The sequence below is a fragment of the Amblyraja radiata genome, chromosome 17, assembly GCF_010909765.2.
Source record: "Amblyraja radiata isolate CabotCenter1 chromosome 17, sAmbRad1.1.pri, whole genome shotgun sequence".
NCBI classification, from domain to species: Eukaryota; Metazoa; Chordata; class Chondrichthyes; order Rajiformes; family Rajidae; genus Amblyraja; species Amblyraja radiata.
In genome coordinates, this window is record NC_045972.1 from 15,435,721 (window position 1) to 15,507,809 (window position 72,089).

A 72,089-nucleotide genomic window follows, 5' to 3' on the forward strand; every position below is an offset into this window, starting at 1 on the left:
TTAAGGTATCTATATGGATAATTTCACCTTTTGCTAGTTCATGTTTTATAGATATTATAGTGGTTCAGAAGTGATAATCACAAACATACCAAAAATAAAAAGAACAACTTTATTGTGGCATGGTGGCGCAGCGGTAGAGTTGCTGCTTTACTGTGCTTGCAGTGCGGGACACCCGGGTTCGATCCCGAGTACAGGTGCTGTGTGTACAGAGCTTGTAGGTTCTCCCCGTGGGTTTTCTCCGAGATCTTCAGTTTCCTCCCACACTCCAAAGACGTACAGGTTTGTTGGGTTTGTATACTTGGTATATGTGTAAATTGTCCCTAGTGTGTGTTGGCTTGTGTTGATGTGCGGGGATTGCTGGTGGGTGCGGACTCAGTGGGCCGAAGGGCCTGTTTCTGTACTGTATCTCTAAATTAAACTAAACTTGCCTTTACACAGGCCCTTTCATTACCTCAGAACGCTTGGAGCATTCACTTGAAAATCATTTCATTGTTTGTAATCATTTTTTAATGTAGAAATGAATGAAACCAACCATGTCCGTTCAATTATCCATAATTGGAAAGATCTGAAATCTTGCCTATTTTGGTATTTAAGCTTACAATTCTCATTTTCTTTTAAAGTAAACACAACTGTTGTTAATCATCCAGTTATTGGCTGATGGATGTCTGTACCCAAGCTAATTATTTGCCTTGTTTGAGTTGTAGGTAGGTTGTAATTTGCTTCCATGTTAATTGCGAGGCTTGAAGGTTTTTTCAGCTCATTTAAGAATTCTAGGTGAAGAGTGGGAAAGCTCTTGCCCTGGCCTTCATCATCTAACAGTGATGTTTCATGTCACATGAGCAAGTCAGATCCACAGTAAAGATGCCAGTGCTAATTCCAAAATTAGGCAATTCAATTTTTTATTTTTTGTTAATCATCACTCCTTCAAATTCTCAATTAAATTGTTTAATAATATTCACAATTAACAATATAGCTTATTTTCCCCAAAAGCTAAGCTTGTCAAATATACATTATTTCATATTGTGTTTAAACCTTAGCAATAGTACCTACACATGGTTTTTGTGTAGCATTTTTGCAATTAATAGGTAAATTACCTTTTACGCACAAAAGTTGGAGATTGAATTCAAATTTCTGCAAACATCAAATAATATTTAATTAGAAACTCAAAGTTGTTTAGACGAATCAATAGTATTAGTTTAGCTTTAGAGATACAGCACGGAAACAGGCCCTTCAGCTCAGAGTCCGCATCGACCAGCAACCCCCGCACATTAACACAAGTCTACGCACACTAGGGCCAATTTACACTTATACCAATTATACAAATCCGAGCCAATTAACCTACAAACCTGTACGTCTTTGGAGTGTGGGAGGAAACCGAAGATCTCGGAAAAACTCACGCGATCACAGGGAGAACGTACAAACTCCATACAGACAGCAACCGTTGTCGGGATTGAACCCGGGTCTCTGGCGCTGCAAGCGCGCAAATTTACTGCTGCGTCACCGTGCCGCCACTCTGGACTTTGTTTGAGTAGACAAGATATCTCACGCAAGTATGAAATTGTTATTCTTCAACATTTTTTATCTTGAGTATGCTCAATGTATTGGACAGCCTACATGGTCTCCAGTACATTATTCCATGATAAAATGGGTAATTATGAAATGTCACGCCTGTCATAACATACAAAAGAATGCAAATTTAAGGTCACAAAGGAAATGATCAATTTATGGAAACAGCCTGCTTACCATGAGCACAAATTTAGACCATGAAGAGTTAGTCTGAGGTAACACAAATAACTAAAAAGGGCAGGGTGACACTAGTGCGCCAGTGAGCAATTCTCTACTTGAGGCAATTACTTATAATGGCACGCTGTCCCCGAGTTAGACTTTTCAGTGGTGGGATATGAAAGTGTTTGAGTGCTGTTGGCATTACTGATGCTTCTCTGTAATGGCCTTGTTTAAACTAATGATCAGCTAAAAGGTTGCAAAATGCTCAGTCAGTACTGAAAGCTTGTTAACTCTGAAAAAGTACGTTGAAACCACGTAGAAGATAATAATACTTTCCTCTTACACCATCAGGCTTCACAAAGTTGAAAAGTGATACTTACTAAACAGAGTAGATTATTCTGCCCTGATTGTACATCAAAGCTCCATTTGGCTGTTCATTGTCTTGTCTTGAAAATTGGCATATATTAGTTCTAATTAAGCAACCTAAATTTTAGTTAAATGTACGAGCCAATAATAGAATATTATTAAATATACTATTTAATATTGAGGCTCATCATTACATACATGAAATACTATAAACAAACAAACTATGATCAATTTCCCTCCTGGGATGAATAAAGTTTTATAGTTTCGTATCGTATTAAAATTGGCTGCACCACAATGAATTTCCCAAATACATTTTTTGTGGCAATTTTTCATTGAAATGCTAATAAGCAATTTTAAACTGATTAAATTATCTCCTTTCTTCTCCGTAAAGCACTAAAGCTTACTGGTTTTCTGAAATTGAGCTACAAGACTTAAAATTTGTGTGGATGCTTCAATATGTCTTGTTTTCAAGTACTGGACACTGTTATAATTGGTATCTTCCAGGAAATAGCGGTAGTTTACCATAATTCCAGACGACGATGAAATTCCACGAGGACTTGTGTTTGCCATCCAGTTTAATCGCCACATCACAGCACCATTTTGAAGGTGAAAGTTAGCTACTGCATTAAGAGCAGCCCCGCGATGTTTTTCTCCATACAAGTACCAGGCACAAAGTCTCATAAGTGGCAGCTCAAGAACTCGAACAAGTTTTTCAGTCTTCACCCACTCATTAGTGATGAGCAGCCGTTTAAGTGTTTCTAGCACAGGTCCTCCCACGATTTCCTGGATCTCTTTGCTTTCAGCTTGTGTAAGGATTCGGTTCGTAGTTCCGTCCTTCATTTGGTCACTGATGGTTCCGGCTAGCCATTTTGTGAAGCCAGGAATAGGAGACAGACTGGAAAATTGTTTCATGTGAGGAAATTCGCCCTGAAAATAACACAAGCACACAAAGAAATTGAATGCCAAAGCGGAGGTATTTTTGAAATACAACCAGTAAAGTCATATCATATTTGCTACACCAAGCTTCCTCTGCTCCAATATCTTTTCCCGTTGCTCTTAAGTGTAAACTGCATTAAAAAGAGGCACAAAGTGCCGTTGGAGTAACTCAGCGAGTCAGGTAGCATCTCTGGAGAACATGGATAGGTGGCGTGTCTTCTCAGAATAGAAGAGGTGAAGCCAGAGGAAGGAATCTAGGTGGAAGGGGAGATATGGGTGCGAAGGGGCACAGGGAGAGGGAGGGAAGGAGGATTTTTTTGTGGGTTACTTACTTGAAATTGGATAATTTAATATTTACACCATTAGGTTGTTAGCTACCAAAGGGGAATACAAGATCCTCCAGTTTGAGTGTGGCCTCACTCTGGTTATGGAAGAGGCCCAGGATAGAAAGGTCAGAATGGAAATAGGATGGGTAAACGATAGGGACAGTACCTCATATTCCACTTGGGTAACTTACAACCTGATGGCATGAACATTGAATTCTCCAATTTCAGGTAACTAACATACAAACAACCACCCATTTTATCCCTTCTCCCTTTCATGTGCTCCATCTGGATTAACACCTATGTCTCCCCTTCCACCTCTCCTGTCCCCTTCCACTTATATTCCTTCCTCTACTTTCACATTTTCCCTATTCTATCCTTATCTTACACAGTTTGTCCCTTCATCTCTGCCCTTTGACCAACCATCTGCATATCAAATCTCCCCCCACTCCCCTCCCTTGTATTCACTTATCACTTGCCAGGCTTTGCTTTGTCCCCATCTCTCTTCCAGATTTCTCCTTTCCTCTACAATCTGTCTGAAAAAAGGGTCCGACCCAAAATGACAACTAGAGATGTTGCCTGAACTGCCGAGTTACTCCAGCACTCTGTATCTTTTTTTTAACCAGCATCTGCTGTTCCTTGTGTCTCCAAATAAATTGCATAATATGATAAAACGGTGCTTGAACTGCGAAACTAGCAATGCCAACATGTGCACTCAATGCTCTTTTTTCTGATAAAAAGATGCTTAGGTTTCAGAAATAATAAAGAAGCAAAACAGTTTTTTAAAACATAACATGAACCATAAATATATTGTCTTATTTTGCTTATATGCTTCAACATTCAATGTCATGATTAATCCCCTTACGTTAATTGATTCCTTGCTGCCCAAATATATAATCTTAGCTTTGAATACATTCACACATTGAACATCCACAGCTCGGGAGCTAGAGAATTCTAAAGATTTACACTGGGTATAAAAATTTATTTTCCATCTCAGTCCTATACCAAGATAATTTGCCACAGTTGTAGACGTTCTACCTCGAAGAATTTGGAATTAATCTATTTTTGATATCCTAAATGAGTGCTGCACTTTGCCCAAACACCAACACACCTAAAATCTGTGAAATTTGGATAATTTTGTACTAATTAATCATTTTGTGATACGCTCCCTTTAAGAAGCATTAAAAATCAGACCTGCACAATAAAGCAGGCAGCTGCCAGGTCAGTCACACACTGATTCATGAGTAGCCTCAGGATTTAGTTTAGAGATACAGCAAAGAAACAAGCCCTTCCGCCCGCCAAGTCCACGCCAACCAGCGATCCCCGTACACTAACACTATCCTACACACACTAGGGACATTTTATAATTTATCAAAGCCAATTAACCTACAAACCTTTACGTCTTTGGAGTGTGGGAGGAAACCGGAAATCCTGGAGAAAACTCATGCAGGTCACGGGGAGAACGTAAAATTCCGTAGAGTATTTCTGTAATAGTTCAATTACCTGCTTCTCCCTATCTACCACGCTAGTCTCTCTCAGAATCCTGTAAATTTTGACAAGTTCATCTCTCAATCAACAAACTTCCATGGCCCATACATTCAATTGCAGACCACCTTTTTTGATATTACATGGTTACAAATTTTATTTTACTTATTGTGAACACAGCAACAACATGTGTGATATTTCAAACAATTCTGGAGAATGTCTTTGGTCACATGTGGGAATAAATCAAACTTGCATTAATTCAGTGCCAATCAAGCAAAAGATTATAGACACAAAATTCTGGAGTAACTCAGCAGGACAGGCAGCATCACTGCAAAAATAAATAACAACCCCCCCCGCCCCCTCCCCAAAAGCACTAGACCTCAAGCACAATGTCACTACTCTAGTGCATTGCTAGAGTTAAGGGGTGTAGGATAAGATGAACTGGGGCTCAGTATTCCCTTTCAAGTGGAAAAAAAGGCATACATTTTAAATAAACTGTAGGGAAATTTTCCAGCCATTAAGTATCCCTGAATCATCATCAAAACAGGTCATCAGCTTGCCATTTACAGACTTTGTTGGGTACATACTGAATTAGCATTGAATGGAAGTCAAATGTTATCTAGCAATCATTCTGCTGATGTCTGATTTATCTGCTTACTGGTCATTTAGAATCATAGAACCATACAATGTGGAAAGAGGCCCTTCAGCTCAACTTGCCCACACCAACCAACATGTCCCATCTACACTAGTCGCACCTGCCTCGTTTGGCCCATATCCCTCTAAACCTGTCCAAATATTTCTTAAACGTTGCAATACTATCTGCCTCATCAACCTCCTCCGACAGCTCATTCTACACCCACCATCCTCTATGTGAAAAAAATACTCCTCAGGTTCCTATTAAATCTTTCCCCCCTTCACTTTAAACCTATGTCCACTGGCTCTCGATTCCCCTACTCTGGGCAAAAGATTTTGAAGGTGCAGAGAAATAGACCTGGCTTTGGGAAACAGCATGTGAATGTAGATGGCAGAACATGACATTGAAGTAGTTTGGCCACACAGCGCAGGAAACTAAATCAATCTCTGACAAATGAATAATTTAAATGAATAAACCAATTGTTTTCACAATTTCCACATTAACACTTTCCAAATTTGCATTCCATCAATGCACTTGGCAATTGTATCTGTGACGTCAAATGCTCTGGCATGAATTGTAGTCTGAACATGTATAGTTTGTACAAAAATAACTTTAATTTGCACAGTTGCTTAAATGTGGAGATTAAAGTCTGGGCTGCTTTATTGTGACATAGGGAAAGTAGGCATTAAACTAAAGAAAGCTTAAGGGCGTCATGAAAAAAAAGTCAAACAAGTGGATATTGAATATTTAAGACGAGATTGAGCGATTTAAGGCACAAATTCTAAGAGAAGGATGGAGGCAGTTAAAGAAAATAATGTGGAAGGATGAGAAAAGCTCTGTACAATATATGTGCATATTGTACGTAAGGCAAATTCCAACAATATGCCAAAAACAAAGCAAAATTTAAAAATTGCCAGTTGCTCCATGAGAAAGCTGATGAATGTTTATACCATACACAAATGATTTCTTTTCTGCACAGATATTTAAATATAAATGCTAAAACCAGTGGCTGCATTAGCAATGCAGTGGTGCAAGCTAAACACTTGGCATTGTGAAGATGTCAATCATCTTGTTAAGAGGCAGCAGAATAATAATACAGAGGCTGGTGTTTGCAAGTCAATTGGCAACTTGAGTATCAGAATTGAAATTCAATGCTATTTTAGTTAGCAAAGCACCTCTATACGGGCTGAGCTTTCAGCACATATCTCGAAAACTCAAGGCCATTGAATAAACCTTCACTTGCTGAATGAACAAGTGCATCGTGCTTCTGGTACAAATTATTTTTTGTTCTTTTATCAACTTCGGAAAGATAAGCACAAATGACAAGCTGCAAAAACAGTTCAAAGAACATGTTTTTCCTATTTATATATTTAATTATAGTATGAAAATGTATATTGATCATCCCATTTAAAATAAAATTCAATGCACATCTTTCCCACCCAGAAAGAAAAGATGTGATATTTTACTTGATCAGAAAAACATAGCATCTGGTTAAGCATTGATCCACGACACTGAATTGCCATTAGTTTGGTCTGAACTGATAGCCTCATTCAGAAAGCCGGTTTTTGCAGCTACAGTGAGAAATGGAAATGTCACACTGGAATACAAGGAAGCTATTTTTTTCTAAAACCAGTAGCTTAACAGGGCATCTCACATTTTCTCTATGAGAACCAGCACTCCTGACTGTTAGGAGATCTTACAAAAAGAATGAAAATAAAACTTGTTTTCAGCACTGACGACTGTAGAGTTGATACCTGTACTAAAAATAAATCAGATCATTTCAGTGAAACCGAGTCAGCACAAAGCAAAAGCAGTTCAGGGACGAAACAATGGCAACCGTGCTTCTGGTACGAATTATTTTTTGTTCCTTTATCAACTTCCGAAAGATAAGCACAAATGAAAAGCTGCAAAAACAGTTCAAATAACTTTTTTTTCCTATTTATATCCCAGATGCCTGGGACTGAAAGGAACTGAGGGAAAATTAATGGGGAGATGTTTTTCTCTCCACTGTTTAAGTGTTGAAGTCCATCTATAATTTGGTAGATGATAAATAGGTACATTTTACAAAAGTATTTTTAGGCTAAATAGAAGAAAATAAAAAAGATGTTCCTCAGTGAAAGTTAGAAACATATATAAACAATATGCAATCTATCTTGAACATCAAAATGTTTTGCATTGTCTGAGAGATGAAGGCTTACTTATCCAAATAAGATACTAAATTCTGAGGAAAATTTTATTCAGATCTAGAAATTATAGTTTTCCATGGTATTTAAGAAGTTTAAGAAGGAACTGCAGATGCTGGAAAATCAAAGGTAGACAAAAATGCTGGAGAAACACCCACCGAGTTTCTCCAGCATTTTTGTTTTCCATGGTATTGTAACTTAGCCAGTTTTGCTGTAAGCTATAGTAATTTATTGCTATAGCTATTGCTGTTAATCTCAGAATTGCTGGAGGCTGTTCCTTGCAGATTACATACAGTACTTACTGTGACTAAGATTTACCTGAAGTTCTTTTACTACTTGCTTGATGAGGTAATTTCCAAGGTGTACCTGGTGCAGTCCCGGCTGTGTTGAGCTGATGGAGTAGAAAATAGCTGTGGTGATCTTGTTAACATCTTCAGCAATCTCGGGAGAAGGATCTCGTCCAACAATAGTCTGCCACAAAACATAAAAATACAACAAAAAACATTCATTGTTTCCCTATCAAATCTTTGATGCTTGTTTTTAAATTCTTAAACTAAAGTATTTTGACACCTAAACTTGACGAGAATCTGGTCTGGTACAAGGACCATTTCACCTCTCCTACCTTTCCATTCATGCCTTTGAATCAGACCCAAGACTGACATAAAATAACAGTCCAGGGCCCCCAATTTATGGTTCCATTGGATTGATTTGCTCATGGTGGTTACTGGCTTCAATCTATCCAGGGGTTCTTGACCAAATGCTGCCTGATGTCAAAGGCAATCACTCTCACTTCACATCTGGACATCCCACATTTGGCCAAAGGCTGTGAAAAGGTATTGAGTTGGGTGATCCTGATTAAACTAAATCAGACATTGATAAGTGGGTTACTACTAAGTAAGTATCCCTTGATACACTGCCAATGACACCTTTCATCACTCATCTAATTACTGAAAGTTTTCTGATTTGGCAGCAGTTAGGCTGGTTAGTTGTGTCCTGTTATTGTGAACAAAAATGCCTGGAGAATTTTGCTTGTTGTCAGATGCCAGTGCTATAACTGCACTGAAACACCTTGGCTCGAGCTTCAGCTATTTCTGGAGGACAGGTCTTCAGTACTACATGTAGATGTTCTCAGCCTACGTTGCCTTTATTGCATCTAGTGCCCTCAACCAGAGAGAGAATCACAAAGGTTGAAAACTAGCTTATACGATGGTGGAGGTTTCAGGAAGAAACAAAGATGTATTGTCCACTTGACGGCTGAACATGGTTATGTTTAGAGTTTACAAGTACAAAATGGAAACAGGCCCTTCGGCCCACTGGCTCCATGTTGACCACCTGTTCTCACTAGTTTTATGTTATCACACATTCTCTTCGACTCCCTACACACGGAGCAGTTTATAGACGGCAATTAACCTACAAACGTGCATGTCTTTGGGATGAGGGAGGAAACCAGAGCACCGCGAGCAAACTCATAGTCACAGGGAATACGTGCAAAGGTGAGGGATCCATCTATGACAACCGGGGGGAAAGCACGTTCACTAAAGAATGAAGACATCTCGGATGTCCTCATATGGAAAGCCTCATCTTGGGAGCAGATGCAGCAAAGACAGAGGCAGTAAGAGTAGAGGATAGGATCAGGCCGTGATGGAGACAGAGATCAAGAAAGGGGAGATAGGCGTCAGAGATAATCCAGGTAAATTTTAGGAGGGGGTGGAAGTTCGTGGTGAAGTTAATGCCCCAATTCAGTTGTCGCTCTAGCAGAAAATGAGTTGGGGTATAGGGCCTGTGTGCGCCTGGAACAAGGACTGCTCCAGATAACCAACACAAATGCAGGCATAACCGGGGCCCATGCAAGTGCCCATGGCTACACCCTTAACTTGAGGAAAGTGAGAGGTGAAAAGTGAGATAAATATTCCAATACTATTAACAAAGAGTGAACAGAGTTTCACATGTTTTTTTAAGCGATCAGGAAAATGATTTTTGCATCCTTTTGTGTCTAACATTCTGTGAAATTAGAATGCTTACATTCTCTAAATAGTTATCATATAAAACAGGCATTATTTCCAATGAAAACCAAATACAATCAGAAATAAATAAAAGGTTCACAGCAATTTATGGCACAGAAGGAAGGCATAATATCTGTGCCAGTCGAAGTGCAATCCAGTTTAATCCTGTTTCACGGTTCTTGGTCCATAGCTTGAGGTCACTGTACTTCTAGTGTGCATCTAAATGGGATTTCAATGCAATTAAATTTTCTGCCTCTACGTTGCACTGAGACCTAGCAGACCTATAAACCATCTCTGGGTAAGAAAACTTTTTAATTCTCTTCCACAAATAACTTTAAACATATGTATCATGGCTAATGATATCAACACAAATTCTTCTTGTCTACAGTGGTTTTGCATATAATTTTATACATTCAAATATGTGTCCCCTTAATTTCCCAAGTTTTAAAGAAACAAATTCTGGTCTAATAATCCTTCCTCCTCTCTAAAATCTAACAACCCTGATGGTATTCTCATAAATGTCCTCTGAACTTTCTAAAACGACCACATTCTTCCTGGAGTTTTGTAAGTAGATGGAATGAAGCATTCTAAATGATGCCAATTAATACTTTATACATTTTTAGCTATATACTCCCTCGTCTTCGATTCTATGCTTTGCCTACAGTGGTTTTGCATATCATTTTATACATTCAAATATGTGTCCCCTTAATTTCTTGAGTTTTAAAGGCAAGCTCTTTAACAACCACTGTTACCTTCAGCAACACGTATACATGCACTCGTCATTTCTACATTTCCCAGTACCTTATTTACTTTTACTTGCCCTGGTCACCCGATGCAAATGCATTGCTTCACACATCTCTGAACAAAATTTAATTAGCAATTATGCTGGCTATTCAGACTTCTAATAAATGTCAATATATTTTCAATATGAAACTCATTAATATTTTCAATATTAATCTTATACGGAGTTTTGTGTCAATGCAAACATAATTATCATCATATTAGTCATGGTCAACCCTGGATCACCTCTCTTCATGAGATGAAAATCTCTTCATGAGAACCTAAAGAGCAACTATGTCTATAAGCTGCTGCAGAGATCAACTTGCGGCTTATTTGATCCATTCCAGCCTAGTCCATTCCTGCTTCTGGTTTATGTCTGCTTTAAACAAGTTTGCATCACAAAAAGTCAGAAACCTGGTATGAAATTGGTGAAGAGGTCCCTCTAGTCACATGAAAAACTGTGGACTGTAATAACCCTTTTGTACCTTCAGCTATTTATTTATGGGTTCATTTTGTCACTTTCCTTCGAATCTAGGTTTTTGTTTCCTAATGTGCCAAATCTTGTCAAAAGCTAATCTCTATGTGAACCATATCAAATCCTCTAATTTCTCTGCCCAACTATGTTAACTCTTCAAAACAAAAAAAACATCAATCAAATTGGCTGAACACAACATCCCTTTAAAAAATAAATTATTTGATTAATCTGTGCCATTCTAAATAAAGATTAAGAACTGCATTCAGAACATCTTGGAATAATTTTCCCACCACTAATGTTTCATTGACTGGATTGTAATGAGACCGATTTATAATGTGTTGATTTTTGCCCTTTCCTCCAGTATTTTGTTGGAGTCCAGTTTCCCCATCTAAAGGGCCTGTCCCACCAGCATGCGATTGCATGCGTCTAGCGCGACCAACCGGAAGCGGAGTTCACGCTGAGTTCGCGGTAAGTACGCGCAAAGTTCACGCGTGACGTAATTTACGTCAAACTCGCCAATCAGCTGGGCAGGAGGCGGGCCGACTGAATTTGGACATCACACGGCGTCGGGCGGTGACGTAATCGCGCAACAGCACGCCAGGTGGTGACGTCATCGCGCAACGCCACACGCTAGGCGTACGCCGTCAAGACGCTGCGTACGACGTCAAGACGCTGCGTACGACGTCAAGACGCTGCATACGACGTCGAGACGCTGCGTACGCCCGTCGAGACGTTGCGTACAGCCTCAATGCGGCTGCGGGCCGACAGGCCGTTGTCGCGCGGAATTTTCGAACAGTGCAAGATTTTTGGAGCCCCGCGCGATGTCGGGACCAGCCCGCACAACTCCATACACCTCCGCCGATCGAAATGGGACCGGCCCCGCGAGGCCGTACGCCTCAAGCGACCACGTTTGGTCGCGCTAGACGCATGCAATGGCATGCTGGTGGGACAGGCCCTTAAGTCTGATGGAACTCGAACACAATTATGAGATTTGGGTTGGGTGAAATGCATACACTTTGGCTTTGTGTTAGATTGGACCATGCAAACCCAATTCAGTATTTTACTCAGGATAAGATGATTTGCTTAGTAAGAAAGTGACTTTCAGAAGGTTGACAGTTTCAGGTTCATTAATTTGGCTCTTCATCTTCAAATAAGCCTAACATGTTTTAGATTATTTATTTACAAAAATGCTATGGTGAGGAATGGGGAAATGTAAAAGTACTTAGGCTCCTGATCTATTTGCACACAATAGATGACCTTTGCTAAATCATATCTCATCTCGATAAAACTAAGCTTTCCACAAATGGAAACTTTTATGACTGCCCTTATCAATAAATGGATAAATCTAACTGTGAAAATGTTTTACCATTTGCTCAGGATTTTTTTTAAATTGCACCTTTTCTGGAAGGGCTGGCTGTGTACAGTTTAGAAAAGATAGACACAAAGTGCTGGAGTAACTCAGTGGGACAGGTATCATCTCTGGAGAGAAGGAATGGGTGACGTTTCAGGTCGAGACCTTTTTTCAGACTGAGTCAGGGGAGAGGTAAATAGAGATAGGGTGGGGTACAAAGAGAATGTAAGGTGTGAAAATAATACATCAAAGCAGACAGAGATCAAGAAAATGTACAATGGTTCATTGTTGGCTGAGGGGAAGCTAACAACGAGGCATACAAACAGTAAAATGAATCAGGAAGACAGTGAAACTAGTTGGAGAACTAGGGTGGGGTAGGAATGGCGAGAGAGGGAAAGCAAGGGTTATTTGAAGTTAGAGAAATCAATATTTATACCACTGGGCGTGGCCCAGGACAGAAAGGTCAGTATGGGAATAGGAGAGGGAGTTAACGTGTTTAACGACTGGGAGATCGCGTAGGCCCAGGTGGACTGAGCGAAGGTGTTCAGCAAAACGATTGCAAAGTCCGTGCTAGGTCAGCAATATATAGGAGTCCACACTTAGAACAGCAGATACAATAGATGAGGTTGGAGGAGGTGCAAGTGAAATTCTGCCTCACGGACTATTAATTTGGTCAGCCTAGGATTCATGCTCATTTCTGGGAAATTATGGGAAAATCCTTGAGATTCACTGGTAAAGCTGAACCACACTTTGTGAATCAGCATTACTTTTATTTATGAGTATTCAATTGGTATATATTTTCTTTCAATTTGTGAATACTGTCTGCCTTGCGTATCCTGCAGATTAGTAGTAACAATAATGAGCTCACCTGTGCATTTTTAGAGATATCATCTGTTAGTGCCACATGTAGAACTACCAGAGGTTCCCCAGGCATAGCACTGTGTGTGAAAACATAGCATCTTCTATAAGGTCCAACGCGACGTTTAATATCAGTCCAGCTTCTGACAGGATGCACTGCCTCATATCTGAAATAAATAATGTATTCAAATTGCATTCAAAGGTAGGAGATAGGAGGAGGTTCTGTAACATGAGTTGAGGCAACTTGGTAGACATTTAAAGGATTGGGCCTCAAAGCTTGTAATCTCTTGAAGAAATCTGGAGTGCTTTCAGTACCGCAAGACTGTGAGCATAGGAATCAAAATATAGATCAAATGGATGTTGTAGGAGGATTGGCTTTAGATCATCAGGACCGTTTCTGCGTAGGATGGGATCTGTACAAGCAGGATGGGATGTAGCTTAACCAGTGTGGGACTATCGAGCTTGGTGGGGTTATTGCTAGTGTTGTTGCGGAAATTTTTAATTTTCTTCAAGGAAGGAGGATCATGGAAGTGCAATCACATTCAGGAAAAATCCTCAATCCAGTTGGCAGAACAAGTGAGTACAGGTGCACAACCTTTTATCTGAAAGCCTTGGGACCAGACACTTTTCGTAATTCAGAATTTGTCGGTCTTCACAATGGAAATTTTTTTGCGTAGATTTTAATGGCTGGCTCAGTGGTAGAGTGCTCGGCTCGACTAGGAAAAGGGGAGATGCAGCGAGACCTGGGTGTCATGGTACACCAGTCATTGAAAGTGGGCATGCAGGTGCAGCAGGCAGTGAAGAAAGCGAATGGTATGTTAGCTTTCATAGCAAAAGGATTTGAGTATAGGAGCAGGGAGGTTCTACTGCAGTTGTACAGGGTCTTGGTGAGACCACACCTGGAGTATTGCGTACAGTTTTGGTCTCCAAATCTGAGGAAGGACATTATTGCCATAGAGGGAGTGCAGAGAAGGTTCACCAGACTGATTCCTGGGATGTCAGGACTGTCTTATGAAGAAAGACTGGATAGACTTGGTTTATACTCTCTAGAATTTAGGAGATTGAGAGGGGATCTTATAGAAACTTACAAAATTCTTAAGGGGTTGGACAGGCTAGATGCAGGAAGATTGCTCCCGATGTTGGGGAAGTCCAGGACAAGGGGTCACAGCTTAAGGATAAGGGGGAAATCCTTTAAAACCGAGATGAGAAGAACTTTTTTCACACAGAGAGTGGTGAATCTCTGGAACTCTCTGCCACAGAGGGTACTCGAGGCCAGTTCATTGGCTATATTTAAGAGGGAGTTAGATGTGGCCCTTGTGGCTAAGGGGATCAGAGGGTATGGAGAGAAGGCAGGTACGGGATACTGAGTTGGATGATCAGCCATGATCATATTGAATGGCGGTGCAGGCTCGAAGGGCCGAATGGCCTACTCCTACACCTAATTTCTATGTTTCTATATCCGCAAGGTCGCGAGTTTGCGCCTTGATCCCGGCAGTTACTCGGTCGCGTGTTTGCGTCTTCAATGTAGTTTTTTCTTGCAGAATAAATGTTTGTATGAAATGCAGTGTAGGAGAGGTGTACTGACTGTGTGGGCAGAACTTTGGAAGTGATTTCCCACCAGTCTAAAAAGCCGCTGTGTCTCCCTGTCCCTGGGATAGCAGGGGGCGATCAAACAGCACAATACCCCTCTCCCCCTCCAATTCCAGAGGAATCCGCTCCCCGATGGGCCGCTACGGCGACAAGTGGCAGTTTACCCACAGCCCGAGCTGCGGCCCCTCATCCGCCACCCCAAGAACAAGACGTACCTTGCACACCATCAGCTTCTGCCCCTACGTGTTCCTCTGGAGTTGGAGTGGGGCTGGGCTGGAGTTGCTGCTGGCTGTGGGTCTCTGGGATCTCCGTGCTTGCAGTGGGCCTGGGGGTCGGTGTCCCGTTGGTCCTGACGTCTCCGGCCACCCCCCTGGACTGGAGCTGAGACTGGAAACTGTACCGCCCTTGCCCCCTCCCTCTGCAACTGCAAACAACCCCACTCTCCTGCAAGGGCGGTACAGTTCCCGGAGGATGGCAGGTGGCCGGAGACGTCAGGACCAACAGGAACCCGCTCCCCGATGGGCCCCTACGACGCCCCGAGCTGCGCCCCATCATCCGCAACCCAGGTTCCTCTGTAGTTGGAGCGGGGCTGGGCTGCTGTTGGCTGTGGGTCTCTGGGATCTCCGTGCTTGCACTGGGCCTGGGGGTCGGTGTCCCGTTGATCCTGACGTCTCCGGTGACTGGCACGGTCCTGCTGGCATCGCCGACTTGAAGACAGTGCAAAGCCCCCGCGCCGGTGCAATGGGCGGGGAGCTGGAGAGGGGAGGGAAGGGGGTCACACACATGGCCGGGAAGCAGGGGGGTGTAGGTGGAGTGAAACTGAAGGGAGCGACAATCTGTTGCTCGATACACTGTGTATCGTGAGTCTACCATGGGAACTTTTTAACTCAGCGGGCAGGCAGCAGCATATTGTCAATTATTAACCCTCCCGCACAATATACCCTCACCTTCTCTTTTATGAATGGGGATTTAGTTCCCCTTTCTTCGAGGACCGACCGGAGGTTCCGCTGTCACCTCTGCGGGCCGCCCTCGGTGAACGTTTTCAAGGACCTTTCTTTAAGGACTGAAAAAATGGCCGCTATTCGGAGGTTTTCGTTATTTGGATCTTCGGATAAAAGGTTGTGCACCTGTACATCAAAGCTAAATTGCATCTATTTTAAAGTGAGGATCATCACTGGGAAAATACATGAACTCAAATCTTTAATTCACAGATATTGTTGCCATCACTGAGACGTGACTGGCAGCTCAACCCCTGCAGAGGGGTTTAAAAGAACACACATATAAATCATTTATGTGCATCTAGAGGGTAGTATATACCTGGAATTTACTACCTGAGAATGGTTGAGCCCGTGTGGCAGAAAGCACCTAAGAAGGGTCAAGATGAGCACTTGAATTGCCTAGGTATAGAACACTATGGACCAAATCTAGGCGAAGGCATTATAACAGAAGGATATCTACTGATCGACATGGACAAGTTGGGCCAGGTGGCCTGTTTCCATGCCCTACGGTTCTATGATTCAATTCTAGGACTAAAGGTAAAATAGGAACTTAAGTCAGCAGTGTAAAAATTTCCACTGCTGAAATGCAACAATTAATCAAGTCCCAGACTAAAATGATGTTCAACGAGGCATATCATATACACCAATTATGTATTGAAAGTAAATTTAATAATAATTCTTCCAATTTTAATCTGGGCTGGTGAGCAAGGGAAGGATTTTAAGCTCATACACCACAACATAAATCATGTTTAACTCCCAAGATTCATTGTAATCTCACAAGTGGTTTCCCTACTATTCAATGATAAAATGGGCAATCCACCAATTTTCTCAGCATGAAATCTACATACAAAATTTTATTTTAACTGACTGCATTATGTAGTACAGGTACTAAACAGTCTACATTATGTAGTACACGTAGTTAGAAGAATATTATTTCCTCAGTTAACTTCTGCCTTGAATAAGCCCTTCAAATGGCAGTAAACTCAGAGTATAAAACTTGACCTTATTAAAAACATGCCTAAATGTGCTAATGGCTGTGCTGACAAATTAGAGATTGCTTCTATCATTGAGAGATCAAAAAAACACTTACTGACTAATTTTCTCCAGCAGATCACACGAAGATTGCCAGGTGATGCGCTCCAATTTCAAGAATCCTATAGAAAACCAATTTGAAAGCAGTTTCTTCAATGTCCCTTCCATTTCCTGAAACACAAAGTTAGTCAGAAAATATAATCAATTACTGAGGGCCAGAAAAATATTCCTTTCCATTCAAACAATTCAAATAGGATACATTGATTGTTTGAAGGTCGTCCTGTTAAATCCATTATTTTTTAAACGAAGAAAATTAAAAATCCTGTTAAATGGCTATGCCATTTGACTAATTGGCCACTATCAGAACCATTTAAATGCTATCCAATATGGCTTTGAATGCAATTCTCACACAAAGAACTACATTTCTCTTTACAATGGACAGATCAGTACCGTTTTCTTTTGAAACAATCTTTGTTATAGTTGGATGGAGGCATTGGGGGAAAAAAGCTCATGGGGAATGAGATTGGATTTAAGACAAATTCTATTCATGGACATTGCTTGGAATACCATGTAGTAGCCAGTGAATCTAGCCAAAAATACAATCTGCGCACATTTTTGTGAACAGCTTTGTGGACATTTGTTTTGGCAAAAGAACATGGAGAATCAACATAAACAAGGGTAAATACAGCAAATAGTCACCCTAATAATTATTAGGGAAATAAATGCTGCAAAGCTTTGAACCGACTTGTTATAGTACACATTTTGGTCATTTACACATGCATCAACACTTTCAATGGAACATTTATATAGTTTCTGAAGAAATATTATTTTAAATTATAGGTTCATTTATAAAGGATATTCAAAAGGAGCTTCTAAGTCACTTTGAAAACAGGCCACAACACATTCCTAATTTCTCATGATTAATTCTATGAATGTGATATTAACAATGTGCACTCCTAAGCTGTGAACAATCAGTTCTAATACATCACAATTTCCAACTCAGTATAACAAAACACTCCAAACAAATTTGATCCAAGTTTTATGTTTTGCAAGAGCGTATTTCAGTAGGTGAATTTCTGTGCTCTTTGTGAATCGAGTTTGGAAACCTGGATGGATCTGCAATTCCCTTTGCAATGCAAAATGCCTGCACAGAATTTACAAGACACTTCTGGATCTGTCCTGTTGCTAGTTCTGATGTGAAAAAGAGTTGATGAAATAGAATAGAATGCAGTCGTCTCTTGTGCAATTTCAAGAACACTGTGCAGCCAATAATCACATGGTGGAAGTGGAAATACACCAATTTATGTACAGACCATGGTGAAATTTTACCACTATTATCATATGTATATAAATACAATCTTTCAAATTAAAAATATCACTTAAGAATATATACAATGTAGAAATAAGTCCTATAATGTTAGGTATCAGAACTACCAACAAATTAAAAATGCATTCACATCACCCTCTTGTCAGAAAGTCTTTGACATGCTGCTTGGGTCGGTGGGGGCGCTGCAAAATGGGTCGGTGGGGACACTGCAAGCCGGCAGCCCTGCCAGCAGCGCGTTAGTTTTTTCAACTTTTTAAATTTTTTTAGTGTGTTTAAATGTATGTTTTTAATGTTTCTCTGTGTGCCTTGTGTGGGGGATGGTGTGGGGCGTAAGGGGGAAACCGTTTTGGACGCCACCTCCACGGAGAGGCGACTTTTTCCATGTCGCCTCCCCCGTGGCCTAACATCGAGGATCGGTGCGGCCTTTCCCGGAGACGCGCCCAGGGCTTCAGCGGCGGGCACAGCGCAGACTCTCGTCGCCGAGCGGGCGAGCCCTTGCCGAGGCTCGCCGGAGGGGAGCACTCCGTTCGTTGGCCCGCGGCAGCCTGAAGCCGGGGTCTGCAGAGCTTCAGCCGGTGCGGCGTCCTGGGCCTGAGATCCCTCGTTGTGGACCCGGGAGGGGTAGAGCCTACTTCTACCGTGGGCGCGGCATGGACTTACCATCAGGAGTGGGGTCCCTCGCCGGGGACCCCAGGAGGGGAGCTCCGACTGCCGGCCCTGCGGTGCTTCCGGCTGCGGGCCGGCGGGAAATTTAAATCTTCGACCGCCAGCCTGCAGCCTGCACCAACCTGAAGCTGCGGTGTCCAGTGGGGGGCACCATTTCAGGACTTACCTGGACTTTTACCTGTCTACTTATATGGATGCCCGTAGCGGAGGCTGCGGCGACTGCGGAGGGTTGAGGTCCTGACCACGGGGGAAAATGGAGGAGGACTGGACAAGTTTTGTGCCTTCCACCACAGTGATGAATGCTGTGGTGGATGTTTATGTTAAATTCTTATTGTGTTCTTGTGTGTTCTTTTTAATTGTACCACTGCTGGCAAATTAATTTAACTTGCACTTTATGTGCAAGTGACAAATAAAACTGATTGATTGATAACTTCAGTAGAAAGAATGCACAAAATGTATGTGTGAATGGTGTGGTGGCAGAGAGGGGCACCTAGCAGTGCAATCGGTGATTGCAAGATTGTAAGCTATTTTTATCTAATACATACTACTTCGGTATATTCCAATGTACAAATACCAGTAATCTCCTCAGTATTTTGAGACTGTCTGTATAAGGGTCCTGCCCCGAAATGTCACCTATCCTTGTTCTCTAGATATGAGACCTGACCCGCTGAGTTACTCCAGCACATTGTGCTTTTTTTGTAAACCACATCCGCAGTACCTTGTTTCTACGGAAAAATACGATTTATTTTTAAAAGCAAGCAGTTGAAGAATGGTAAAATCCATCAGCACCTCGCAGCTTCAGATCTATATCATTGATCTCAATATAATCATGGTATCCTGCAGCTTACATTTCAAAGAAACTGTTTCCGCCAATTGATTGTTCTGAATCAGCATACCATTAACAATATATTTGGTCGAGTTCATTCCTGAACCATCGAAGAATTCAGGTCCCAGGATTGTGTACTTCAACATCCAATTGAAGTAATTTTGAAGTGCAGTTCTTTGTTGGCCAACAAGGCAAGCCATTTTCACACATCATTTGTACCAAAGATAAGCTTGCGATAAATGATGAATTAAAACTGTTTTGATGCTTGTGATTGGGAAAAAATGTTAATAGAGCTAAACTGCTCCAAAGTTAGTTGTGGGATATTTTAGTTTTTGAAAAGGTGAAGCCTTCTTCAGCAATGCACTGAGTATGAAGAAGGGTCTCAACCCGAAACATCACCCATTCCTTCTCTCCAGAGATGCTGCCTGTCCCGCTGAGTTACTGCAGCTTTTTGTGTCTATCTTCCACTTATTTGGCAACATTGGTTTTGTACTCAAGTCTTAGAACCAGGGTTGAAACCTTGAATATTCAGAGACAGGTTTTCTTCAACAGAGCCACAGCAAATACTGAATATGTTGTGTGCACATTGGAAGATCGCCTCATCATCAATGAGATCACTGCGCCAATGCTCCTGCAAGTCAGATTTTTAAGGAGAAAGTGTGAATTAGCAATTTAAATCTTGTCACGATAAGAATATTCACAAGACAAATATCAGATTATTTTTTTTTATCTATAGATCTATAGATGCTGCCTCACCCACTGAGTTTCTCCAGCATTTTTATCTAACCTATCCAGTCTTTGGAGTGTGGAACGACACTGGAACACCCGGAGAAACCCACACGGCCACAGGGAGCACGTACAAACTGTACAAGCAGCAACCATAGTCAGGAATGAACCCGGGTCTATGTCGCTGTAATGGGCCTGTCCCACTTAGGCAATTTTTTCAGCAGCACCTCTACCTGTGCCGCCTTCTTTGTTGATACGTTTTGATACAATTGCAAATTTTACAATTGAGCAGTCTCACAATTTCTATGGTTCCCCCTTGTCAAGAACTACCCTGTCTCCATTAAATCTGCTATCAGCATTCTCATCAAAACTCATCTTCTAACTCTCTTTCCTTGAAAACTACCACCACATCACCCAACTCCCTTTCCAATTTGTTACACTCAGGTTTGACCCCCATCATTCTGGAACTTATTGTCTCATCATTCCAATCACATGTTTCACCTTTGTCATACAGTCGCTAATTAAACCTTCTGTGATTCTGACACTTTATTCACCTCAGCCTGTCATGTAACCTCTCACACCATTAATAACACAATTCTTCTCCAAACTAACCCCTTCGTGGATCGACACTGGTTTACCTTTATTATTTTTCTGTATTTGTTCACAGCTACAGAACCACTTGGAATGGTTTCTGCTCTGTGCTATTGCCTCCAAGGTTCTCAAGGACCAGATTTGCAGTAGTACCTCACTATATGTCTCCAGATCATTTCAACCATCTCCACATTGTCAGACTGCTTATCTAAAATCCAGAAGTGGATAAGCAAAACATGCTACTTCAGCTAAATAGTTGGGTCTTTGGTCCCTACAACAATCAGTTCCCTTGTCACCAGCGCCGTCGCTAGCAGTGGTCTTAATCTAAATCCACACAATGTGCAACGTTAATGTTTTTTTTCCTCCCCAACCAGAAAAGTAGATCCACATATGCTTGGCATTAATAAGGCCATCTACATCCTCTATAACGTTGTCTAAATCTATCCTCATCCTGGGACATCTACTGCTGGCTCTTCCTCAACTTCACCCATGATATTTCTAGATACAGGAAATCACAGACTTCTGGCCAGCTTCACTTATTCTACTTTTGATTAACCTGGAGTTATCCAAACTCAGGCTCAATCAACTCCTCCATGTGGCTAAAGAGGCCCTCCTACAATCACAAAACAGATTCTGTCCACACGGAGGTCTATAGTGCATAATCTTGACTGCAACAGAACTCCAGGACACACAGGGCATTCAGAAAGTATTCAGACCCAGGGCCGCATTTACCTATAAGCTAGACAAGCTTAAGTTTAGGGCCTCGAGATCTAGGGGGGCCTCGCAGAGCCGGATTTACCACTAGGCTTCATAGGCTGAAGCCTAGGGCCTCGAAATCTAGGCGGCCTCCGGCCAAGGCAGGACACCTACCGTTCAACTCTGGGCGGGCCCCCCTCTATCTCCCCCTGCCATCAGTATCCGGGCCGCCGGGCTCCGCTCGCTCATCCGCCGGCACAGCAGGCCGCCTTGCATATGCGCATTGCTGCGGCCTGCACATCCTCCCCCTGCACATGCGCACAACCACGCCAGCACATCATCGGCCGCCCTGCGCATGCGCACTGCAGCGGCAACTAGTCGGCGCTGGGCACTTTCTCCCTCGCTTTGAATTGTGGGAGATTTGGCCGCCATGGCTGTCCGGTCGTTGCCTCGCCGCTAGCGCTGAAAACCAACGCGGAGGGGGCCTCACAAGTGGAACAGCTTAGGGCCTCTCTTCATCTAAATCAGGCCCTGTTCAGACCCCTTCACTTTTTCCACATTTTGTTACGTTGCAGCCTTATTTTAAAATTGATTAAATTCATTTTTTTAAATCATCAATCTACACACAATACCCCAGAATGAAGAAGCGAAAACAGGTTTAGAAATCTTGACTGCAACAGAACTCCAGGACACACAGGGCATTCAGAAAGTATTCAGACCCAGGGCCGCATTTACCTATAAGCTAGACAAGCTTAAGTTTAGGGCCTCGAGATCTAGGGGGGCCTCGCAGAGCCGGATTTACCACTAGGCTTCATAGGCTGAAGCCTAGGGCCTCGAAATCTAGGCGGCCTCCGGCCAAGGCAGGACACCTACAGTTCAACTCTGGGCGGGCCCCCCTCTATCTCTCTCTCTCTTAAATTCATTTTTTTAAATCATCAATCTACACACAATACCCCAGAATGAAGAAGCGAAAACAGGTTTAGAAATTTTTGCAAAATAATGGGGAAAAAAACTGAAACAAGCACATGTTATCACTTTTTTATTATGGGGTATTGTGTGTAGATTGATGATAAAAAAATAAAATAATTTAATCCATTTTAGAATAAGGGTGTAACGTAGCAAAATGTGGAAAAAGTGAAGGGGTCTGAATACTTACTGAATGCACTGTGTAGGGAGCAGCACCTGCCTCTGCCTAGGTCCCTTTATGACCACATAAAAATAGGGACGGTGGCACAATGGTAGATTTACTGCCTTAAAATGTCAGAGACCCAGGTTCGATCCTGACTATGGGTGCTGTCTGTATGGAATTTGTACGTTCTCCCCGTGACCAGATGGGCTTTCTCTAGATGCTCCAGTTTCCTCCCACACTCCAAAGATGTACAGGTTAATTGGCTTTGTTTAAAAAAAAAATTGTCCCTAGCGTGTATGATAGTACTAGTGTACGGGATGATCGCTTGTCAGCGCGGACGAGGTGGTCCAAAGGGCCAGCTTCTGTGCTGTATCTCTAAACTAAACTAAACCAAAAAAGCTTTCAACATAAGCAACCAAAAAGAAATGTTTAGTTTAGTTTACAGATACAGCACTGAAACAGGCCCTTTCGGCCCACCGGGTCCGCGCCGAACAGCGATCCCCGCACATTAACACTAACCTACACCAACTGGGGACAGTTTTTTTTACATTTACCAAGCCAATGAACCAACATACCTGTACGTCTTTGTAGTGTGGGTGGAAAGTGAAGATCTCGGAGAAAACCACGCAGGTCACCGGGAGAACGTACAAACTCCGTATAGACAGCACCCGTAGTCGGGATCGAACCTGGGTCTCAGGAGCTGCATTTGCTGCGCCGGTAAGAAAAGTTATTGAGATAATGGCCTGTTCCCTGGTATGTTACAATTCTACATCAGATTAGAGACCTACATATCTAATTCAGATCCAAAATGAATGCAATCCAAGATCAAGCAAGGCTGTATCACTGCAGCAATCTTTAGTTACAATCTTCCTCATTCCAACAGTGAAATTCATCAACAAGCTTCCCTCTGCAGTGGAATTATCCTACAGGGTGAATCAGAAAGTATTCACCCTCAGCTGTCTCCATACCAGACTCAAGATCCCATCATTTATCTATAGTATCACTACCCAACAGTGTTTCCTGATAACCAAGATGCACAACTCAACCCTGGTAAATGCAGAGACACCTCTCAGCAAAGGCAAGACATGCAGGATGAAATGTACTCCCAACACTGCTTTTTAGCCACTGTGAAGTTTTTGAAGTCCAAGACATTATTCATGGTTCCAGGCTCAAGTGGTCTGCAAAGGAGTGAGCTTCCAAGATGGCACCCAACCCAGGCGACTATTTGCGTGCTAGCCACAGAAGCAGATCTACAATCACATATTACAATCGCACTCCACTTAAATCTCTCTACACACTGTAAATGGCTCGATTGTAATCATGTATTGACTTTCTGCTGACTGGATAGTACGCAACAAAAGCTTTTCACCTCGGTACACGTGACAATAAACTGAACTGAACTGAACTAAACTGAACTGTAGCAGTCATCCCCACATATGTAATGCTGTGGACATGCACGACACCTCTAGTAACACCTCAAAACACTGACATCACACAATTGCTGTCTTCATAAAATCCTCCAAATCTAGTGACAGGAGAGACAAACTAAATGTCAACAACTTCCTTCATACCAACTTTCCCAACATAGGAGCACTAATCATGGGCAACCAAGTTCGGGTCCCAACATTCACATGCCTGACACCAGATTCCTGAAAACAAAAGCTACGTCAAGCACTGTTATGGTAAGAGATTTTGAAGTGGACACCGTGTTGTATTTGTATACATTTTTTATACGCCTTGAAAAAAACTGTTATATTCTCACTGGCCCATGGGAATCCCTGTGACTACTCAAAATGCAGGAGCACCAAGGAAGATTTAGTCAGACAACATCTGGAGTGGCGTGTACAGTTCTGGTTGTCGCATTACAAGAAGGACGCAGAGGCTTAGGTGTAGGAGCAGAAGTGGTTCACTAAGATGTAGTGTGGATTATGGAATATCGGTTACAAGGAGAGGTTGGACAAACTTGAATTGTTTTCTCTGGAGTGTCAGAAGCTTAGACCTGTAAGAAATGTTTAATATTATGAGAGACATTGATAGGATAAATAGTCAGATTCTTCATCCCCAAATAGTAATGTTAAATAACAAAGGGCATTGCTTTAAGGTGAGAGAGGGGGAAGTTTAATTGAGTTTAGTTTAAAGATACAGCGCGAAAAAAGGCCCTTCGGCCCACCGAGTCTGCACCGGCCAGCAATTCCCGCATACTTACACTACCCTATATACTGACCGAATTTTATATAATTTCAAGGTTTCCTCCTTTAGTCACTATGATTAAAGACAGGGATTCAGGAGACTACTTGAAACGCATTCACGAGCTCTCCATGAGACATTCAATGCCGTCCAAAGATAAATCTTCTAAACACAGTCTCTTAATTAATAGTGACTAAAGGAGGAATCCTTGAAACAATATAAAAACCTAAATGGCTACTACACCCTACACACTAGGGACAATTTACAATTTTACCAAGCCAATTACCCTACAAACCTGTACGCCTTTGGAGTGTGAGAGGAAACCTAAGATCTTGAAAAAAACCTAAGCAGGTCACGGGGAGAATGTACAAACTCCGTACAGACAGCATCCGTAGTTGGGATCAAACCCGGGTCTCTGGCGCTGTATGCGATGTAAGGCAGCAACTACTGCTGCGCCACCGTGAGATGTACAAGTCAGTTGTTTTTCTTTTAGACTGAGAGTGATAGGTGCCTGGAACACATTTTCATGGATGGTGGTGGAAGCAGATATGATAATGGTGTTTGAAAAGCCTTTAGACAGGCACATGAGCATGCAGAGAATGGAGGGATATTGATCATGTGCAGGAAGATGAGGTTAGTTTATTTTGGCATCATGGTCAGTACAGGCATAATGGGTCAAAGGGTTTGTACCTGTGCTGTGCCCTTCTATATTCTATGTTTGAAGACAATTAGTCTCTACAATTCAAAAAGCATGTGGAAGGAGGACATACCATGCTAAACAACCTACCCACCTACTTGGTCAAGCTTCACCTGCTCCATCTGTGCACAAATATGCACATTTCACACAGGAGATTAGCTATCTCAGAGCTGGAGTGAAAGCAAACCATCCTCAATCCTGAGCGACTGCGTAATTGAAGAGTCTCCAAAAGCAAGTGGTAGAGATGCCAGCAGAAGGACAACTCCGGTAAAGATTTTTAAAATATTGTCAACCCCTTGGGAATTCAAAATTTCATTTGGAGCCCTTTTAAATGTTAGGACAAAACTGCTTTGCTCATAACATGAGTATGCTCCTGTAAAATACATTTCTTCATTTCAAGCTCATGCATATGGTCTTCCTGTGGTTCACGAAGTATGAATTATTTAGGATCACAGTTAAGAGCACTACGATGATTCACACTGTTAATACTATATCTCAGTGCCTGAGAGATTGGACCCAATCTGCAGAAAAACAAGCTTCTGTTAAGTGCTCATCCCAGCTGGCAAAAATATTTCAGATTGTAACTTCTGCATAACTGCAGTCAGAGAAAGAGTATGCCTCAAAGGAATTGCTAACATTCTGTATCATCAAGAGCATTTTTTTTTCTTTGATACTTCGAACACAAACTAATGGAATAATAAATCAGTTTGGGGGAAAACAAAATACACACAAATGACCGTTAAAATAGATTAGCCAATTTCATTTAAATGTAGCTAATAACATTTTAACAATTTATGGTTTCAACAGCTGTTGGACATAAAGGTTTAAAATAAATCAAAATTAAAATTCACCAACTTTTGTTTAGCAACTGGAACCATTTAAATGTGTGCTATGCATACAGCATCTGATGTCTGACTGCACTAGAGGTGGGAACTATATGAGAGAAATGCTGGCACATCTATATTTCTAAATCTTTCTTAGCCTCATCAAAATGACAAATCAAAACAATATTCTTGAAAGCCCTGATAGTTCTGTAATGTTTTCATAACATACTTCACTGAATCCATACATCCATCATTTCACTTTGAAGGGACAACAAAAATAAAGACCATTTCTTCCAACATTTTGAACTAATATTCCTTCCAAATTTTCTAGTGGCTACATTGGGAGAGTCATCATTGCATGACTGCTGACCAAATTGAATTTCTGTCATTTGTCAGGGATATACCCAAGAGGCTCAACATTGTAAATTCATACAATATCTAAAAAAAATTTCCACTGATAAAATGTGTAGGAAGAAACTGCAGATGCTGGTTTAAATCGAAGACAGACACAAAATGCTGAAGTAACTCAGCGGGATAGGCAGCATCTCTGGAGAAAAAGCATGGGTGACGTTTTGGGTCGAGTCCCTTCTTCAGACTGAAGCATTTTGTGTCTATCTAAAGAAATACCATCATGGGATTCACTGCAAAGCTCATTCATCATCGTTGAAAATATTAGCGACGCAGTGGTGCTGGTTTCCGACGGGAACGATAATAATAATAATAATAAATTTTATTTATGGGCGCCTTTCAAGAGTCTCAAGGACACCTTACAAAAATTGAGCATGTAGAGGAAAAACATGTAAGGGGAATGAAATAAATAGTAGAGACATGAAAACGATGATGGATGCACCACACATCCCTGTCCTCCTGTTCCTGCGGACATCCGCCACTGGAAGTATAGGATTTTGGTGTCCTTACAATGCTATGTACGACATGATCTCAACTTCTACTGAAGTGTGGATGGCCATTGACTCGCTAGAAGCTCATCCACCCTTTGACAGGTCTTGTTTTTGGTCCTGCTGGGGGTCCACAGCCCCCTCCTCACCTGGCAAACCAGGTGGGGAAGATGGTTTAGTCGCCGACTATCTGACGATAGAGCAGGTAGCACGGGATTACATGGTACCCATGGCGGGGGAGGATCTCCCACCAGACCTGACCACTTGCAAAGCTCAAGTTTAAAAAAATTGTGAAAATCCTTAGCTGATTATGGCAAAAGTCTCTCACATCATTTCATTCGTGAACAAAGTGTAGCCTATGTAGAGTCATAGAGTCACAGAGTGTACATTGTGGAAACAGGCCCTTCGGCCCAACTTGCTGACACCGACCAACATGTTCCAGCTCCACTAGTCCCACCTGCCCGTGTTTGGTCCATATCCCTCCAAACCTGTTCTGTTCATGTACAAGTCTAACTGTTTCTTAAATATTGGGATAGTCCCTGCCTCAATTACCTCCTCTGACAGCTTGTTCCACACACCCACCACTCTTTGTGTGAAAATGTTACCCCTCAGTTTCCCCTTTCCCTTCACCTTAAACCTATGTCTTCCGGTGCTCGATTCACCTACTCTGTCATATTTGTCATATTGTCAGATGTCACATGTCATATTTTAGTATTGTTCTATCCTCAAGAAGATTCTGCAGCAAACAAGCATCACAGTGCTAAATTGTGGTTTTCTTTCTTTCTTCGAGTCAGAATTAAAGACTTACTGAGAGAGGAATCAATTGAAGACTCAGCAAATCACTAACAGTGCTAACCTACCGACCTGGGTACACATGGAAAAGGCGAGTTCACATCTCCCGTTGCGGTCTGTCCTATGCTCTCAACTCCCCCTTTCTATAACATCTGCGGGTGCAGGCCCAATTGCGTCCCTCTCGCTCAAGATATGGAGTCAACTTATGAAAAACTTTGGTTTACAAGGCCCTTCCATCTTGACCCCACTGCTTAAAAATCACATCTTTAAACCTTCAAGTACAGACTCCGCATTCAAAACCTGGCATAGTAATGGCATCAGTAGTATCAAAAATCTATACAAGGATGGCATTTTTTCGTCTTTTGCGGAGCTTTCGTCCAACTATAGCCTCCCAAACTCCCACCTTTTTCGTTTTTTCCAGATTAGGAATTTTGTGAAGAAGATATTCCCCCATTTCCCAAATCGTCCCCCTGAAACCCTGACCGATTCCATCCTAGCTCTAGATCCCAACCGGAAGAAATGCATCTCTTTTTTGTACAACTTGTTAGGGTCGGTTATATTGAAACCTCATACCTCATTAAAAGCTGTATGGGAGGGCGAGCTGAATACGAAACTAACTGACCAGCAATGGGACTCGGCCTTGGATTTGATCCATTCTTCCTCCATATGTGCCCGTCATGGCCTAATCCAATGCAAAGTCCTTCACAAAGTCCACTACACAAACGCAAGATTATCTAGAATATACCCCGCTGTTAAAGACACCTGCAACAGATGCAATCAATCCCCTGCCAACCATAGTCATATGTTTTGGTCTTGCCCTAAGCTAGCAACCTTTTGGAGGAGTGCTTTCGACGTGCTAAGCAGAGCCTGTGGCCAGACTATTCCTCCAAACCCACTGTCAGCTATTTTTGGTATTCCCCCCAACACCAACCTCTCTGCTGCGTTGAAGCGGGTCCTGGCTTTTACAACCCTGTTAGCCCGGAGACTGATTTTGCTTAACTGGAGACTTACCTGTCCCCCGACACACGCCCGCTGGATCGAGGAGGTGCTCTCCAACTTAAAGCTTGAAAAACTTAGGTTCTCTCTCAAAGGCTCTACCAAGACATTCCTAGATACATGGAACCCTTTCCTGGAACTTGTTAACTCTCTTAACTTGTTTCCGGACTCGGAAGAGGACTGAGTGCCCTCTATCACAACTCTGTCTTATTGCAGCTGCTATCCCCTCAACCCCCCCCCCCCCCCCCCCCCCTCCCTCCCCACAATTAATTTTTTTTTTTTTTTAATTTTTTTAAATTATTATTATTTTTTAAATTGTATTTGTGTGGATGTGTACGTATGTGAGTGTTGTTTGTCCCCGGGTGGCGAGGGTGGGTAAGGGTAAGGGTTTTGAGGGTCATTTACATACTGTTGTACAATTATGTCCTGATTATGTCTGTTATCATTGTATGTATGCAAATTGCTGTTAAATTCAAAATTCAAATAAAAAGATTTAAACTAACAGTGCTAAACAATCAGCAATGTAGATCTGTAGAACAAGACTGCATCTGCAGTTTTTTTGTTTTGATTTTCAAATCGATCCTTTTGCCCACAAAGTATCCACTCAAAACCTAAATATTGAGTTCTATAAGTTCCTGTTAGAAATGCTAACAATTGATAGGAGTAAGAGATTCCTCATTTCTATTAATTAATTAACCTTTGGAACTTGCCAAAATAAAAATCAGTAGATACCATGACCTGTCCATCAGAATAGTGCATGTCAAAGGCAAATTTTAAACCTACACAACAATCTTTTCAACAAATTTTTGTTTAGTTTAGTTTAGAGATGCAGCGCGGAAACAGGCTCCTCGGCTCACCGAGTCCGCACCGACCAGCGATCCCCGCACACACTATTCTACACACACTAGGGACAATTTACAATTATACCAAGCCAATTAACATACAAACTTGTACGTCCTTGGAGTGTGGGAGGAACCCGAAAATGTCAGGGAAAACCCACGCAAGTCACATGGGAAACATGCAAATTCTGTAGACAGCAGCCGTAGTCAGGATCAAATCCAGGTCTCTGGCACTGTAAGGCAGTATCTCTACCGCTACGCCTCCGTGCTGCCCAAGAACAGCTAAAAGATTGCTAAAAGATCTTTAGAAATGTACAGTGGCTTGCAAAAGTATTCATACCCCTTGAATTTTTCCACATTTTGTCACGTTACAAGCACAAACGTAAATGTATTTTATTGGGATTTTATGTGATAGACCAACACAAAGTGGCGCATAATTGTGAAGTGGAAGGAAAATGATACATGGTTTTCAAATTTTTTTACAAATTAAAAACTGAAAAGTGTGGCGTGCAAAAGTATTCAGCCCCCTTTACTCTGATACCCCTAAATAAAATCCAGTGCAACCAATTGCCTTCAGAAGTCACCTAATTAGTAAATAGAGTCCACTGTGTGTAATTTAATCTCAGTATAAATACAGCTGTTCTGTGAAGGCCTCAGAGGTTTGTTAGAGAACATTAGTGAACAAACAGCATCATGAAGCCCAAGGAACACACCAGACAGGTCAGGGATAAAGCTGTGGAGAAGTTTAAAGCAGGGTTAGGTTATAAAAAAATATCCCAAGCTTTGAACATCTCACGGAGCACTGTTCAATCCATCATCCGAAAATGGAAAGAGTATGGCACAACTGCAAACCTACCAAGACATTGCCGTCCACCTAAACTGACAGGCCGGGCAAGGAGAGCATTGATCTGAGAAGCAGCCAAGAGGCCCATGGTAACTCTGGAGGAGCTGCAGAGATCCACAGCTCAGGTGGGAGAATCTGTCCACAGGACAACTATTAGTCGTGCACTCCACAAATCAGGCCTTTATGGAAGAGTGGCAAGAAGAAAGCCATTGTTGAAAAAAAGCCATAAGTCCCGTTTGCAGTTTGCCACAAGCCATGTGGGGGACACAGCAAACATGTGGAGGAAGGTGCTCTTGTCAGATGAGACCAAAATTGAAGTTTTTGGCCTAAATGCAAAACACTATGTGTGGTGGAAAACTAACACTGCACATCACCCTGAACACACCATCCCCACTGTGAAACATGGTGGTGGCAGCATCATGCTCTGGGGATGCTTTTCTTCAGCAGGGACAGGGAAGCTGGTCAGAGTTGATGGGAAGATGGATGGAGCCAAATACAGGGCAATCTTGGAAGAAAACCTGTTAGAGTCTGCAAAAGACTTGAGACTGGGGCGGAGGTTCACCTTCCAGCAGGACAACTACCCTAAACATACAGCCAGAGCTACAATGGAATGGTTTAGATCAAAGCATATTCATGTGTTAGAATGGCCCAGTCAAAGTCCAGACCTAAATCCAATTGAGAATCTCTGGCAAGACTTGAAAATTGCTGTTCACAGACGCTCTCCATCCAATCTGACTGAACTTGAGCTATTTTGCAAAGAAGAATGGGCAAAAATATCAGTCTCTAGATGTGCAAAGCTGGTAGAGACATACCCCAAAAGATTTGCAGCTGTAATTGCAGCGAAAGGTGGTGCTACAAAGTATTGACTCAGGGGGGCTGAATACTTTTGCACGCCACACTTTTCAGTTTTTTATTTGTAATAAAATTTGAAAACCATGTATTATTTTCCTTCCACTTCACAATTATGCACCACTTTGCGTTGGTCTATCACATAAAATCCCAATAAAATACATTTACGTTTGTGGTTGTAACGTGACAAAATGTGGAAAAGTTCAAGAGGTATGAAAACTTTTGCGAGCCACTTTATGCCTAAACATCATTCCTGTTAGCACATAGATGCGTTATATTCTCAGAATTAGGATTGCAGACAATAAACAAAATGTATACAATTAATTAAGACCAATTATATTGAGAGTCTTGAGAATCTGAGATTGGTCAAGAGGAGCTTTAGATAGAGAAAATAAGGTGTAACTATTCCCTCTGCTGGGTGTTTCAATAACGAGAAGATATAAAACAACCGGAAGAGAAGTAAGGGATTTTTTCAGAGACCTGGTGTTGTTCACTGGAATGTATTATTCGAGGGGGAAGAAGCCAATTCAAAAGTAACTATCAGGGGACTGCATTAATCCCTGCAAAGGAAAGAGCAGTTCTTTGAAGGAGCTGGAATACACAAGATGGAGTGCTAAACTAATAAATTACAACTTGAAATTCAACAAACAAGCCTGATCTGAAAAAGATAAATCAGCAATCTGCTCCATACATTCACAGTAACGTCTTGGCCAGCTAACCAATATTAATCGGTCTAAATCTAATCCGTTTTAGTGATTTGGATATTTTGTGTTTTTAGCACACCTGCTCTAACTTAAATGGTGGATGTGCAGGTGTGGGGCGCCACTGTGTATGGCTGCTCTGCCTGCAGTCCGTCTTTTCACCCTTTTTAGTGTCTAAAAACTTTTTATTTTGGAGAACTAATCTTTTTATGTGAGGGTTGGGGGGGAGGGAAGGGGGAAACTGTATTTTCTCAGTCCTGCCTGGTCGGAGATGTGGTTTTCCTCCGGATTGCATTTCGCCCTCTCCGTGCGGCCTACCTTTGGGACTGGAGCAGCATTTTCCTGCCGGGAATGGCCAGGACTACAGCTTTGGCGGTGGCACAGCGCTGGGACACCATCATGGAGTGGGCGATGCCCTACCCGGGTCGCCGTGCGGTAGGCTCCCGAGTGCTGTGACTGCCGACTCCAACATCCAAGGAGCTGTGGCTGCGGATGTCCAGCCGTGCGCGGCGCTGGATTTAACACACCGCGGAGCCTGGGATCCGAGATCGCCAGAGTCGGAGCTCCAACCAGTGCGGCCTGAGGATTTCGGGAGCCGCGGTCTCCGAGGAGGAGCGGCCACTCCAGACATTCCAGACCGCTGAGGAGTGTTCACCCAACGCCGGAGTTCCATCTTCCCGGCAAGAAAGCCTATAACATCTGGCCGCCGTTGTTGCGACTGACTGCAGAGGCTTCAAATAGGCCCCGAACTCGGGTGGACTAGGAGGAGGAGGAGGAGGACTGGACTTTGGTGTCTTCCCTCACAGTGGAAAGTGTTGATTCTGTTGTGGGGGGACGTTCATGTTGAATCCTTTAGTGTATTGTGTCTTTTTTATTTTATATGGATGTATGGTAATCTAATTTCTTCTCTATAAAGCACTTTGGCTTCCACATGATTTGATTTAAAAGTGCTCTATAAATAAAAATTACTTACTTACCCATCTACAATACTTACTCTCTCTCTCTCTCTCTCTTCCCCCGCCGCGCCCCCCCCCCCCCCCCCCCCCCCCCCCCCCCATGAACTCATTTATTCTGGGGTGGCATGGTGGCGCAACAGTAGAACTGCTGCCTTACAGCGCCAGAGACCTGGGTTGCATCCTGGCAGCAGGTGCTGTCCGTAGGGAGTTTGTATGTTCTCCCTGTGACCACGTGGGTTTTCTTCGGGTACTCTGGTTTCCTCCCACGCTCCAAAGATGTGCAGGGTTGTCCCTAGTGTAGGATAGTGTTAGTGTGCGGGGATCGCTGGTCAGCGTGGACTTGGTGAGCCAAAGTGCCTTTCCGCGCTGCAACGTTGGGTCCCTGTTGTAACGCCAGAGATCCCCGTTGTAACGCCTGTCAAAATGGCGATCTGAAGATGGTGGCGGGCCCGTCAAACCTCCCCCAACTGTGCAGGCGCGGTCCCCGTTATGACACCAGAGATCTCCGTTGTGACGCCAGTCAAAATGGCGATCTGAAAATGGCGGCAGGTCCGGCAAGTGGGAGCGCAGTGCCGTTCGCGGGAGAAAATTAATTTATGTTTATAAAGGGAATTACTTTGTCAAATTGAATGAAACTTGCTACTGCACACCCCAGGCGAATGATGAGTAAAGCGCCCCTAAAATTGTTGCGCTATCGTGTACCGTTTTGGCTGTATTTCGGGGACATGCATACATAGATAGATACATACATGCATACATAGATAGATACATACATATATACATACAAACAAACAAAATTTTCATCCAAGATGAGAGTTTTAGCTATATATATGTATGTATTATTGATAGATATAAAAATCATTTCACACTCTTACAGAGCGCTGACCATCCTTGCACAATAGTAACACAAATGTAAATAACCCAAAAGCTTTAAAAGTATACCAGGCTATACAAAAACAAAATTGCAAAATTACTTTGTATTCACAATGCTGCCAAATAAAAGTTACATTTTGTACAGCAACGACTTGCAGTGCATTTCAGAAAGCTGAATAAAGAGCTATTAAAACAATATTGCAAATTGGATGACATGTTGATTGAGGACGTAGATTATTTAGGCAATGTAGCATTGAACACCTCAACATCTGCTGCAACAGCAGTGTTTGAAGAAATGTATCAAAATGCCAAGAAAATTTGAATTCTTCAACACAAAAAAACCATGACATTAAAAATACACTAAGGTTTATGATGTAAAATTAGCTGAAGATAAATTACAACTGTAGTACAAGTCATCTATCTTAGTAGGGTAAACTGCATCAATGCAAAACTACTTGTAATGCAATGAAACTGCTGAGAAAAACGACCACCAAGCTTTCCGGCTCTGTAAAGTCTAGAACAACAGAAGCATTTCCATTCCAGTTTGGATATTCCCGTTATGAAGCAGTTATCATTCTTATCTTTCCTTATTGACTAGATGCATCAATGATCAAACAGGATGAATTATTTTCAGATGCATTCTGGATCAATTTATGCTTTAAACTTTAGAGATCCAGCGCAGAAACAGGCCCTTTGGCCCACCAAGTCTGTGCCGACCAGTGATCACCCCATACACTAGCACTATTCTAAACACTTGGGACAATTTTTACTGAAGCCATTTAACCTACAAATAAATTCTGGTATTGTCAGCCATATCCACACCCCTTGAACAAATAGACAGAAACTTTAATATTTTAAATAGTGACAAACAGAGTTTTAATCTATCTAACTTGCATTCCTAGATTAGTTTCTGGAAACAAAATGCTAGTCAATTTGTTACAAAAATACCACTAAGATCAGTTATCTATTTTGGCATTGTGTGTTGAGATGCACATTTGCCAAAACACCAGCAAACCTAACACTTTGCTCTTCTTCAATTATACTGATTTATGGTAATGCACCCCACAGCCATTATAGACCATTGGCACATCACTCAGAGAACCTTTGAAAGAAAGTTGTGGATGTAGCCCAGACCATCGTGCAAACCAACATCCCTTCCATTGACTCTATCTACACTTCACGATGCATTCACTCCTTACACACTTGTGGTATTTACAGACGCTTATTAACCTACAAACCCACATGTCTTTAGGAAACCCACGTGACCAGAGGGAGAATGTGTAAACACCACAGACAGCATCCAAAGTCAGCATTGAACCCGGGTCTCCGGCGCTGCAAGGCAACAGCTCTACCAGCTGTGCCACTGTGCTGCAGGGTGTAGTAGGAGAAGATTGACATAAAATGCTGCAGTAACTCAGCAGGTCAAGCAGCATCTCTGGATAGAAGAAATGGGTGACGTTTCGGGTTAAGACCCTTCTTCAGACTGATGATTGATGTTATGGGGTGCAGTTGATAGGGAAGACGGTTGTGTTGGGGAGTGGTGAGTCGGTATCTGTGATAAGCCTGTAGAGAAGGGGTGCAATGACCTTCAAGGAAGACTGTCATGTCGGGGTACAGTATCTTGTAAGGAGGTGTAGTGGGTGTGGGAGGGCTCTTGGAACTGGATAGTGGGAGAAAAATCGGATAGTGGGAGAAGAATGTTGTGTTGGGGTATAGTGGTCATTGGGGAGTACATTGCTGTGTTGGGGAAGGTGTTTAATGGGTGCCTGGGGGAAACCTGGCCTGTCAGGGAGTAGTGGACATGTGGATGTTCCTGTGTTAGGGTGTACTGAGTGACTGTGAGATTTTGTGTCAGGCTACAGAGGGTCTGGGGGACATGTGTCAGGCAGTAGTGGGTGTTTGGGGATTCTTGTATTGTGGAATAGGGAGAGATAGTCTCTTGTGTTAAGGTGTAGTGAGTGTGTAGTCTCTGGTATTAGGGTGTAGTGGATATGTGCAGTCTTTTGTTCCAGGCGCAATCACTGGTGTGAGGTGCAATCCCTTGCATCACAGTGAGTGAGTGAGTGGAGGTTCTTGTATCAGGATGAAGTGAGTGTGTGTTGTCTCTGATGTCAAGATGTAGTTGGGAGCTGCAGTGTCAGGTGTAGCGAGGAATGCAGTCTCTTGTGTCAGGTGTGGTCATGTGTCAGGTGTAGTGAGGGCTGCAGTATTTGGTTGCAGGTGTAGTGTCAGTTGCAGTATCTGGTGTGGTGGGGGAACATGGACTCATGTGTCAGGTGTGGTCGGGTCGGTAGTCTCGTGTCAGGTGCAGTGGGGCTGCAGTTTCTTGTGTCAGGTGTAATGAGACTAGTCTCCTGTGTCAGGTACAGTGGGGACTGTAGTCTCTTGTGTCAGATGTAGTGGGGCTGCAATTTGTTGTCAGGTCTAACGGAGCTCTAGTTTCTTGTGCCAGACTTAATGGGACTCTAGTCTCTTTTGTCAGGTGCAGTGGGGCTGCAGTTTCTTGTGTCATAGAAACATAGAAAATAGGTGCAGGAGGAGGCCATTCGGCCCTTCGAGCCAGCACCACCATTCATTGTGATCATGGCTGATGCAGTGGGCTGTATCTTGTGTCGGGTGTAATGGGACTAGTCTCCACTTACAGGTGCAGTGGGGACTGTTCTCGAGTATCAGGTGCAGTGGGGCTACAGTTTCTTGTGTCAGGTGCAGTGGGGCTGTAGTCTCTTGTGTCAGGATTAATGGGACTAGTCTCCACTGACAGGTGCAGTGGGGACTGTTCTCGAGTATCAGGTGCAGTGGGGACTGTTCTCGAGTATCAGGTGCAGTGGGGCTGCAGTCAACCTCCTTGTACATCCCCGGAGATGCCCCACTCTTACCCTGATGTGCGGACAGTCCGCCGCCTTGGTTTCCAGGCACCACAACACGTCGGCCCGCAGGTCGACGATGAACTTGACGCCGTCCTCCAGACCGCAGATGCGGCCGATGAGGACGTTGTAGCGGGGGGTGAGGGAGCTCCGCAGCCGCTGCTCGGCCTGCATCAGCGGGCCCATGCCCCGGGCCTCGGCCACCCGGCCGCACAGCTCGCCCACCCGGCCGTGCTCCACGCCGCACTCGGCCGTCAGCCGGGCCAGGAAGCCCGGCCTCTGCTCGGCGCTCAGGCCGCGGTAAAAGCGCACGAACTCCCGCGTCTGCTCCTCGTACAGGGCGGCCAGCGCCGGCTTGTCGCGGGGCTCGCAGGCCTCCACCGTCCGCCGGAGGATCTCGTCCATGTCCGGGCCTCGGGTGGCGCTGCTGAAGCGGGCCCGGTCCCGGTAACCGCGCACGGCGGCGGCAGCCTGTCTCCGGCCGGCCCGTAGCAGCAGCAGCGGCAGCAGCAGGCGGTTCATGGCTGCCGGGGAAGGAGGCGCCGCCCTGCACTGCGCCGGGCCGGGCCGGCCGTTACCCTGGCAACTGCGCCACCTCTTCCCCTCACGCCCCTCCTCAATCCCTCAGCCTTCTCCTCAACCTCCATTCGCTCACCATCTGCCCCTCATCCCTCTCCCCTCCATCCCTCATCCCTCTCCCCTCGTTCCCCTCATCCTCCTCACCCCTCCCCTCATCCCTCTCCCCTCCATCCCTCATCCCTCTCCCCCTCATCCCTCTCCCCTCATCCCTCTCTCCCCTCCTAATCCCTCTCCCCCTCATCCCTCTCCCCTCATCCCTCTCCCCCCCCTCATTCCTCTCCCTCCCCTCATCCCTCTCTCCCTCTCCCCTCATCCCTCTCTCCCTCATCCCTCCAACCCTCCCCTCATCCCTCTCCCCTCATCCTACTCCCCCCCCCCTCATCCCTCTCCCCCTCCCCTCATCCCTCTCCCCCTCCCCTCATTCCTCTCACCATCCCTCATCCCTCTCCCCCTCCCCTCATCCCTCACCCCCTCCCTCATACCCTCTCCTCCCCCTCCCTCTCCTCTCCACTCAAACCCCTCCCAGCACGTCACCCCCCTTTTTCAAACCCCCAAAACTCACCCCCTCCCCTCCATCCCCCTCATCCATGCCCTCTTATCCCACTCTCCCCCTCTACTCAACCTCCAATCCCTCACCCCTCACCATCCTCCCCTCAACACCTCACCCCCCTCATCCCGCCCCTCACCCCCACCCGCCCCCCCCTCATTCCCCCCCTTCCGATCCCCCCCCCCACCCCTCCCCTCCCCTAGCACCGCACCAACATCCCTCACCTTACTCCCTTTTAGCCCTCACCCCCATAGTTAAAGTAAGAAATGCTGCTTTTGGAGTAGTGGCACGATTGTAATGAGTGATTGCAGATCCACATCTGGGACCAGCACACAGAGAGTCGCCTGGCTTGGGCACCATCTTAAAGAATTTTAATCACTTCTTCTATATAATTTATCTTAGTTTTATATTTTAAAAATATCCTCCATTGTCACTTCACAGCCTGACTGACCCAAAAGTTGCAGTGGTCCTTATAAAATGCATAAAATATGTCACAGTTTAGAAAATACTTGTGATTTCTTGAGATGCAATGGGCCACAAAAAGAAACAAACGAATCCCTGTGAGTTCTGCAAAATAATTGGTAAAATAAACCAATTCTGTGTGCAATTTCTACCTGGTAGCCTGAGAGAGTACACAATTTGGCATTGAAGACAGATGGATTCATGGTTTTTATTATAAGTTAATCCTGCCAACCAATGGAGGGATTTAACAGCACTCTTTCAGGATGAACTTGGATTTCAAGGTTCATTTCAAGGATTGTGGAGCAGAGAGGAGCATGAGCCTGGATTAGGTACCTTGGCCAATGAAAGGTCATAGCTGTGCTTAGACTGCCATTCCGAAATAGCTGTGCTGAAGAGAATAGTAGGGCAATTTGGAGACTACAACTGGAATAAGAAACTTGATACTTACAAAACAATTAGAGATTTCCTCACGGCTGAGATCCCCAATGATTCTGGCAAAAATCCAGCATTATTGGAGAGAAGAGGGTCAATCTTTTCAACTGAAACAGACCTGAAGGAATCAGACTCTTAGAAATATGCTTTTCACAGCAAATAAATAAGATACGATGCTGTAAGATACAATGCTGGAAGACATATTGACCAAGCTGGAATAGCAATAGCATTGTAGTTCTAATTGCCAAGCTATGACACTTGTCAATCCTGTAGAATTGAAGACTGCTGTAAGTTCTCATTTTTGCACAAGGAATCCGCTTTGGAATAAGTTTGTTTGTAAGGGTGGCACACTGGCGCAACAGAGACCCAGGTTTAATCCTGACTATGGAATTGTACGTTCTTCCCTGTGACTGCAGGTTTTCTCTGGGTGTTCCGGTTTCCTCCCACACTCCAAACAGACACCAGCCGACTCAGCGGGTCAGGCAGCATCACTGGAGAACATGGAGAGGTGACATTTCGGACAACCACTTGCACTACAAAGGAATCTATGTGCCTATTATGCTGCTACAAGTAAGATTTTCTTTGTGTCTGTACCGCACACTTTTGCCATACTTTTGCTTATGATAACAAACTCTATACTTTTTGTCTATACTTTTGCTTATGATAATAAACTCGACTTGATTCCCAGTAAGAGGAAAACCTTGCATAAAACCTCTGACAGAATTACTAATTCCTGTGGCACAGGTGTACTGCCTTCAGTTTATCAATAATGTAATAATTTGCAGATTGAATATATTAGTTTTCTAGGTTGTGACATAGTGATGAGTTATATAAAACAGTGTATACATTTCTTGTACTTTGGAGTCTAGTTTTGAAATGAACCCTTTTTAAATTAAAATAAATTAATATACATTCTGCATTTCTCCTTTAAGATTTAAATCAACATGAAAAAGTAAAGATAGACATAAAGTGCTGGAGTAACTCAGCATGTCAAGCAGCATCTCTGGAGAAAAAGGATGGGTGATGTTTTGGGTCTGGACCCCTAAGTAGTGCCTGGTAGGCCCATTGTTGGTTAGGGAAGGTGTGATGTCAAGAGAAACAGCGTGGAGAACTGGAACTGGTAAAATGACCAGAGTGGAGAAGGGGACAAGGAAGGAATGGAGGAGGGGAGTGTATGATGAAGTTACTTAAAATTAGAGCAACAATATTTTGCTTGGGTAACTTACAACCCAGCAGTATGAACATCGGATTCCCTAATTCTTTAATGATAATTTAATTTGTTAATAATATGCTGTTACATTTTAAGTTTAATTGTCTTGTTAAATAAAATACGAGCAAACATGAAAGTAGTTTTTGGAAAAACAGATTAACTGCTACCGACCAATTTTATTAGATGAACACATTGTGTAAGTCATCCCTATCACACCCCCCTTATTAGCACCTCGAGTGTTTGCTTATGCACCAGTTTTTACAATAAATCATTTATTATCCTTTTGTCTTCCTTCCAAGGGCTTTATACATAGCAAGGTTTGCAGGATAGCCATGAAGGCGATTTGTCAGCGATTTCATTCTTTTAAAAGAGTCAATATCACCGGGTTTAGAAGGCTGTAGCAGCACAATTAAGACACCAGCGGGGGCAGGATAGACAAATTTATTGGATATTTACTTGGTATTCATGTGCCACGGTGAGAATGAGCAAATACCCACACCTTAGGGAATATTTAGCTAGTCACAGAATTTAAACCATGGAAGCTCTTGTTGACAATATTAGTGCTGCATTAGAAACTTGGGTTTTGAAATTGTACTATAATGCTTTCCATGATAGCAAGCAAGTCTAGGGAAAAAAAGCCCAAAAGACTATAGAAACAGAATTGGAGCATTTTATTCCTTAAGCCTACTTCATTTGACGGTGAAGTTATGGTTGATCTATAACTTATCTCCACATACTTATATTTTTCCCCATGTCGCTGCACGGTTTTCACCAATTTAGTCTGCAGAAGGAGAGTGAATGGCATTGTTTTAGGGGAAGGAGAATAGGGAAAGGACAATCTAGATGGAAATCCCAAACAGGGTTATTGTTTCTGACCTGCTAATTACCTTAAACCAGTACATAATTAGTTTAATGCGTAGGAAGGAACAGCAGATGCTAGTTTACACCGAACATAGACACAAAATGCTGGAGTAACTCAGCAGGTCAGGCAGCATCTCTGGAGAAAAGGAATAGGTGGCAGCATCTCTGGAGAAGAGGAATAAGTCTCCAGAGATGCTACCTGACCCGCTATGCTAATCAATCATTTTGTGTCTACATAGTTAGTTTAGTTTAGTTTAGTTTAGAGATACAGTGTGGAAACAACCCCATCAGCTCACTGAATCTGTGCCGACTAACAATCACCACGTACACTTGTTCTATTCTACACATTCAAGATAATTTTTAGAAGCTAATTAACCCACAGGCCTGCATATCTTTGGAACGTGGGAGGAAACCGGATCACCTGGAGTTACCATTTCAGGTTTATTACTCAAAAGTGCTTCCTGAAGAATCTAGTTCTGTCAGAAGAACATCAACCTGAAATATTATGTGTAGAAAGGAACTGCAGATTCTGGTTTATACCAATGCTGGAGCGACCAATGCTATACACAAAATGCTGGAGCGACTCAGCAGCTTAGGCAACTTCTCTGGAGAAAAGGTATAGGAGCGTTTTGGGTCGAGGCCCTTCTTCAGACTGAGAGTTAGAGGAGAGGGAAAGTGGAGACCAGCACCGATGACTTGGGAAAGGTAAGGGCCTGTCCCATTTAGGCGACTGCGGAGCGTCAGTGACGCCCGTAAAACTGTCAAGTTGCATGACATAGACGCTGACGTATGCTGTCATGCGGGTGACGCCCAGTTAGGGTTGAGGCTGTAAAATATTTATTCAATGCATGGATTTTAAACATTAATATATTCAAATTAATACAATAAAATCAATTGTGCAAATGAAAAGATGTCTGAGTCGTTGTTTTAATTATAGGTATATTGGTCCGTTTCCAGATCTGATCACCTTCTCTATAACTTTTCACACGGATAGATTCAGTGAGTGTAGACTGAACTCCCCTCTCCCCCCCTCCCCCCTCCTGCCCCCATCCCTCCTTCTCCACTCCCCCATACCCTTCTCCCATCTCCCCCCCTTCTCCCCTTCCCCCCCCTTCTCCCCGCTCCACTCTTCTCCCCCTTATCCACTACCCCCGCCCCTCACATCCCTTTCTCCCCCTCTCCCATTCTCCACCCCCCTCACTTTCCCCGACGCCCCCCATTTGTGGACCCAGCCTGCGACCAGCAATGCCCCGCACACTATCCCATACACGCTAGGGACAATTTATAGAAACCTGTGCGCCTTTGTAGTGCGGGAGGAAACCCAAGCCCTAAACCTAACCCTAGCCCTAACCCTAACCTTAATACTAACTAGGTTGATAGGCTTGGCATAAATATAAATTGTCCCTAGCGTGTGTGGGATAGTGTGCGGGGATCGCTGGTCGGTGCGGACTCGGTGGGCCGAAGGGCACTGTATCTCTGATCTAAATGTGACACAGGGGCCCCAGGACACTCGAACCTCCAATGTTCTGCCTGTTCCTCATGGGAACTAAACTGTTGGCCACGAGTTGTCCCAGAGGCAGATCTCTCTTCCAATGGTCTCTCCGAACCCCCAGAGGCAGCGGGCTTTTCAACTGGGTACAGGCAATGTTGTCAATGTTGTACCAGTGCCACCCACCTCCTCCGGCCACTGAGTCGAAATACCCCCCACCCATTTTGAAGCAAGGCAAGGGGGGTGGGGTGGGGGGGAAGGTGGGAGTGTTGTTCCCAAAGTCTGCATTTATCCCATAGTCAATGTTACTTTGTGTAGTGCTATTAGTGGGATCTAAGCAGGGTCCAAAATGTGGGGCGTCGGGGGAAGAGGGGGGGGGGGGGGGGGGGGAAGGGGAGCAGGGTAGGGGGGAGTGGAGAAGGAGGGATGGGGGCGGGAGGGGGGGAAGAGTGAGAGGGGAGTTCAGTCTACACTCACTGAATCCATCCCTGTGAAATGTTATAGAGGCGGTGATCGGATCTGAAAGAGGACCAATACATCTATAAATAAAACTGAACGACAGACATCTTCATTTGCACCATTGATTTTAATGTCTGAATTTTAATATACTAACGTTGGGTCCCATGTTCACACGGGAGGGCTGGTCCCCCAATGCAATATTCCACCTCTCCACCAATTCCAATATTGGTGGCCAGTGGGGGGGGGGGGGGGGGGGGGGGGGGGGGGGGGGTTCTGGAGCGCTAATGTGGGCGTTGTGGGCTGAAGGGACTGTAGGGGCTAGTATGGACATTGTGGGCCAAATGGATTCTTGGGGTGGCAGTTCAGTCACTCAAGCCTGATGTGCTGGCAGCTCACTCACGGCTGGTGAGCTGGCAGTTGACTCAATGCTATTTCTTGAAATTCCATTTCAAGCAGGGTGCAAGGCCACCAAATTCAAATGCAGTTTCCTACCATTTCAAACGGGGTACTACAAGGCCACCAAATTCAAGTACAGTTTCTTACCACTTCAAGCAGGGTGCACGGCCACCAAATTCAAGTGCAGTTTTATACCACTTCAAGCAGGGTGCAAGGCCACCAAATTCAAGTGCAGTTTCATACCTTTTCAAGCAGGGTGAAACCACCATAAAACCACACAAAAAACACATAAACACCACACTCACAGTTCAGTAGACATTCAGTGTGTTCAGTTTATTCACAGCTCAGACAGAGTCATGACCTCTCCCTCCTCCATCTTGCAGAGACTGAGCCACACCCACACTTCTTGGTTTTATAATCCCTCCCCCCTCCCACCGCAAGGGGCATTGCCTACATGGCGTGATTGACGGGAGAGAGATTCTCAACATTTTTTAAACACTAATAACACTTTTATTTTTCAGTGATGGGAAGAATTTTCTGCACCTGATGAGCGGAAGGGAACTGAGTAAGATGGCCAAAAATCTCCGCCGTAAGTGGTAGTGTTTTAACTAAAATCAATATACAGTGCCAACAGGAAGTTGTCAAGTTTAGACTTTTAATCATTTGCCATTTCAAACCAAACACCATCAACTATTTGCCATGCTTTTACTTCAAACCGACCACCACCAACCATTTGCCGTGCTTTTACTTCAAACCGACCACCACCAACCATTTGCTGTGCTTTTACTTCAACCCGACCACCACCAACCATTTGCTGTGCTTTTACTTCAACCCGACCACCAGCAACCATTTGCCGTGCTTTTACTTCAAACCAACCACCACCAACCATTTGCTGTGCTTTTACTTCATTTCAACCACATTTTCATTTTCAAACCACATTAAGGGCAGTCAAGGTCAGTAAAACCACACTCACAGTTTAGTAGACATGTGTTCAGTATTATTCACAGCTCAGACTGAGAGACGTGACCCTCTTGCTCCCCCATCTTGCAGAGACTGAGGCACTCAACATTTCTGGGTTTTATAGTCCCTCCGGATGGGGCGTTGCCTTCAGGAGAGAGAATCTTAACTTTTTTTAAACACTAATAACTCTTTTATTTTTCATCGATGGGAAAAATTCTCTTGTCCTGCGCAGTGGAGGGGGACTCTGAGTAAGGTGGCCAAAAATCACAGCCGTAAGTGGCAGCGTTTTTTCTAAAATTAATATACAGAACAACAGGAAGTGGTCAAGATCCGAATTTTAGTAATATAGATAGATGTTTAAAATCCATGCATAGAAGGATATTTTACAGCCCATCTGTGGTCCCTAACCCCATCCCTAACCCTAACTGGGCGTCACCCACAGGACAGCATACGTCAGCGTGTGACAGGGAGCACGACATGATGAGACACCCAAATGTCGCCCCAGGAATTTGAGCATTCCAAAATCCTGGGGCGACAGGGAAGCACTACGTGTTACCATGCGTCAGAGCATGCGTCACCACACCTCACCACGTGTCACGCCCACGTCACGACGCGACAACCTCTTTTTAGGCTGTTTCGCCCAAGTGGGACAGGCCCTTTAGGCTCCACCTTTCCTGGGTCATCAGTAGCGGCTGTGTTTTGTTCTATACCTTTTCATACCTCTAGTTTCCCTCTGCCTTGACTCACTCTGAAGGAGGGTCTCGACCCAAAACGTCATCTATTCCTTTTCTTCAGAGATGTTTCCTGACCCGTTGTGCTACTCCAGCATTTTGTGTCTATCTTCAACCTGAAATATTAGCTCTGTTTCTCTGTCCACAGTGCGCCAAGCTCTGTTAGTTATTTCAGCATTCTCTGCTATTCCAGAGGTCTGATTCTAAACAGATCTTTATTCAGGTATTTGTGCATTGGACCTATGATGCACCAATAACATTCTTTAAAACAACACACATTTTCGTCTCCACATTGTGACTCACTTCCAGCGCAGCTCTCTTGGATTTGGCGAAGGGGGAGGGAGGCGGTGATTAAAAAGATCCTCCAGAAACTTCGCCATAAATTACTTCAAAAGTTCCAGCAAATCAGTAGCATGAAGCCTGACTGACTTTTCATCGAAGGTAAACACAAAATGCAGGAGTAACTCAGCGGGACAGGCAGCATCCCTGGAGAGAAGGAATAGGTGACGTTTCGGGTTGAACCTCTTTTTTAGACTTTTCATCCTTTAAATGAAAAAACCACCCCGTATGTGGAACTAAATTATTTTTATTGTTTGTATCTTTGAATAAATTAGCAGATTTAAATTGTTTTACATGCTATTCCACAGCAGGTAACCACTTGCACCACTGCAGATCTATCTGCAATTTCTTTTAAATAGACGAGAAAATACTGCTTTTAGTGTCCTTCTTATTTCTAGATAAGACATACACAAAGGTTTGGCTTTGCATTCAATAACTCTTGTTTTCCAGCAACTACAAAGGTGCCTCTGAGCAAGGTCAATATGATGGATTTCTATATTTATTGCAGGTTGCAACTACAACAAGTTTTAATTTCGGATAATAGTATGGATCTCAGTGGACTTGGGAACATAAACTCTGTTTCTAGTAATAACCCATCTTTAATCAGCAATGATGTTAATAGGGACAATATTATACTAAAATGTGCCGTGTGGGCACATATTAACCCAACCAAACATGAGAATTGAATAGTGTTAGGTGAACTACCAGTTTTATAGACTTCTTAATGTTATTTTCATTTAGAACCCATTTAGAATAATCATTCTTCAGTCTGAAGAAGGGTTTCGGCCCGAAACGTCGCCTATTTCCTTCGCTCCATAGATGCTGCTGCACCCGCTGAGTTTCCCCAGCAATTTTGTGTACCTTAGAATAATCATTGCCTTGGCAGACAATGCACGGTTCTTCAAAATACTACCAAGGAAAATTTTACATTTGAGAGTATAGAATGCCTTGGCGTATTGTCTGGTCTAAATGGCAACTTCTCTGACAGCACAGTTAGATCATCTATAAAGTAAATACAGGTTGGATGTTGTTAATATTTGAAGAAATAAAAGTGGGCTGATGACAGAATGTTGCTGGCACCTACAGGATTAAACATCTGAGAACATAGAACTGTCTATTTTACTTCGGAGTCACGTGAGTGACTACGTGAAGAAAAAGGCCGTCCAGGCGCACGCGCGTCATCTCATCAGACGCATTGCGCTGCGACCGCGGTAGGAGGACGGACCTCCAAGCGGTGAGTGAAAGAAAACCTGAACGTAAGTATTTTTTCTTTCACTTTCAGGCTGCTTTTCTCCAGAGAGACTGCGTGCAGAGACAGGCAAGTCTTAGTTTATGGAGAAAGGTGGGAGGAATAAGGGAAAGCGCACCGCAGTAAGCACTCAAGACGACAAAATGTCTGAGAGTAGCGGGCGCCCGACTAAAAAGTCGGTAGATAAACCGAGTACTTCTAAACCAGGAGAAAAAAGTCCCGTTGAAACTCCCGCAGGGATCAAAGCCAAAAAGAAAACTAATCGGCTGGTAGACACGGACGAATCTGAACCAGAGATCGTCTCAGACAGACTTTCTCAGCTGGAATTCCTCATGGGTAAAATGATTTATAAAGGCAAACTCCAGAAGGAGTATAAAAAACGCGGGCTTAAAGAGCAACCGCATGGAACACCCAGAAGAGGTTCTGGGAAACGTTGACCCAGATTTGAGCCAGTGACCAAAATGCCTGATGATGAAGATGAAGATGATGAAGGGCTGGCCTGACACGGAGGCAGCACCAGAAATGTCTGAAAGACAATACAGGCATTGGTCTACAGGAGACCCAGAATATGGAGCAGCACCCAAAAGTGGGCTGCCAATATACAGCTCAATGGAAGAGCTTGATGTACTCCAAAGAGGGACAAAAAAGCGTAGGCCTATAAGAGAGCCATCGCATGAAATACCTGATGATGAAAATCCAGGTGAAACCCATTATGAGGAGGAATATCCAGAATACTCTGATAACGAATCATTTGAGGGCCAGAGCCCAATGCAAAAAAGAAAAGTGCCAGGGCTGGCCCAAAAGTTCTCTAGTCCCAGACACAAGGGACAACCTCTACCAGAGGAGATAGCAGAGAGTATAAATTACCTGCATGCCCATCATTTGGAAGAACCAACGATGGATGAAATTGTGAACAAATATGAAATCCCGCAGAACTGTGCTCTGTTAGGAGTTCCATCTGTTAACAGTGAAGTGTGGAATTATATGGGCACTGCAGTAAGAGCTCAAGAAATGAGATTACAGCGGGTATTAAGATTAATGGGGTCAAGCATTACGGCATTTGCCAGAGATCTGGAAGAAGGAAATGTGACAACGTCACAACAGGATGTGATGGGAATGATGTGTAATGCACATTTTGAAATAAACTGTATTCGTAAATCTGCGATAAGACCTAACATACATCCTAAGTTTGCAGGGCTCTGTAAACTATCTAATATACAATTGCCATACTTACTCTTTGGAGAAGAGCTTGCCAAAAAACTGAAGGTTCTCAACGAAGAATCAAAAACCATCGGGATGATGAAGCCACCAATGTTTGGAAGCACAGCTAGAAGGCAATATCCATACAGAAGGGGAACTGGTGAAGGAACAAGTCGCTCGTACCCGCATACAAGATATTGGCGTACAACCTCAGGACGTGGAGGACATGGTATTCCCACAAGGGGCAAGGTACAAAAAGTGACACCAGTAAACCCTGAGGTAGGTGGTTCTGGTTCAGAAAGAAACATATCAGATGTGTCCTACTTACAAATTGGGGGTAGGTTACAATTCTTTTTAAAAGAATGGAAGCTAATAACATCTGATGCATATATACTGTGCAGTATAATGGGGTTTAGAATTGAATTTTACCAGAATGAAAATCCCCCTACTCAACATATTCCAAAACGAATACATTCTTTCTCTAAAGAAGAGATTAGAATCATTCAAATAGAAATTGATATTTTGAGTAAAAAAGGGGTAATAGAGAAAACAACTTATCAAAACCATCAGTTTATATCTAGTATTTTCTCTAGACTAAAAAAGGATGGGGGTTGTAGGATCATTTTGGACCTCACAAGTCTCAACCCTTTTGTACAGTATAAACATTTCAAAATGGAGACTTTTACTAATGCTTTGCAATTAATTTCAACAGAATGCTATATGGCAAGCATAGATCTCCAAGATGCATATTACTCTGTGGCCGTGCATGTTAAAGATCGTAGATATTTGAAATTTGTCTGGATGAGTCAATGGTGGCAATTCAAAGCATTGCCTGATGATTTAACTTCAGCCCCTAGATTGTTTACAAAACTGCTGAAACCAATCTTAGCATTGTTAAGAGCTCAAGGCCATTTGATAATGGCTTATTTGGATGAGATTTTAATTGTGGGAGACACTGAAGCCATGGCAACAGCCTCAGTTTTAAAAGTAAAACTTTCATTTCAAAAATTGGGCTTTGTGATTCAAAGGTTCAAAGGTTGATTTATTGTCACATACACCTAGGTGTAGTGAAATTATTTTTGCCAATGCAGCACATAAAAAAGAATACAAACATAACTATAATAAATAGCTTTAACTTAAAAACATCCCCCCCACAATGGTTCCCATTATGGGGGAAGGCACAAAGTCCAGTCCCATCCCCAATGTCCACCCATAGTCGGGCCTATTGAGGCCTCCACAGTTGCCTCTACGGAGGCCCGATGTTCCAGGCCATCCTCGCCGGGTGATGATGTTCCGGCGTCGGGAGAGTCCTCTCAGCGGCCTGGGAACCCTGGAACGGCCGCCTCTCTACTCGAGACCGCGGCTTCCGGAGCCGACAAGGCCGCGCCGAATGGAGCTCAACTGGCGATCTCATCGAGAGATCCCAGGCTCCCGATGTAAAGTTCAGCGCCGCCGCCCGCAGCTCCGCGATGTTTTTAACGCCGGTTCCAGCTCACCGGAGTTCCAGCGCGGCGACCCGGGCAAGGCATCGCCCGCCCCGCAATGGCGCTCCAGCGCTGCACCGCCGTCCTCACACCCGCAGCTCTGCCGCTGCCGATGCCGGTGCTGCCGATGCCGATGCCGCCGCCGATGCCGAGGCTCCGGGTGGTCCCCTCGCTCCTCGGACCCGCAGCTCCGCAGCTGATGCCGAGGCTCCGGGCGGTCCCCTCAGGAAATGCCGCTCCAGGCCCGCTGGTAGGCCGCGAGGACGGGTCGAAAGTGCAGCCCGGAGAAAAGCTGCATCTCCGACCAGGTAGGGACCCTGAAAATTAGTTTCCCCCTTCCCCCCACATAAAAAAGCTAGAACTCCTGAAAAACAAAACACTAAACTAACTAAAAATAAGAAAAAAGAGATGAAAAACAGACAGCTGAAGGCTGGGCAGCCATACCCCCTACAGGTCGGCGCCTATGTACAAAGTTACCCAATTCACCCAGAGAAATCCAGACTGACACCCAACAATTAATTCAGAGCACATGACAGTGAGCTTACCCAAGGACAAAAAGCTGCAATTGATTGTGGGTTGTAAGGAGCTAATTGCAGGCAAACAACCATCAATCAGGCAAGTGGCAAGTCTACCTGGCAAATTAATTGCTTCTTTTCCAGCTGTTCAGCTTGGACCGCTGCATTATCAGCAGCTGCAGCGAGCAAAGATATCAGTGTTGAAAAGACATGCTGGGCATTTCGATAGACCAATGCAACTACCAAACACAGCAATTGAGGATATAAAATGGTGGATTAAAAATGTGATTTGCTCTTACAGGAAAATTCTGATTGAATCACCAGCTACCATTTTACAAACAGATGCAAGTGCACTGGGATGGGGAGCTGCTGATGCCATCTCAAGCTGTGGAGGTAGATGGAATGCAGAGGAAGAAGCTTTGCTCGAGACACATGGCATTAATTATCTTGAATTACTAAGTGTATTGCATGAGTTGAAAGCCCTCTGCCGAAAGGTATAACATTTGCATGTACAGGTTCAGATTAACAACACTACAGCAGTGGCATATGTCAATCACATGGGTGGAATCAAGTCAGAAGCATGTGACAGATTGGCAAACATGATTTGACACTAGTGCATTGAGAAAGACATTTGGCTTTCTGCAATTTACCTACCAGGTAAATTCAACATAATTGCAGACATTAGGTCAGCAAATTTTAATGACAATACAGAATGGATGTTAAATCGTGACATTTTCCACAAAATTGTGAAAACATTTGGGAAACCAGAAATTGACTTGTTTACATCCAGATTGAACCACCAGTTACCTCAATATGTTTAGTGGGAACCAGATCCATGTGCAACAGGGGTAGACGCGTTTACGTTAAATTGGGGTGGAATGTTTTGTATGCATTTCCTCCTTTTTGTCTGATCAGTAGGTGTCTACAGAAGATCAAACAAGATTATGCTTCAGGATTGTTGGTGGTTCCAGATTGGCCCACACAAACATGGTATCCATTGGTGTTAAAAATGGTGACAGAACCCATAATGCATGTCTCAAGATAAGAAAACCTACTTGTGCACCCTGTAACTGGTGAATTTCATCCTTTACATGATCGTATTGATTTGCAGATTCTAAAAAGACCATATGTTGGAAGAAGACTATCAGATCGCTCTATGGATGTAATTACAGGATCATGGAGGGATGGTACCCAGAAGCAGTACATTTCTTACATTAAGAAATGGGAGCAGTTTTGTTCAACACAAAATATTTCTTACCACACTGCAGACACTTCAGATGTTGTAGAATTCTTGTCAAAATTACATTTTGATGATAATTTAAGTTATAGTGCAATCAACACGGCAAGGAGTGCTTTGTTGGCATACTTATTGAGACTTTCGGAACATGAAGTTCTAGGATCACACCCTTTGATTTGTTGATACATGAAGGGCATCTTTAATGCTAAACCTCCCAGACCGAGATATACGGAAATCTGGAATGTGAGGGATGTACTATCACTACTTAGGGATTGGGATCCCATCTCAAATTTGTCGTTAGACAAAATCACGATGAAAGGCGTCATGTTAATGGCTTTAGTCTCAGCCCAAAGAGTACAAACATTACACAAGTTAAGGGTAGACAGAATGGGAATGATAACAGAGGAAATTACATTCTATGTCTATGACCTGCTAAAACAGAGCAGACCAGGATTCTCGGGGTGTAAATTGTTTTTTTAAGCATACCCTTCAGATCAAAGACTTTGTGTAGTTACATATTTGAAACACTACATTGAGACCACCAAGCATCTTAGAGGTGTAGAATCTGCATTATTCATCAGCCATAAAAAGCCACACAAAAAAGTGACAACACAAACAATTTCAAGATGGCTGAAGAAGGTGCTATTTGATGCAGGAATTAATACTGACAAATTTAAATCTCATCCACCAGGGCGACGGCAACATCGGCAGCCAAGGATTTGGACGTTCCAATAGACCATATCCTTGCGGCCGCAGGATGGGCAAATGAAAGGATGTTTCACAAGTATTATCACAAAGAAATTGCAGTCCCTGGTGTATTTGGTGGTACTGTTTTGGATTCAGTATTAAATGTCCCTAGTGATTAAAATGGGACACATAATATTTATCATAAAATAAACCATTAATTGATTAAACAAGTATGATGGTTGCATGTTATTGACTGTTTTCACTCAGAGTCAAGCAAAATGCAGTGATATGCCGGAACCCAATCTACAGCCTGAAATCACAGAAGCTTTAAAATCTTCACGTAGTAACTCACGTGACTCCGAAGTAAAATAGTAAGATTAAACGAGAACTTACCAGTTTGAAGTTTGATCTTTATTTTATGAGGAGTTACGTCGAGGGACTACGTGCCCTCCGCTCCCACCCTAGTAAATATCAAAGGTAAGTTAAGTTTGTATCACGTAGCTTACTATTATGCTTCGGAATATATCATCTGTGATTTCACACCGCTGCTTTGAAGTTTGACGCGCGCCCGGACGGCCTTCTTCTTCACGTAGTCCCTCGACGTAACTCCTCATAAAATAAAGATCAAACTTCAAACTGGTAAGTTCTCGTTTAATCTTACTATTATGGTATGAGAAGTGTCAGTGGAGCAAAAATTGCAGTTTATTTGATATTAAGCCTTAATTCAAAAACATTTAGATCCCGGTAACACATGAAATATTAAATATAATTGATTCCACAATCTAAAATACTTACTAAGTGTCCCCAAAATGTCTAACATTGCTGATTATTATTAAAATGACAGCATTATCTGGCATTTACCTGACATTTTGGTTATAATTTGGCTGGCTTCGTACATTTTAGGAACCCATATATAGCAGCATTACTTACCAAATATGCTGGAATATCATCATCTTTCTGCTGGTGCTTATATAGTATTTGGCATATGTTTCTGCTTCAGTACATAATGCACTTCATTGTAATGTATTTGTTCCCTGGATTGCCACAGTAAAAGAGCCGCAGCCATGAACATTGTATTATATTGTTTACTGTAGTCACTTGGAGAGTCTTAACATTTTACATAAATCATTGTTCATGTGCAAAATTTAAAAATCCTTGTAATGTAATAGTATGAAATAATTCTATTACCTGGCATACTGGAAACAACAAAGAATGTATCAGGAATAATATGCTTCCTTTGAGAAAAGTCTGATCGGTTCAATAGACCGAGATGCTAATTCTCAGCAGGTTTTGTACAAGGTCCTTAACATTGATGGCCTGTGCCAATGCAGAAAACAAAAGAAGAAGTGTTTCTACCCAAAAGTAGTTGTTGTACACTAATAGTTAAAACTGCTCAAAAAGATAGTTAGAATCACTCCATCAGTATAATCTGTATTCAATAGACAATAGGTGCAGGAGTAGGCCATTTGGCCCTTCGAGCCAGCACCACCATTCAATGTGATCATGGCTGATTATCCACAATCAGTACTCCGTTCCTGCCTTATCCCCATATCCCTTGACTCCACTATTTTTTAAGAGCTCTATCTAACTTTCTCTTGAAAGCATGCTCTTCATGCTCTTCAGTTTATTCCCGTTGTTATTCTTTATTTGCGTCAAGGCCGTGAAATAGTATGTTGCACTGAAAACCAACACAACATGATTGTTATGACAGGAGAAGCAAAAATAAAACATCTTCGAGAGGAGAAGTAGGAGTAAGATATCCTCCAGCCACAAAGCCTGGAAGAATCATTTTACAGCAGTGTACTTCTTCTGTGGACCAAAAACAAAAGTTGAATGAAACTCCTTCTCCCTCATAGACACACATTTTCCAATACAACTCCAAGTGAATCCCATAATCCTTTCTTCACCACTGAGCTTCACATCTTGAAAGTAATTGCAGAATCTTGTGTCTATTTTGTAATTTACCGATTATTTTCTGCAGTGCTTTTCAGCAGGCACTGCCCATTGTGAAACATGACCATTTGAAACATGTTTGATCCTCAGGGAAATTTTTTTTTTTACTGCAGCAATTTTTACCGTTGTTCAAAGCATTTATGCCCTGTGCACTGTAAAAGCAGATTCAACTCTAATCAAATATATCTGCTAGATATGCAATATGAGCAAGCCTTGAGTCATTATTTCGTGAGCGTGCGTATTTTCCACGGGTGCTCCGGTTTCCTCCCACACTCCGAAAACTTACAGGTTTATAGGTTAATTGGCTTTGTTAAATAAAGATTGTAAAATGTCCTTAGCGTGTAAGGGATCGTTGATCGGCGTGGACTTGGTTGGCCCCACTGCCTGTTTCTGCGCTGTATCTCTAAACTGAACTAAACTAAATAAACAAACACACACTCACAAGCAAATTCTGCCTCTCACCCTCATTCCATTTAACACAACAACACGCATCAGATTCAGGGGTCTTACCACGTAGTTATATTGTAGCTAATGTAAGATTTCCAAGATCATAGAAGCTATACGTCATCTTAATCCCGCAAGGTAAATCACAAGCATCCTTAATATCGCCTACAGTATAATGATTTTATAGGCATACCTATGATCTGGAAATTCTTACAGTGGCTACCATATAACAACCTGGTGAATCAGATACATACCCTTTACCTTTGACTGCAATTTACATTGAAAATTCTTGTTTCCTGTAAATATGTTTAATATTGACAGACAATCCTGTGTCATTGCCTTCAGCATATGCTCATTGCTTTCACATGTATAATAAATAGTCTCTTCAAAGATATCCACACATCAATATTTGCAGAAAGCTGCAGGCTGCAGTACACTGCATGCACATCTCACTGCAGTTAAGAGACATGCTTAAGGCTGAGATTTAATAGTTGCAGCTGAGTTTTGGTGAAGAACCACTGAACACATTTCACTTTGCTTTACTGAGTTTCCAGAGTCAATATGGATTTCTGAAAAGAAAATTATGTTTAACAAACTTTTTGGAAATAACTGGTAGAATAAATAAAGGAAAACCAGCAGATGTGGTGTAATGTATTTTCAGAAAAATTTCAATAAAGATCCACATCAAAGATAGAATCCCTCAGGAATCAAAGCATTTGGAGCCACAGGAGATGGGTAAGATCCTCAATTGGTATTTCTCCTCTGTTTTTACGGTGGAGAAAGACATGAGGACTGAGGAACTTGGGCCAGTCAATAGAAGTGTCTTGAGAGCAGTCAAGATTACGGTCGAGGAGGTTCTGAAGGTCCTGGCATGTATGAAGGTAGAAAAATCTCCCAGGTCAGATCAGATATATCTGAGGACACTGTGGGAAGCTAGAGTGGAAATTGAATGCACCCTGTCTGAGATTTACGAGTTGTCATTAAATACGGGTGAGGTGCCGGAAGAATGGAGGGTGAAAAAATGCACCTCTAATCAAGAAAGGCTACAGGGAAAAGCTTGGAAACTGCAGATCAGTGAATCTAACATCTGTGGTTGGAAGTAACTGGAGAGTATTCTGAGGGATAAGATATACATGCATTTTGATGGACAAGGGCTGATGTGGGATAGTTAGAATGGTTTTGTATGTAGGAGGTCATGTCTCATGAATCTGTGAGTTTTTGAGGATGTGACAAAAAAGGGTGTTGAGGGCAGAGTGTAGATGCTGTATAAATAGATTTCAACAAAGCATTCAACAAGGTTCCACATAGTATGCTGCACTGGGAGGTTAGATCACATGGGATTCATGGGGAAATAGCTGAATGATTAGAACATTGGCTTAATGGAAGGAAGCAGAGGGTGAAGGTGGAAGATTGTTTTGCGGACTGAAGGCCTATGATTAGTGGTGCACCTCAGGGATTATTGCTGGGCCCATTACTGTTTGTCATCTATATCCATGATTGTACTAGGCATGATTAGTTAGTTTGCAGATGTCACTAAAGTGGGTGCTATTGTAGATAGTAAAGATGATTGTCAAAAATTACAGCAGGATCTTGATCAGGTGGGCTGAGGAATGGTTGATGGAATTTAATGCAGAGAAATGTGAGGTGTTGCATTTAGCGAAGTCTAACAAGGGCAGGACCTACACAGTGAATGGTAGGGCTCTGGAGAGTGTTGTAGATCAGAGAGATCTAGGAGTGCAGGTACCTAGTTCCTTGAAAGTGTCATCACAGATAGATAAGGTGGTCAAGAAGGCTTTTGGCACATTGGCCTTCATCAGACAGAGTATTGAGTGTAGAAGTTGGGAGGTCATGTTGCAGTTATATAAGTCGTTGGTGAGGTCACATTTGGAGTATTGTGTTCAGTTTTGGTCACCGTGTTATTGGAAAGATGTTGGCAAATTGGACAGAGTGCAGAGAAGATTTACGAGGATGTTGCCAGGACTCGAGGGTTGAGCTATAGCGAGAGGTTGAGCAGGCTAGGACTTTGTTCCTAGGAACGCAGGAGGATGAGGGGTATACAAAATCATGAGAGGAATAGAGCAGGTAAATGCACAATCTTTTGCCCAGAGTATGGGAATCGAGAACCATAGGACATAGGTTTAAGGTGAATTGGTAGATAGGAACCTGAGGGGTAACCTTTTTACACAAAGTGTGGTGGGTGTATGGAATGAGCTGCCGGAGGAGGTAGTTGAGGCAGGTACTATCGCAATGTTTAAAAAACAATTGGGCAGGTACATGGATAGAATAGGTTTAGAGAGATATGGGCCAAATACAGGTAGATGGGGCATGTTGGTTGGTGTGGGCAATTTGGGCCGAGGGCCTGATTCCACGCTGTATGACTGACTCTGATTGAGTGCAAATTTAAAGTGCATTGTATTGTATGTAATGCAGTGGCATAGATTGAAATTTGATTGACAGACAGGAAACAAAAAGTAAGAATAAATGGGCTTTTTTCAAAATGATAGACAGTGACTAATGGTGTTTCATCGAGATCAGTGTTTGACCTTAACCTATTCATAATATATATCAATCATTTGGAGAAGATAGCAGAAAGTCTTGATGACACTAAACAGAGTGGGATTATGAACATGAGGAGGATGCAACAAGATATAGACTGATTGATTGAGTGGGCTAAATCTTGACAGATGTCATATAACATGGATCAATGTGAAGTTATCCTCTTTGGTAGGAAATATTGTAAATAGTTCAATTATTTAAATTTTGTTAGATTAGGAAATGTTGATGTGCAAAGCGACCTTGTTGCCCTTGTACACCACTCGCTGAAAGCTAGCAAGTTTTGCTTAAGAGAGCAAAGCCTTCACAGCAGGCAGTTTTGAATAAGGGAACAAGAATGACACAAAGTGCTTGAGTAAATCAGCAGATCAGGCAGCAACAGGTGAATGTATAAGAAAGAACTGCGGATGCTGGTATAAATACTTTCCTCCGCCTAGCAGAGCTGGTCCTTATCCTCAATAACTTCTCCTTCGATTCCTCCCACTTCCTCCAAATCCAAGGCGTAGGCTATGGGCACTAGCATGGGCCCCAGTTTTGCCTGCCTCTTTGTAGGGTACGTTGAACAATCCCTGTTCCAGGCGTATACTGGCCCTATCCCCGAACTCTACCAACACTACATTGACGACTGCATTGGTGCTACCTCCTGCACCCATGCAGAACTCACTGACCATCAACTTCACCACTAATTTCCATCCTACACTCAAATTCACTTGGACCATCTCTGACATCTCCCTACCGTTTCTAGATCTCGCCGTCTCCATCGCAGGAAACGGACTATTGACCGACATCTACTACAAACCTAACTGATTCCCATAGCTATCTTGACTACACTTTTTCCCACCCTGCTTCCTGTAAAGACTCTATTCCCTACTCCCAATTCCTCTGTCTACATCGCATCTGCACCCAGGATGAGGTGTTCCATACTAGGGCATCGGAGATGTTCTAATTCTTTTTGGAAACAGGGGTTCTCCTCTTCCATTATAAATGTGACTCTCACTAGGGACTCCTCGATATCCCGCAGCTCCGCTCTTATCCCCCCCCCTCCCCCCATTCGCAACAAGGACAGAGTCCCCCTTGTCCTCACCTTCCACCCCATCAGTCGCCGCATACATTTTCGCCACCTCCAACGGGATCCCACTACTGACCACATCGTCCCATCTCCACCCCTTTCTGCTTTCCGCAGAGACCGTTCCCTCCGAAACTCCCTGGTCACTATTGTAAGTTATCCTTTTGTGTAGATAAAATGGGAATATGGTACTCAGATAGATGCCCAGCCTTAATCATAAGGGATGGCAGAGAGCCTCAAATGACCTAAACATTGTTTGTTTCTAAGAGCTGCCATCCCAGGAACCAGCCCAATGAATCATCTTGCAAGCACATTCATTTATGTAAGGCAACCAAAGTAGTGCTGCACCACCATGGCCTGAAATAATTGGAGCAAGCCATAGATATTATTGATATTAGGTATTGGTTTATTATTGTCAAATGCTCCAAGAGAATACAGAATGCATTGAGGTTATCGGAAAAGGGGGACACATTGTTGGCAGCGATACTGCTTGACTATCTAAAGTCGTACTTAGATTTCTTGCCCTTCGCTCTTGTACTCAAATCCTCTTGAAATAAAGACCATTATAACCATTTCCCTTTCTAATTGCAGGCTGCTCCTGCATGCTTACTTTCAGTGAACTGTACACAGGAATTCTTAAGTCTTTTTTTATGTTCACATTTCTCAGCCTTTCACTAAATGTGAAAGTATATGTTGAGTATTGAGTATATGCTGTTCAACAGTATATGTTGAACAATACTCAACATTTCTGAGTTGAAATGGATAAACTCACGTTGCTTTTAACATTGTTCGCTATCTGCCATGCAGCCCCCACTCATTTACATTGTCTATGTCCCGTTGAAGCCTCTTTGCATCCTCATCACTGCTCACAGTCTAGCCTCATTCCGTCATCAGCAAACCTGGAATGTTCAAGCATTTCTCATGCATTATTGTCCATCCCTCAGATAACCTTCAATCTGTAATTCAAAAAGAGGATATTGAACTTAGCAGCATTTGGGCAATCAAACTTTGTGGAGTGGCACCACAGATCAATAAATACTGCTATTGTCGTGCTCCCTTACAGTATGACAATTTAATATTAATAATAATAATGGACTCAAAGGCTTATAAGGGTGACTTACAATCAAAGCCCTTTTGAAATTGAAATTCTACATTCAAGCAGAGTAATGTCATAATTCTGATCCCATAGCCAAGTCAATAGTCAGTGATTTACTGCACTGTGATGACACTACAAGATGCCAAGTATCAGAAGGGCAGTTCATGCTTCACTCCTTGCCGTTCAGAAATGTTATATGTGCTCATTGTTGTTTGAAGTATTGTAGAAATGTAGGTAGAAGCTGACCTTTTTGCACAGCACCTCTGCAGTGGTCCTATCGCAGAGACTTTGCAGGGTGTAATAAGACCCGAATGTGGTTGTCAAATTAATATATTATGTCTGTAATTGTACAGACTTAAATGCCAACAGGCTACAGAGTTTGAGGTTACATTGCAGCTCCTCCAACTTTACATTTCACTCCTCCTCTCCTCTCCTTATCTGAAAACCTTTTGTCTCCTTTTCACCTAATTTCTAACTTTTGTCAGTTACTCTACCTTTTTGCCAATAAACCCCCCTCACTTGTATCGACCTATAACTTGCCATGCATTATCCTGCCCCCACCTCTCTTTTCCAACTTTCTCTTCCATCTACTCCACTCAGTCTTAAAGAGGTTCTTAACCCAAAACCTCGCCTGTCCATTCACTCTCCAGATGTTGCCTGACCCACTGAGTTCCTCCAGCTCTTTGTGTTTTTCTCAAGATCTCTGCATCTGGAGTCTCCTACATCACAAAGTCACCGATCAACTGAAACAATAACCAATTACACCTGTTGGATGAATATTCCATTGGATTAAGAAATTACTAAATAAAAAGATACTAGAGTCAGGTCGGGGGGAGTTCCCCCCGCCACGGGTACCATGTAATCCCATGCTACCTGCTCCATGGTCGGATAGTCAGCGACTAAACTGTCTCCCTCACCTGGTTTGCCAGGTGAGGAGAGGGCTGTGGACCCCCAACAGGACCAAAAACAAGACCTGTCAAAGGGCGGATGAACTCCTATCGAGCCACCAGCCATCCACACTTCAGTAGAAGTTGTGATCACTGTCGTACGTAACATTGTAAGGCACCGTCGATGTTTTCAACAATAATAATGATGATGATGATAAATAAAAATGGAAAATGCTGTAAATGCTCAGCATGTCAGTTGGCAAATGTGGAGATAAAGACTGTTAATGTTACAAGTTAATGACCTTTGATAGTTCTAATGTTGGGTGACTTTGAAACATTATTCCTGTTTCTTGCTCCACAGATGTTGCCTGACTTGTGAGTATTTCCAGAACTCTTTTGATTTATGATTTCCAGTATTTACAAGACAAGACAAGAGACAAGAGACATTTATTGTCACATGCACCAATTGGTACAGTGAAATTTGTGGTCACCATACAGCCATACGAATAAAATAAAGAACACAGAACACGATAGTCTTTAACATAAACATCCCCACACAGCGGTATCAAAGTTTCCCATTGTGAGGGAAGGCACCAAAGTTCAGACCTCCTCCTCTGTTGTCCTCTGTTTTTCCACCCATGGTCGGGGCCTCCCAAGCCCTCCGTAGTCACCGCTACGGGCGGTCCAATGTTCAGGGAACTCCGACGTCGGAACGGGAGAATATCCTCAGCGGCTTGGACCTCTGAATCGGCCACTTCTTACCGGAGTCCGCGGCGCCCGAAGTCCACAGGCCGAGCTGAGCAGAGATTCAACGCTGGCGACCCCCGGCAAAGGATCCTAGGACTCCGCGATGTTGGTCAGCGCCGCCCGCGCTGGAAGTTCTGCAAACCACAGCTCCATGATGTTGAAGCAGCAGGCCCAACACTCCGGAGCTTCAAACGGCAATCCAGGGAAGGCATCGGCCGCTCCACGATGAGTCCAGTGCTGCACCGCTGCTGAAGCTCTGGTCCGGTCTCTGGCAGGAAAGGCTGCGACAATCCAGTTGGTAGGCCGCGAGAGAGGGGGCGAGGATGCGACTCGGAGAATAGTCGCGTCCTCGCCAGGAAGTGACTGGGAAACGGTTTCCCCCTTACACAACCCCCCCCCCCCCCCCTCCCCCACATAGAAATACGAAAAAAATCCTCCAGGACATACTTTTAACAAACTAAAAATTAAAAAAAGATATAAAAACAGACAGACTGTAGACCGAGGCTGCCATCATGTGGCGCCCCTAATGGACTATTTATAGAAATTTACCAAATTTAATTGGCATCCTAACCACGCTGAGTACTCTGCTATTTTAAATTTTCTGAACCGATATATCCTATTTGATATATCCTATTTTGTCGATTTGATGAGGATCCGTAGGGATTGCAACTTGCTGCCTGATCTCAAAGGTCTTCAACAATTGAGATTAATTCAGAATGCAGCAGTTGAAGAGTGAAGGCAATATTTGGACAATGAGGAATAACATCCATATGTTCCCACAATTTAAGCTTGTGTCAACTAAACATTCAATTAGCTATTTGTTTCTGCATAAGCTCTTGCTGCAAAGTCCAACTGAAATTGAGAAATAAATTCCAAATTCAGCATGCTTATTATGAGAGGGCAAGTACATAACCATCAGGATTTCACTTTGGCTACTTTGCAAAGATGGAAATGACTGGATCACACTTACTGAAAACCTATATGCAGTTCAGTTTAGTTTATTGTCACGTGTACCGAGATACAGTGGAAAGATTTTGTTATGTGCTAACCAGTCAGCAGAAAGACAATACATGATTACAATCAAGCCATTTACAGTGTATACTGTAGATACATGAGGGGAATAAAATTTAGTGCAAGGTAAAACCAGCGGTTTCTGGTCACCGCTGGATTTTGAAATGTTCAAAACTTTTCGGCGACAGTCGGCACCCGTGGGCTTGATGCCAATGATCGTAGCCTGATGCAGAAAAAAGGTACTGCTCTTTGGCCACTGAGGAGACCATACAGGTGATACCCCGGCGACCATGTGGCGACAGCCTAGTCACCTGTAGTGGCCTAAAAAAATCGCCTGTGGGACAGGGGCACAACGATAGACACATAATGCTGGAATAACTCAGCAAGACAGGCAGCATCTCTGGATAGAAGGAATGAGTCTGTCCTTCTATCCAGAGATGCTGCCTATCCCGCTGAGTTACTCCATCATTTAGTGTCTGTCTTTGGTGTAAAGCAACATCTATAGTTCATTCCTACACATTTAACCTACTCTTCCTCTAGCTTCTTTTGTTCTGATGTTCTTTTATTGCCTGTCTACATTTGACCTGATCTCTTCACTTTTTGAAGATGATTCTCCCAACAAATCAGTGCATATTAAGACTCACTTAAGACTCTTTTATTTGTTTTTAAATCTTTAAATGGCCTCGCCCCGCCGTACCTCTCTGAGCTGCTTCATCCCTACGCTCCTGCCCGGTGCCTCAGGTCAGCTGATCAGCTGCTCCTGGAGGTACCGAGGCCTAAGCGGAAGCTCAGAGGGGATAGAGCCTTCTCTGTTGCTGCTCCGGCGTTATGGAACACTCTGCCGTTGCACATCAGACAGGCCCCCTCACTGTCCATCTTCAAAACCAATCTTAAAACCCATTTCTATTCCTTGGCTTTTGACCCTGCATGAGACTTTGCTCCTGTTTTAGTGTTTTTAATGGGGTTTTTTAAAATTGTTTTTACTCTCTCTTTTAATGTTTTTATTGTCGTGTAATAATTTTTTGTCCATGATTAGTCATGTACAGCACTTTGTTGCAACAGTGGTTGATTTAAAGTGCTCTATAAATAAAGTTATTATTATTATTATTATTATTATTATTATTATTATTATTATTATTATATGTCAATTGCAGAAGGTAAAATTAACTTCTCTGACATTGCTGTTTTACACTTCTAATGGCAGTGTTTAACAAGGTATGATGCTTACAATGCTTGCTCTTAGACAGTATATTCATGTTCAAGTCTATTTTGCGATGTTCCTAAATCTCTGTTTTATTGTTAAAACATGTCAAGAGACTTGTCTTTACAGCTAGAATGTTTCAGGTTTCATTTGTCAAGTGTTTACAGTGGATGACACATTGTGACCGGTGCTCACCATTTTGACACTTGGCAAATGAAAACTCAGACTTTAAATAAGCAGAGTCAAACTTACAATTGCTTTTCGTCCAAGGTTATGATGAATTCCTAATATCGCTGGTGCATGCGAATGCAGCAGGACAGCTTAAAGATTTGTCAATTTACAACTAAAGATTTGATTAGGCAAAGTCAGCCTCGGAAGTCAGCTATGGGAACAAATCTGCTGATTCTGGCCAGGCCGGAGTTCCAGAGCCCTGGCCGCAGAGGGGCAAATTCAACCCGCCAGTGGCCAGGGAAATCCCGATGAGGTTGAGATCAGCCGTCAGCCCCGGCCTAGGCGCCTCATTTTTGGGGGGACTTCCGAGGTGGGGGGGGGGGGGGGGGGGTATTTCAAATATATTCTCTTAATTTTGTCCGCATTAGGAGATGCTGGATCTTCAATTGCCAGAAAATCGGTATTGGACCTGTACTCTTAATATCATAAAAAACAGATTTTCATGTATATCAGTAGGAAGTCCAGCATTTATTGTCAAATTTCACTAGTCAAATTGTCAAATCTATAGTCCAAATTACACTTGAGGAGGTAGTGATGAGCCACCTTCTTCCACTTCTGCAGACCTTTAATGAAGGTGCTTCCACCGTGGTGCCGGGAGTCCTAGTATTTGGACCCATCGGCAATGAAGGACAGGCAATATATCTGAAAGTCAGGATTGTGTGCGGCTTAATGGGAAACCTGCAGAAAATAGAGTTTCCATGCACCAGCTGCACTCGTCTTCCTTACCTACAGAAGTCATTATTGAGGCATGCAATGTCAGATTAGCCAAGGTTAAATTTGGTTTAGTCTACTGTCATCTGTGCCGAGGTTCGGTGAAAAGCTTTTGTTGCGTGTTAACCATTCAGCGGAAAGACAATACACAATTACAATCAAGCCTTCCACAGTGTACAGATAGATACATGATAAAGGGAATAACATTAGTGAAAGATAAAATCCAGTAAAATCTGGTTAAAGTTAGTCCGAGGGTCTCCTATGAGGTAGATAGTATCTCAGGACTGCTCTCTAGTCGTTGATAGGATGGTTCACTTTCCTGATAACAGATGGGGAGAAACTGTCCCTGAATCTGGAGGTGTGCGGTATCACAGTTCTGTAGCTCTTGCCTGTTGGGAGAGGGGAGAAGTGGCAGTGTGACTCATCCTTGATTATGCTAGTAGCCTTGCTGAGGCAGCGAGTAGTGTAAATGGAGTCAATGGAAGGGATGTTGGTTTGTGTGATGGTCTGGGCTGTGTCCACATTTCTCTGCAACGTTATAATGTAGTGTAATGATTGATCGAATGTGGCATTTGCATGCCCAAATAGAATTTTCATGGATGACGGCATGTATACAATAAATGGAAGTGGGTTTGCTTATATTTAAAGGTTACTTTCATGTTTTGGTGCAGTTCATGTTTTTGCAGATTCATGCACTGTCGGCCTGCTGGATCTGCCGGTAGCTAACCATCATAACTCCACTTCTCATTCCCTTAACGATGTTTCTATCCTGGGCCTCCTCCATGGCCAGAGTGAGACCACACGTAAACAGTAGGAACAGCACCTCATACAGGTATTCCTTACAAGGCAATGATAATAACAATGAATTGTCCAATTTCAACTAAAATCACACTTTTTATTTCCCGTGCCGCCCCCCCCCCCCCCCCCACCCTCACTCTGCACCTTCTATTTCTCCCACCATCTCCCACATCCCTTAGTCATCCTGCTCCTTTCTTCTCCTTTGTACAATCATCTCCCATCTCCCAGAGTCCGCCATTTTTCTTTTATCTCCTCTCTGACCCTCTCCTGTGTCGCCTTCCACTCACATCCCTCCCTCCAGTTTTATATTTCACTCCTCCTCTCCTCTCCTCTCCTCTTCTTATATGTCATCCTTTTGTCTCCTTTTCTTCTCTAGTCTTTGTCACATACTCCCCCCATCTACCAATCGTACCCCCTCACCAGTACCCACCACTTACTTGCCAGGCTTTGTCCCACCCCCACCTATCTTTTCTAGCTCTCTCCCAACCTAACTACAATCAGGGTCCCAACCTGAAACATCACCATTCATTTTCCTGCTCCAGTTGCTGCCTGACCTACTGAGTTCTGTCAGCACTTTGTATTTTGCTGTGGATTTGGGGGTTTGTTTACTTATCAGATTGCCAATTCAGTTTTTATTTTTATCTGGCCTTGGTACCCAATGAAATGCTGATCACCTCCACACAGTTGGGCCTGAACCTTTCTTAGAACTCTGCTTCCACCTGACCCAATTTCCCCCGTGCAGGATGATATATAAAAGGGCAGAACTTGCGGAACATTCACAGTTGACTGCTAGATGCAGCTTCTGAGAAGCTATTCGAAGGTGGACTAATTGATTTCAATGGCAGTGCTGTTCATTTATAAAGTTTATTCATTCATATATATATTTTGAAGCCTTCTGTAGTGGTCCCGACACAAGTAGTGAGACATTTTGGCCTAGGTATGCAGGATCATTTTCTACATTAAACTTATTTTCTGGATCTTCAGATACACTATTTTTATAGAGTCATACAGTACTGACACATATCCTTCCAGCCAACTCACATATGCTGACCAAGATGCCTCATCTAACATAGTCCCAAGTGCCCACATTTGACCCATATCCCTCTGAAGCTCTCCCTTCCATGCATCTGTCCAAGTGTCTTTTAAATGCTGTTTTTGCACTTTCCTCAACTACCTCAGTTGGATGTTTGTTCCACATACTACCACCCTCTGAGTGAAAAAGTTGCCCCCCTCAGATTCCTATTAAATCTTTCTCCTCTCACATTGAACCTACAGTATGTCCTATGGTTCTTGATAAGGTAAAATGCTCTATGCATTCACCCTATCTATTCCCCCTCATACGGCATATAAACTCCTGAGAGGATTAGATATAGCTCTTATCAACACGAATTAAATAAAATATAATTATCAGTTCTATTGCTTTAAATTAGCTCTTAGCCAAATATTGTGATATTTCAGCAAAAGATTGAGATAATATGCCCACTTTATAATCCAAGCAGCCTTTATCTGTAACTTAAGAAAAATAATTAACTGTTCCAGTTATTGGGATCAGATTGGTAGGCGTGGGTGGCATAATGTTTGGGGGCTTTCCTCCAAAATTGTCCTAAAAATTATCTGAGCAAACTCTGATCTAAGATACCTCAAGCAATGAGCTTACATTGAATTTCCCAATAAAATAAATATTCCATTGCACAGTTATTCCTTACTGTAATCACCTTGGCTGCACACACATAAAGAATATAAACAATAACCAAAAGAAATACATCATGTTGTCACAGTTTTGAATCATCGGGGCATAACACCAAATGCAATTAATCAAACTTCCAACTTCCTGTCAGCCTGTGTTAAATTATAAATACACTTGAATTCCATGAGGTCAACCATTCTTACAAAATGGACAATGGTGCAATATCCTTATAGCTGCGCCATCTATTCTAACATTGGATGAATAAATAACAACTGAATTTGTATGTCCAAAGAAGCCTTGAAATTGCTGAGAGACATGTCAGGTTATAAACTTTGGTTGCTACAAAATACTCCCACAACTAGAGTTGAAAATGCATGGAGGGGAAGCCATTTGTATCATGTTGGATCTCAGAAAGATCTTTGAAATATAACAATGTAGGAAGGAACTGCAGATGCTGGCTTAAACAAAGAAAGACACAAAATGCTGAACTCAGCGAGACAGGCAGCATCTCTGGAGAGACGGAATGGGTGACTTTTCTGGTCGAGACCCTTCTTCAGATATACAACATATATAAGAGCGGAAAATGTTGGAAATACAAAGCAGGTCAGTTAGCTCCTGTGGAAAGAGAAACAGTTAACGTGCCGTCAAAGACTCTTTGTCAGAAGTTTAGAAATATTGCAATCGCTTTCTAATGTAGTCGGTTATGCCATTGAAGTAGTTGATTTAAAAATAACTAGAAGTGACTAAGCAAGAGTGATCGATAGTGGCAGATACGAAAATGCATTCAAGTGCAGCAAAACACTTGAGAAATATACTAACAGATGCTAAAAGGTCAAGTGCTCCACTTAATGGTTGTGCAAAGTAAAGGTTAATTCAGTGTTTTGATGGGGGGGGGGGGGGGGGGGCCGACATCTTATTTTTGACCACTGTGCAGGGTGTTAGAGTAACAGATTGGAGTGTGAACTGTATTGCCATTAAATAAATGAGATTTGAGTACGACACCTTAAACAAACTAAGGGCCTCGACCCGAAATGTCACTCATTCCTTCTCTCCAGAGATGCTGCCTGTCCCGCTGAGTTACTCCAGCTTTTTGTGCCTATCTTCGGTGTAAACCAGCATCTGAAGTCCCTTCCTACATGTACTCTGTTATTGGGAGTGTGTCTGATTCTTTTCTAGCAAACCACAGTCTAAGACAGACTGTTCCCAGCTTTCAAGATGAGTTATTGATGTGTGACATTATGGAAATTAGTATAGACGTGTTGATCGTAGCACTCATGAAATTGCTTTCATGGCCACCCTTTGCTGCACATTGACTGCATTAGTGTGGCAACTCTCTAACTGGGTCAAGCAACAATTCTGGGCAATCAAGAAAGCCAAAGTTAATCAAGTTGTGTGCAACATGCCAGATTTTCCACTACATTTTGTCTGCCAGCTGTTCAACAGTTAGATTTGACTCTAGATTTTGGAGTACCAGGAATACACTGCCTGAGATAATGGTGGAAGCAGGATTGCTGACAACATTTAAGACATGTCTAAATCAGCACTTTGATCTCCTAGGCTTCAGAATATCTGCTGGAAGGTACAGTATGATTAATACAGATGGGTACCCACTGGTTGGCATGAAATGTGTGTGCCGAATGGCCTGTTTGTATGTTGTATATCTCTATGACAATATCCATGACTTTTACTCCCATAATGTAACATATTACAAATATTGGCAGTTGATCAATGCATGATCAATGACGACACCTCGGCAATCGAGCAACAGATCGTCAAGTGGACTGATTGTCAGGTTTTTTGTGGCCTTCGTGGTGCTATAATCTTAATGATTCTTGCATGAACCTCCACGTTTAAAATAAGCTTCAATGTAGCTCCTCAGTGTGAATTTGCTGATATAGTTCAAGTTCACGTTCAAGTTCAAGTGAGTTTATTGTCATGTGTCCTTATATAGGACAATGAAATTCTTGCTTTGCTTCAGCACACAGAACATAGTAGGCATTTACTACAAAACAGATAAGTGTGTCCATATACCATAATATAAATATATACACACATGAATAAATAAACTGATAAAGTGCAAATAACAGATAATGGGTTGTTAATAATCAGAGTTTTGTCCGAGCCAGGTTTAATAGCCTGATGGCTGTGGGGAAGTAGCTATTCCTGAACCTGATTGTTGCAGTCTTCAGGCTTCTGTACCTTCTACCTGAAGGTAGCAGGGAGATGAGTGTGTGGCCAGGATGGTGTGGGTCTTTGATGATACTGCCAGCCTTTTTGAGGCAGCGACTGCGATAAATCCCCTCGATGGAAGGAAGGTCAGAGCCGATGATGGACTGGGCAGTGTTTACTACTTTTTGCAGTCTTTTCCTCTCCAGGGCGCCCAAATTGCCGAACCAAGCCACGATGCAACCGGTCAGCATGCTCTCTACTGTGCACCTGTAGAAGTTAGAGAGAGTCTTCCTTGACAAACCAACTCTCAGTAATCTTCTCAGGAAGTAGAGGCGCTGATGAGCTTTCTTGATAATTGCATTAGTGTTCTCGGACCAGGAAAGATCCTCAGAGATGTGCACGCCCAGGCATTTGAAGCTCTTGACCCTTTCAACCATCGACCCGTTGATATAAATGGGGCTGTGGGTCCCCCTCCTACTCCTTCCAAAGTCCACAATCAGTTCCTTGGTTTTGCTGGTGTTGAGGGCCAGGTTATTGCGCTGGCTCCATATGGACAGTTGCTCGATCTCTCTTCTATACTCTGACTCATCCCCATCAGCGATACGTCCCACAACAGTGGTGTCGTCAGCGAACTTGATGATGGAGTTCGCACTGTGACTGTGATATATACCATTACTCTGCACTTTTGAATCTCAATCATCAGCTAATACATAAATACTTGATTTTGTGGGTGGGAGATCAATCCTGTTAATGTTGAGGAAGCATGATATAAGGGCATATCGCTAAGGAAGCTCGTTGATTACCCAGTGGTAAATCACCTTAAATACAAGACACACAGTTTCTTGCCCAGAGCAGGGGAATCGAGGACCAGAGGACATGGGTTTAAAGTGAATGGGAAAAGATTTAATAGGAATCTGAGGGGTGACTTTTTCCACACAAAGGGTGGTGGGTGTATGGAACAAGCTACCAGAGGAGGTAGTTGAGGCAGGGACTATTGCAACGTTTAAGAAACCATTAGACAAGTACATGGATAGGACAGGTTTAGAGGGATATGGGACAAATGCAGGCTGGTTGGACTAGTGAAGCGAGGACATGTTGGCCGGTATGGGCAGGTTGGGCCACGGAGCCTGTTTCCATGCTGTATCCCTCTATGACTATAAATAAAAAAACTGTTCATTTGTAATTATTGTGATGAGTTTCAAGATGGATATTCTCTGTTATATATTTTGGATAGCTAATAGCCACATGACGCCACTCAATTAATCAAAACTTTGAGATACAGCTCTAGCCTGCCACTCTTATAGGCATCCAGGTGAAGGAGAAAAGATGGAGCAACAATGAAGACACAGGGAACTGAGTATTGAGTAAAACACAAAGTGCTGGAGTAACTCAGTGGGTCAGGCAGGTCTATAGAGTGGATTGGTGATGTTTGTCCTGACCTGAAACATCCCTTATCCATTCATTCCTGCTGAATTACTCCAACACTTTGTGTTTTGCTCATGGTGGACCTTATACAAATTGCCATAAAAACATGATAATTTCTCAGTGTCTAATACGTAGAAACATATATCTAAGTTGTAAGTGACCTCAAACAATGGAATCATATGACATGGAGAAGCAGGGGCTTTGGCCTGTTTATATTCTTCTGTGGAATCCTTAAACAGGTGAAAAACCATGAACCAGCTTGGCCCTTTGCTAATAATGTCAAGCATTTGATTTTGCTTCTGAATATCCCTGACATTCAGAGATATTTAATGCCAATAAATGTACATACAAACAGATAAAGATACAGTTTTTTAAACGATTTATTACTATAAACTTCTTTAAGATATGGAAAAAATAAAGCATAAACTAATAATTTAATATTAAATGCTGAGTATTCTTAACAAGCACCCGCTGTACATTTTTATTATACGTCAAATAGAGATGAAGAGCAAAGTTCGGCCTGTAAATCATTGGCAGAACGCAGACAGTAAACTTGGGCCTAATCTTATATATGGGGGGCCCAAACCTGTTGGTATTTACATCCAGAAATGTCAACAAATATGTGCAGAACTGCCAGTAAAACTCGGGTCTTGCCCTGCTCCTCCATGTCATATGATTTCATTGTTTGAGGTCACATTACAACTAGGATGCATGTTTCTACACACAAGAAACTGAGAAATGATTTTAAGTTTTTATGGCGATTTGTACCATGAGCAAAACACCAAGTGCTGGAGTAACTCAGTGAGAAGGAACGGATAGGGGATGTTTCAGGTCGGGACAAACATCACCTATCCACTACCTTTACAGATGCTGCGTGACCCACTGAGTTACTCCAGCACTTTGTGTTTTACTCAAGAATCAGCTCCGTGCATCTCCATTGTTGCTCCATCCTTTTCTTTTTCATGATGACTACGTATAAGAGTGGCAGGCTCGAGCTGTATCTCAAATTTCCAGAGGAATAAGGTTTGTTTTTAATAGTTCTGAACCAAGACAGAGTTCGGGCAACCTCCAAGTCAAACACACACTATATTGGAAAATGTGTTGCGGTGTGGAGATGCCATTCGTGAAATCATATGCTAATACGAGATTGCCTTCAAGAGCACTCATCAATCATTTTTCAGCCAATAGTCCGTAGACGGCAAATCAACAGGGATATCCTGCAGTGCACACTAAAAGTTTCTGCTCGCGTCATGAATGATTGAATGTGTAAGAAGCAGGACTCAATTCTTTGAAGACAGCAATAGCTGAATTGAAGTAACAAGCAACAAAACAAATTTTACATTCTGCCAACATGTGACAGGATCATATTGATGTTGTCACTTTTTCTTTTCAGGGCGGTTTATTAAAGAAAAGATAAAACAGCCCCTTTGCAATACAAGGTTTGAATTATTCAATTTACCAATTTTTTTTTGTATAACCAACAGAAGATAGTCAATTAGAAAGTGACGTGGGAGTCAAACTAGGCCTCAGAGGTAGATTAAAAATGATTTTGTCTTTCATATTTTTTCCATTTATCGCCTTTATTGTCGATGGTGTTTCGAATTATTTTCAACACAGCCCAAAGCCTGAACCATCCTTATCTTTGAGCTTAATTCTCAAAAGGCCATTAACATCACCGATTCATCAACTGAGGAATGCCTACTTGTGTATGTACATGATTACAAACAATCCTGTATGTAATTATGGATTTCATCCTGTTAAGTGTCAACGTGTGATTGTGGGCTGCCTGAAGTGGAGTGTTGCAGATGTGGTGTGGTGCAGGTAGAATGCCCAGAAGAATGATTATTATAGGAGCCAGTTCTGACCACATTTAATTCGACCAATTCACAACCTCAAGTTCCCCCATGAACACCTATTCCCCCACCAACACCTAAACATTCCTTTTTTAATAAATTTCAATGCACACTTACCCTTATTTTCATACCCGTATGTTTCCCCAGCTTCATGATGCTGTCATTGAAAGCAAGGATACTGATGCCAGACAAAAGAGATGCTGGAATCAGGAACAAAATTTAGAAAGCTGGAGGAACTCGTTGGACAAACAGCATCTGTAGAGGTAAATCAATGGTTCAATGGTACTTCATTTGTATTCATTTGAATTCATTTTTGCATGCAGTTCAGTACAAGTATCATTATACATAAGAAGTTAGATACATCTTAGATAAGCATCTCAGATCCAGTACACGTGTATAGCA

General features: G+C 42.9%; 1 protein-coding gene across 1 annotated transcript; it reads right to left on the reverse strand.

Annotated features, from left to right (window-relative positions):
* Window positions 1–2,242: 2,242 nt before the first annotated feature.
* Window positions 2,243–37,612, reverse strand: mlycd (malonyl-CoA decarboxylase). The gene is made up of 5 exons (XM_033035776.1): window positions 37,031–37,612; window positions 16,798–16,910; window positions 13,130–13,286; window positions 7,971–8,123; window positions 2,243–3,018 (listed from the first exon to the last, which is right to left on the reverse strand). Exons 1-5 carry the CDS (start codon window positions 37,538–37,540, stop codon window positions 2,485–2,487), a joined length of 1,467 nt encoding a protein of 488 aa, XP_032891667.1. The 5' UTR covers window positions 37,541–37,612; the 3' UTR covers window positions 2,243–2,484.
* Between the last annotated feature and the right edge of the window lie 34,477 nt (window positions 37,613–72,089).

Bases quoted from the DNA above. Each gene is read 5' to 3' on its own strand.
- mlycd (XM_033035776.1), bottom strand. From the start codon at position 37,540: ATGAACCGCCTGCTGCTGCCGCTGCTGCTGCTACGGGCCGGCCGGAGA. The intron at 16,911-37,030 runs GTAAGAGTGGGG...TTTGTGTTTCAG, and splicing joins CGGACTGTCCGCACATCAGG to GAAATGGAAGGGACATTGAA. The intron at 13,287-16,797 runs GTAAGTGTTTTT...TATTTATTTCAG, and splicing joins CTGCTGGAGAAAATTAGTCA to ATATGAGGCAGTGCATCCTG.